Genomic DNA, 72089 nt, shown 5'->3' on the forward strand with positions numbered 1-72089 from the left:
CATGGATGGTAGAATGGACCTAGGTCCAATATTTCAAGCACATTGTGCATGGTAGAATGGACCTAGGTCCAATATTTCAAGCACATTGTGCATGGTAGAATGGCCCTATGGCCATTCTAAATCACATTGTGGTGGATGTTAGAATGGCCCTAAGGCCATTGAGAGGCCATTCTAAATAACATCTTGGATTGTAGATAGATACATATCTATTCAATGAATCGCTGAACTGACCTTTTGAGTTGGGGGCCCAATGCTAACTCGTATCATGAGTGATGAAACACCAAAAATATCACTCATACGATCACGCTTTCATGCTTCGGGTGAATAATTGCGAGCAGTAACGCCGCGAATGTTGTGTGAGGGCTGGAGGCTGGGCCCACTAGGGACTGGAAAAGGGCCTTAGGGCCGTTTCTTCTCTGCCGATTTCATGTTGGAAATCGAGGAAATTGAGTTGTGACTTATTCCCAAGCGCGTGATGCTTATCTCATTTAGCCCCCTTAATTAGAGCAGGGAATACAAGAACCAAAAGCTTTCGGCTGGAAAGGGGCCATCGGACTTCCCATTCGTCATTTGAGCTGTATGCGAGGAAACTTGCATGTGCTGTTCCATCGAGGGGAATGGCCCTAGGACCATCATGGATTGTAGAATGGATGTTCTTTAGAATGTCCCTAGGACCATTCTACAATCCATGATGTTCTTTATAATGGCCCTAGGGACATTCTAATATCCATAATGTGATTTAGAATGGCCATAGGGACATTCTACCTTCATGCACAATGTACTTGAAATATTAGACCAGTTCCTTTAACTTCTGTCTCCATTTTGTTTCTAGCTTGGCACTATAACCATTACAATCGAAGGATTTTTCTCATCACTCAGATTCATATTTACAAGTTCATTTTCCTAAGCTCAACCTTTGCATGTCCTTATCATGTGTCTCTTTTGCAGTAATCAAAGCTTTTATTTCTACTGGAACATATGCTTCTCTAGCCTCTTATAGAATCTTCTTTAACGGTGCTAGATCTATAAACATCACATCCGTCGACTCATATTGAGAGACTATTTAGACAAAATCAACATCAACATCAATAAATAAGGAAACCAAATCTAGATTCTCCTTTAAAATCTTTTCTTTTGCATTGTCCTCCACCCCTTCCAACCAATTCAGACCTTCTACATAGAGAGGGCAATTAGGTAAAGAGAATGCAGGGGAGAGGGAGAGCTTGAGGTTCTTTGTAAGCAAACATACACACAAGAGAGAGCAAGACACAAGAGAGATGGATGGATGAATTTTCTTCTATCTTCTTCGCAGATTCTCTACAACCATTAACATAAAGAGACATGAGTACATACTATAAGGAAAATTACCCTCCGGAGTACCATAATTTGCAAAGGCCGGGCCATAGTGTGAACCCAAATACATGAGCTAGTGCTATAACTATGTCATAACTCTAATAATCCAAATTGGCTATCACATAACCTGTCATTCATTACTCTAGCGGCAAATCAACCATAATCTCACCAAACATGTGAGTAGCATAAGTGCGAATGCTATCACACCTAATGTCCACTCATCAATGTCCACATCACTAATTGAGCTCAATATCTCAACGCCCCCCCTTGAGCTTAAACTCCACACACTACACTCCAAGTAAGCTCCTAAACCTATGGAGATCCTTTGTACCAAGTACCTTCATGAAGATGTTAGCCACCTGCTAGAACCTTCTCCCTCACAAAGTGATAATACACCTCAATGTGGTTTATCCTAGCATAGTATACTAGGTTACTAGCCAACTATATGCTACTCATATAGTCACAATAAATGACAACTACCCTATCCATGGGCTCACCCATATCATGAAGTAGCTTTTGAAACCAAGCTGCCATAGTATCCCTATACTTTGCCTCTGTACTCAACAAGGCAATTGCTGGTTTTTTATTGCTACTCCAACTATAGAAACACTCCCAAAAGAAAAAATAAATCCCCTGGTAGACCTCCTATCTACTGTGGCACTACTAACCCAATCAACATCTGTGTACCTATATATTTTATCTCTATGCCAGCCTCATAGAAAAGTCCATAACCAATTGTGGACTTATGTACTTGAGAATCTGTCTAACCATATCCAAGTGTGGCTTCTTAGGGAATTAACTCACAATTCTAATAGCGTAACTCAAGTCTGGCCATGTAGATCAAACTGCCCACTATGTGCAAAAGCTCACCTATATATATGGAAAGCTTTGTGTTCTACTCCAATGGCACTGAAATAGGCTTATAACTTGTTATATCATACTTGGACAACATGTCCAAGCCATAGTAATAACAAAATGCCATGAGGTGATCATCTCACCTCTATGCCCAAGAAATACCGTAGGTCACTCAAATCCTTTATCTCAAACTCTGCTTCAAAATCCTCCTGATCATGTACTTCAACATCACTATCACCAGTGATAATCAAGTTATCCACATAAATGACTAATAGCATGATCCCTCTATCTATGTTTTTCACATAACTAGCATGATCCCTATATCTATATTTTTGACATAAATAACATGATATCTCTATTTGCATTGGATATCTAAAATCCAATGGTGACAAGAAACTCCTCGATCTTGTTTACAATGCTTTGCGTAACTTTTGCACACAAAATCTAGATGTGCATCACTCTCATATCTTGGTGGCTACATCATGTATACTTCTTCTTGCAAATCATCATGCAAGAAGGCATCCTTTACATCCATCTAATGTAAAACTCTTTATTAGATATAGCAATAATAGTTCACAAAGTTTCCATTCATGCAATCAGTTTGAATGTCTCCTTATAGTCCATGCCATAGGTTTGTGCATAACCCTTGGTAACCAATCTTAGCTTACTATAATTGATCCATCTGATTTATGCTTTACCTTATACACCCACTTACTTCCAATTGCCTTCTTTTCCTTAGGTAAAGACACTAACTCCCATGTTACATTTAGCTCCAATGCTACCATCTCATCCATGGCATCTTCCCATTCATATCTCAACCTACAACACAGGGTATCTAACCCTTATAAACCTCATACACTTGGATCACTACAAGCTGTCCTCAAAAAATAACTCTGGTTCTCCTTGTACCAGGAGTGAACACTATTGGAATACCAAGCTCCTCTCATCAAGGCTCTACTTTGAGCCACTAGAGTCACCATCCACATAAGAGTGACCTACTGATACATTAGACACAAAAGGTTAATCTACCTTCTCCTTTCCTTTGCATGATATATGTGTACCTTTATCTATCCTCAACTTGCTTGAACATGCACTAACATTGGATCCACTATCAAAGGATTCTCTAGGTCCACTAAGCACTTGTGCTTACTACTCTACATGTGGGGCAGTATCATTACTTCTTACAGACACAGCTACATCTTATGTTACCTTCACTAGTGCATACCACAGTTATACATCTCATCAAAGACGACATCTCTACTTACATCTCATGAATGGTAGGGTTATAACATTTATAACCTTTTTTCTCCAAAGCATAACCAATGAAGATGCATTTCTATGCCTTTGGATCCAACTTTATTCTCACTTCATCGGGAACATGCACATATGGACATTCCCTAACACAATGGTATTACCTAACACAATACAATTACATCCATTTTGAGCACCCATGAACTCGGGCACGGGACCTGCATAACATGGGTGAGTTGCAAGTTACAATCCTTTTTAAGGCTCTTCGTGGCCTGGGCAGGGCACTCTCATACGTATACAAAATAAATCATGTGCCACTCATGGTCACCTTCGTAGCTCACAACATGGCTACGTCAATATCCTTTGCACCTCTTGCATATATCATAGCGGGTTGACATGGCTTCGGGAGACCGAAAAATGCATGTGTGTGTAAATGCTTTAAAGCATGTGAATGAGGGCTTATGCTTGGATTTATTTACATGATGAAAATTTCAAACCCTTATCTGTTAGGGTTTTAAACAACCACCTTGAGTTAATAAAAATAAAAAAAGCCTTATCGCTTCTCTGTGGTCGGTTGCTCTATGTGCTTCTCCCAAAGTCAGGCTTCGTCTTTTCCCTGCCCTGCTACCCTGCACCTGCAGTTCACACTCGCCATGGCTTTCTCCTCTTTATTGGCCACCTTGAGTTAATAAAAATAAAAAAAGCCTTATCTCTTCTCTGTGGTCGGTCACTCTGCGTGCTTCTCCCAAAGTCAGGCTTCGTCTTCTCCACGCTACCCTACACTTGCAGTTCACACCTGCCATGGCTTTCTCCTCTCTACTGGCTATAGTTGATGCCGTTGTTTATTGATAACAAGCACATTTTTGCCCTAGTTTCTCAGCTATGAAAGGCCTTAGTCCTTCACTTCACCACCAACACACTTGTCGATGAAGTCACAGCCGTTCTTGGTGCTGCTTCTTATGGGCGGCTTCAATGATGAGTGGGAGAGTCACCAAGTGCATGCTGCTCTTCGCTACTTTTCTTCTCAGCTCCAACTCTTCCTCGTTGCTTTCACTGGCCTCCAGGACTGTAGCTACAATGCTACTCCTTTGTGGCCCACTTAACACGTCTACAACCAAGCTCTCTTCTCTAGAGCTTTCATGGCAACTTTGATTATAGCCTTGCTGTGTTCGACTTTGCTGTCTTTGCTTTGATAAATCGTTGTGTGTTGCTCACTCTCCCTCTACCAGGTGATGTCGGCTCTCCTCCAGGTGATGTTGATGCTAGTGGGTGGCAATTGCCGACTCTCCTTGTTGTGTTGATTGTGCGTTTACCTCTCTCTACTGCATGCAACCGTGACTGTGTTTGCCTCTCTCTCTACTACATGCAACGACTGTGTTCTGTGTTTGCCTTTTGTTGCTATTCCAAGCAATGGCCTGCCGCCTCTACTACTGTTGGATTGCCTTCTCTCTGATTAGCAACCCCAAGGTGTTGCTCAACTACGCCTCTTACAATTTTTACAACCTCCTTTCCGTAAGGTTCTTGTAGTCACCATTCTTGATACCTTTAGCTCTCGTATGAGCTTCAAAACTCCATAGCATCTCCCATTGCTACTTTACCTCTCCAAGACCTCCAAGTTGAGGTCTTACATTATTATCATTGAAATGTCCTTCATGAGCTCCATGATGTACACGTTCCAATCATGCATGCACATTCAACAATGATGCTTTCTTTATGGATTTCCTCTATAAGAAATCCGAGGTGCCAATTCTGTGGAAGAACCCACAAGTCTTCCATCTTTGTTGCCCATCCTCCGCCGTGAGCAACTCCATGCGTATCCTTCTTTGATGCATAACACCATGGACTTCATCTTGAGCCTATATTCATATTGCCACCAATTTGACAAGAATGCACCTCATACACTCTTTGTCCAAAGAAAAGATGCATGGGATCCACATATCCCACCACGAAGCCACCCTTCATTGAACATTAAGCATTTTCTCATGCTCAAACCAAAAACATTGAGGCAAAACTGCAAAACCAACCTTATCTTGAGACACCATTGTCGGCTCCTTGTTGACCATGTAGACTCCAAAGGTCTTAATATTGCTGAAATCTCCATTTTCAACTTTCTAGTAGGGAGCTTCATAATCTCTCCAATCTCACCACCCAACAACATAATCTCTCTCCAAATGCAATACTAATGACAATGAGTGTGCTTATTTTTCTTCATAATAAAATGAAAATAATTCTTAATCAACGAACCTCATAAACCAGAAAACTATACATAGATATGTACCATGATCAAGAGCCCATCCTAGCTCTAATACCATGTTGAGAATCTTAATATGGGATTGAGAATCCTAATATGGGATTGAGAATCCTAATATGGGATTGAGAATCCTAATATGGGATTGATCATGGTGATTAGCAACATAGATTAAGCATAACTAAGGTGGGTTATACCACACCAAAAACTCTGAGAGAGAGAGAGAGAGAGAGAGAGAGAGAGAGAGAGAGAGAGAGAGAGAGAGAGAGAGTAGCACACTCAACACACACATCTCTATTTCATATGCTTGTATGAACCATACAATGAGGCTTCTAATATAGATAGCCCTCATCTCACTTTACATGTGTGCATCCATGTGGCACACTCTTTTATGTGGCTCTCACCATTCACACAATATCTTATGTGGTATTTTTATCCATCCACACACTCAAGATAATATATAGCACCTCTGGGGTGCATTCACATACTCAAGCACAAGATTCACTCTCACACATTTTACATTACACATTTCAACACCACTCCTCAATGTAAACTTGGGTGTGTGCATACAATCTCTCCAATCAATTTGACCAACTCACCTCCTCTCACCCCAACAATTTGGCATTACCAATCTCAACAGTGAGAAGGCATGAGGTCCAGAGGAAGCTCATGCGAGATCCCGATCGTGTCACCTGTAAGTCCTAAAATGAGGTATGAGGGCCGCCAGAGGAAGAGTCTTGCACTAAGGATACGAGATGCCTGTAAGACCCAATGAGAAGGCATGAGGTCTAGAGGAAGCCCAGTTGAAGATCCATACTGAGTCACCTATAAGTCTTGAATAAAGAGGCATGAAAGCCGGAGGGGAAAGCTCGATGAGATACCTGCCGAGACGCCCGTAAGACCTAGTGAGAAGGCATGAGGTCCAGAGAAAAAGCCCACTAAGGTCCCTACCGAGGTGCATGTAAGGAAAAGGAATAAACAAAATATAAACCAAAATGGAAATATTAAAAGCATAAGAAAATGATGTAGTGATTTTTTAATGCAATTACTTGTTGGGTGTTGTAATTTCAGGACCTAGGGTAGGACTCACCTTGTGGACTTCCCGAGATAAAGCTGACTTCCCAAACACATGGAGCAGAAGCAAGCAGCTACACCCGACACAGACGGTAGCACACTTGAGTGCCCATGGACGAGATTCTTCATCAACATATACTTGTGGACTCTTCATAAAATTGGTGGAAATCATCTTTCCACCATCTCCTTAGTCTACCACCATCTCCTTAGTCTACCATCAGTTTTTGTGATTCTACATGATATATCAAATAACTTGAAATGGCTTGCTATGTACCTTATGGTAGCCACTCATGCACAGATTTTCATGATGTACTTGGCATTGATAGGAGATAGCACACTTGAGTGCCCATGGACGAGATTCTTCATCAACATATACTTGTGGACTCTTCATATAAAATTGGTGGAAATCATCTTCCCACCATCTCCTTAGTCTACCATCAGTTTTTGTGATTCTACATGATATATCAAATAACTTGAAATGGCTTGCTATGTACCTTTTGGTAGCCACTCATGCACAGATTTTCATGATATACTTGGCATTGATAGGAGATAGTACACTCCCAGCTAAACAAAGGGGAAGAGAGGTGTTGATGAGTGTGTACACCCCCTTAGCATTTTGGCATTAGCTTGGGTGTGAACACCCCCTTAGCATTTTGGCATTAGCTTGGGTGTGAACACCCCCTAGCATTAGTAGCATTAGCTTAGACTAATGAGTTGTGGGATTTGGTTATTATTACAAGATGTCATATCAAGAAGTGGTTACAAGAGGGCTAGTTGGGAGTTAGGATCTTATGGAGGTTATGGGAGCCCAATAATCACATAGGTAGCCTAATAGTCACATGGGTAGCCCAATAGTCACATGGATATCCCAAGAGTCACATGGTTGGATGGCTATATAAAGCCCCTCTTGTATGCAAATTGGACATAACTATGGTATGTACATGATTCTTGGACACACAATATGTGATACATGGATTTGGAATACATTGTGATGTTATGTTGTTATGCTTGTATGTTTATCTTGTTGTTGATCCATGCCTCCTACTTCATGCTCATGTGTACATGTGTACTCCATGGCTATGTGTGTAGGAGCATGGGATTTTCCCCATGTTAGCAAGGCTATGCTAACACCACGTCTTTGCTTAGGCATCACATGTTTCTAGCCATGGTACTCTTGGTGGGTACCCACTCCTTCTTGCTGACCCCCCTAAAGGGTTGAGGTTGAGGTTTGGGGGATAGTTTTTATCTCTTCAACAATAAGGTTTTGGATCTCCATAATGGTTTAAGGGGGTAGTCGACACGATGAGGGAGTCAAGAGGTGTGTTGAGTGTTAGGAGTTACTTGAGCTGATGTGGCTTATAAAGCGAAAGACAAGGCTTAAGATGTTGATAGATGCAGGGTATCCTCATCCACCAAGGATGAAATATTCCACGAGTGTTGTTCTTTTTTGCCAACTCACTACACAATCAGTCCCTAGGATGATTCTCTCTTTCATTGTACTTACAGGGGTCACTTGTAAGCCATGTTTAGTTCCAATATAACATTCAGCTTCAAGTCATGGATTGGAAATTGTTTACTGCAATAATAGTTGTTGTGGATGGTGCAAGGGGGGTGAGAGGCCTAATGAGGTCTACATCTCCCAAGACAACACGTTGTGGCTAGCCTCAATGTCAATCAAGGTGGTCCATGTATGCAGCTAGGTGGTCTTTCCAAGGGAACTCTAGAAAGACCACGTAGCTAGGTGGTCTTTCTAGGGGAACTCAAGGTGGTCCATGCATGCAGCTAGGTGGTCTTTCCAGGGGAACTCTAGGTGAACGACATCCATCATTAGTTCTGTTTCAAATGCATCAAGCATGAACATGGATATAATTTTGGCACTGTTCGATCGTGCAAGCCTTGTCCCAAGCTTCTATGGAAGAGTATTCATGGTCACCCAAAATGTGAATCAAATCCTCAGGGTTGTTAAGCTCCAAGACGGGTTCATATTCTTGGTCCTCATCTTCACCATCTGACATCTTATTATAATCCCTATAGATATCAATTGACATGGTCTAAGTGATTATGTCAAACTCATTGGCAAGAACGCATTGACTTATGGGATGAATCTTCCATGTTTTTTACTTTATTTTAAAGAATTGTTTACCCTTGCGTATGTATACGTGATTGGTTTCCTAATTGTGAATACCAAACTTGCATCTCTCATATAAGGCCTTCTCAGGATCATGGTGCATGACCCTCTTCTCTTTGAAAACCCATAACCACAAAAGTGTGGTGGAAGCTTAGCCCAAAGGTCTTAATCTTTATATCTTAAGATGCCCTATCTTAAGATGCCCAAAGGTTTAGCTATGTTTTTGTCAGCAAGCTTAACCATGAGGCTTGTGCCTATAAGTGGTGGGCTTCCTGTTAAAACCCTAAGATCTCTCTAGATCATTGTCATGCATAAACATGCATAAACCAGGCATAAACTCATCCACCCAACCCGAGCCCAAGGAATGCACACATGAATTATAATAAAGTACCTCATACCTTTACCTTGATGTCCCATACCACCAAGAGGTATGACTCCAATCCAACAGCATGTAGTTGTATTGTGAAATGGAATGAGAGTAGATACAATCCTCTATACAAGAGAACAGTATATCATCACCTAGCCTCCCTTGAGTGTGCGCCATGCCCCTATTATATAGGAGGGCCCTCAAGTAACTCTTGACTCTCCATTTCCCATGTGTGACCCTTGGATGCCTTACCCTAACCTTAACCCTTAAGGTTAGTCCTAACCCATGCTCCACTAGAGCTTGTTCCCATGCTCACAAGCCTAATGTGGGTAGGCTCCTAGTATAGGCACATATAATGTGCACATAACATACTTCCTCTCTCTCAAAACGTTGCACTCTTGTAATAAAAAGAAAGAAATCTGCGCTGAACATTCTCAATCGACTCCCAAGTCGAATCCTCTATTTCCCTATCTTCCACCTAATTTTAACCTTAGGGATTAGTCAACTACAAAGTTTCCTTTCCCTGAATTCAAGTACCTGTTCAGGTTCATGAAGTACCTGTTCAGGTTTATGAAGTACATGTTCAGGTTCATGTGGAACATAGGATAAATCTTTGATTTCAATGAGTTCTTGAGGAGTAACTGTGTTATCCTCACCTCCCAGTTTCTCTTTCAATTTACTGACATGAAAGACTGGATGAACTCTAACATGTGGAGGCAGTTTTAGTTCATACGTAACCGTGCCAATCCGATGTATAACTCGAAATGGACCACAATATCTAGGAGATAAATTCGAGCATTTTCCTGTTAACAAAGTTTGAGAGTCTTTATGAACTTTTAAATAAACCAACGCTCCTGGTTCAAAAGACCGAGTTGAGCATCCTTTATCAACATAGAACCGTGCCCTATCCTGAGCACTCCTAATAGAATTCCAAGCTTTGGTTAGCATTTCCTACATATTACGCAAGAAATTCCTCGATGCATCAAGCTCGATGTCCTTAAGAGTGACATCAATAGGTACCCTAGGTTGATACCCATGCTACATAAGCATGAACGGACTAAAACCAGTAGCTGTATGTTTAGAAATGTTATAGGCAAATTCCATCATAGGAAGATACTTTTCCCAATTTGATGATTTTCCAGAGACATATGCATAAAGCATATCTTTTATAATCTAATTCACACGCTCTATTTACCTATCAGACTGCGGATGATCAGAGGAACTCATATTCAAAGTAGTTTCCTTGTTGTAAACCATTCAGAATAAAGTAGGAAGACATGACATTATAACAGTAGGAACCAGGGATCCATCAACGACCTGACGTACCCACATCTGCACATAGAATTATCAGCGTCCCGAGTTACCCATATCAATATAGAGAGTCATCAACGTCTAAATGAGTCACATATGTACATCCGTAAACCATCAAGTGAACTCTATAAATCACCTAAAGAACGGAACTAATGCCAATAAAGGAAGAATCCAAAATTCCTTAATCCGAACACAACAAGATAAACTTGTTGAACTCTAAAGAAAGAGATTTCAACAAGTGAATATGTCGAACGAGATTACACTCATCAAAACATGCAGGCTATAGATAAAAGAAGTTTATCTAGAGAATGCCTGCACTATAACTTCAAGTAAAGTATAAGAAAAAAGAGATTGTCTTTGAATGTTGAGGTCAACATACGAAGTAATGTTAGCAAAGCAACAATCTTGAGCCCAAATTATTCAATAAGATAATATATGTGAGGGATCACTAGCGTCCCATATACCACCATGATACCACCCATACATACCTTACCAATTTGGAACTCCCTATTATGATGTCTAGGAAATATGAATAAAATCCTGTATAAAAGGAATAAGATGGCCTTATCCTAGACTTTCACATACTAAAACCTGTCTCTATATACCTGAGACCACATCAAGGAATAACTCTTTCCAAGTACATCATTAGAAAAGAATTTGAATTATTGGCGCCTTTCTAATGATAACTACCCAATAAACACAATAGCTCACCTAGATACATAAGCAACTAGGTATCCAAGTTGGAATATGTACAAGAGTACAAGGAATATACTCCAAAATTACGTGCAAACAACAAAGGCAAATGCTACCTTCAAAGCACATGAAATTATTATAAAACCATGGATAAAAGCATAGAAGCATCTCAAATCCATGAAAACCATAGTTGGTCATGCCATCTAATGGTCATTAATCATGCCAAAAGAAGCATTAAGATTGGTGGCCAACTCATCAATCCGGAGTATATGAACGTGGTGTCATTCAAGGAAAACTCCAAAGTAAGAAAGTGAAACGCATACGTGTAGCACTCATTAAAAACCCCTAGACATAAGTGATCTAGGCAGAACTTGATGAGTCCATATAAAACTTGGAAACCATCTAATAAAATCCACCAAATTAACTAGATCAACTAACCCATGATAGAATTTATCTTAAGCTTGGAAAATTAAGCATAGACCACACTTAAACAAGTGCAAAATAAATTATCATGGACAAGTGTCAAAGGTGAGACACACTTTGAACGTAGATTCTAGCCATCATTGAAGAAAGTAAGGAATATGTCCAATAAGAATGGCTAAACAATGGTTAAAAATCATGAACACGTCATTTAAAATTAATCCAAACAAAAATAACTACTAATACGAGGTATAATTGCATTAATAATATGCAAATAACCCTATCTAATGTCAGTACGTGAAAACGTACTTCAACACTAAATAACCCTCAGAAATATTAAATTCTCGAGAAAAAAGAATTATCATGATTTTTTTCTAATTTTCTAAGGCCTCAAAATACGCTAATTTTAAATTCCACCAAGCCTATCTTATGGCATTCCAAACCTATATTTTTTCATAAATTTTTTAGCAATTAAATTTTTACCAAAATACCATTTATATTTTTTTAATATCAATTTCTAAGATTTCTAAAAATAATTTCTAGAATATTCCTAATTTTTCCCGAGAACCTCATTGTTCACGAAATTTCTAATTCTGCTCAACAATTCTCAAATCCAATGAAAATTTATAATTTTAATGGATTTTTTAAATTTTTGGGTAAAAAATAGATTTTTAAAGGAATTTGAATGGTCACAAGCGCACAAATGGACACATCACATGCCAATCACCAACCCCACATTTTCCAGAAATTTAAAATAACCTTTGTCTAATTTTTTACTAATTTTTAAGAATTTTATTTTTTTAAATTTACCTTGAACGCATTAGAATACGAACGGTCCAAAAATTTCGGAATCCCAATGGTCTTCCCAGAATACGGAAAGCCAACAGTTTCGGGAAAATGAAAAGATGAAAAAAAAATCAGAATGTGAAAGGTCAAAAGATCTCCGGAATTCGAAAAGTCAATAGGTTTCTTGGGAATGCGGAAAGCCAAAAGGTTCCAAGAAAATAAATTTTCAGAGAAGCTTTTTTTTTCTCAAATCTCTTATTTTCTTTCTTTTTTCAAGCTTTTTTTGAAAAGCATTGAAAAGCTTTTTTTAAAATAAAAAATTTCTTTTTTTAAATAAATAAAAGCTTTGTTGAGCTTTAATCTCAAAGCTTACAAAAAAATTTGGGGGGGGGGATTTTTGCCCATCAGGCTGCCCCCCCTCGCCACGCATGTAGCGAATTACATGTGAGAGAGATAAGAGCCTTTCTCCTCTCTCCTTCTTCTTTAATCCAACCTTCTCTCTCTCCACCCCCTCCTTCTCTCTTAACATAGAGGAGGATTAAGCTTTTAATTAAAATACCTTAATCATAATTAAAATATAATTATGATTAATATTTAATCAAAATGTAACCTCTAAGAGATGTTCACACATGCAGGAGAGGAAAATAGAAGGAAAAATAAGTTTTGAGAGGAGAAAAGAATACCACGCACATGGGAGAGCATTCAATGCATCAATTGGTTGTCCCACACTGCATTTCAAGAGAAAATTGTTAGAAAATCGATAGCATCTCCATGAAAAACCCGCCAAAATGGATTAAAAAATATATTTTTTTCCATAAAAATGCTCTAAAAATTTCGCACAAATATCTACAATAAAATGTATGGTATTTTGGTAAAAGTTCCATAAATTCTTATTTTAAACCAAATTTATTTTTGCAAAAAATAGCATTGAACTCATGGAATCCCCCCACAATGTCGATTCGTCCATTGAATAGAAGAAACACGTGTTCCAACCGCCATATCGATGATCCACGTAATATAAAAACAAATCAACAAAATAATATTTTTATTTAGTAAATATTAAAATTTACTTTAAAAAATATTAAAAATTAGAATAAGAAAGAAAAAATAACAACAATTAACTAGAGATTGCTTTGATACCATTGTTAAAACCCTAAGATCTCTCTAGATGATTGTCATGCATAAACATGCATAAACCAGGCATAATCTCATCCACCCAACCACCCCTGAGCCCAAGGGATGTACACATGAATTACAATGAAGTACCTCATACCTTTGCCTTGATGTGCCTTAGCACCAAGAGGTATGACTCCAATCCAGCAGCATGTAGCTGTAGTGTGAAATGGCATGAGAGTAGATACAATCCTCTATACAAGAGAATAGTATATCATCACCTAGCCTCCCTTGAGTGTGCCCCATGCCCCTATTATATAGGTGGGCCCTCAAGTTACTCTTGACTCTCCATTTCCCATGTGTGACCCTTGGATGCATAACCCTAACCTCAACCCTTAAGGTTAGTCCTAACCCATGCTCCACTAGAGCTTGTTCATATGCTCCCATGCTCACAAGCCTAATGTAGGTTAGCCTCCTAGTGTATGCACATATAATGTGCACATAACACTTCCCCAGGTCTCGCAGCAATCCTTGGTGATTATACTCACACCATACCAGCACCAGCATCTAAGATTGTGGAGACCATCCAACCTTAATAAATAAATGACACATAACACATCATTCATTTCATAACTTTTGAAATAGTGTCCGAGCTTATTCATTGGAACTTTTGGTTGTTCTTTTGTCTTGGATATGGAATGAGAGCACTCAATGTGGCACAACTCATCCTCCTCCTCCTCTTCAAGTTTAGGTGTGTGAGCTTTTAGATTCCTAGTCATCTTGTTCAAAGTTGAGAATTTCCTTAGAAAAGAGAATTTCCTTAGAAAAGAGAAGTTATTGGGCTCCAGACTTCTGAGGATAAGAAGGTTGTGAGACCTACTATGTCCCTCATGTCATATTCATGCTCACTTGGCCCGTACTACTCACTCTAAGGGGAGCTTAGACCTCCCAGTGTGTATAGGGAATGTGCACTGATCCTTCCCTCTAGGAGGTAGTGCCTTGGATGGGGTCAAAATGAAGTCGTCACTTGTGTGTCACCTATCACATCAGAGAAGATATGTGGGTGACTATGATGACTTATGGAAGGCCAACTTTCTCCCATTGAGTCCTCCTTCACTACATTTGTTTAGATTGGTTCCAATATCTCTCTATACCCTCTATTACCCTTGTCTTCTGTCTCTTCTCCCCTCCTCCTATCTTCTCCCAGCCCATCGTGACCCAGCCTTTCCCTCCCCCTTCCTTCCAACCCCACCCCACCAGTATCAACTACCAAGGGGACTGATCAAAGTAGTGCAAGAATAATGGAGTGAGGTACTGAGGGTTTACTTGAACCATTCGTGAAAACATTATGACTTGCAATCTTTTTATTCTCTTCTAGTCATCCTCCTTGATGTCTGTTCCCCAAAAAGAGGCTCCATACATCATGGCAGGTAACAGAGGTGTGTCAAAAAGCCACCCCTTAGTGTTAGGCACATGAAAGTGGGCATGGGAGCACATTGCCCCAATTGACCCAAGGCCGCATATCCTTTTGTTAGGGGGGCCTAGAGAGAGAGAGAGAGAGAGAGAGAGAGGATGGCTAGACACAGAGAGATCTATCCTAGAATGCAAGTGAGAGAGAGACATAGATTTTGTGAATGGCGAGGCACAGAGACAATCCAAGACACGGATTAGGAGAGACATCATTTCACCCTAAAATTTCAGAACCTTCATAAGGTTTTTAAATGTTTACAATGGCCTTGTCTTTCAAACTAATTAATCTATTTTTAAAAGTTTACAATGGCTTTGTATTTCAAACCAATTGATCTATTTTTAAATGTTTGCAATGTCTTTCAAACTAATTATTCTATTTTTAATTTTTAAAAGGTTTGCCCTCTATTTGGTGTTCTTGATTTAATATTTGCCCGTTGCTTACCTAGAATTTGGTGAAGGTACCAATCATGCGTTAGTGCAGTTTGAGAGTCCCTAAGTTATAGGTTCAGATCTCTCCCTGTTAGTGCAGAAGGAAGAAGTTTGAGAGTCCCTAAGTTATAGGTTCAGATCTCTCCCTGTTAGTGCAGAAGGAAGAAGTTTGAGAGTCCCTAAGTGATAGGTTCAAATCTCTCCCTGTGGAAGCGATAGCATCTAGTGTGTGTGTGTGAGAAGTGTAGTTTCAAAATTTCCAGCAAGCAAAAAAATAAAATAAAATTGGTGAAGGGTTCTAAGGCCTTGGAAAAGGTGCCCTTCTGGTGTGAAATGGCATGTTTTGCCAGCGTGGCAGTTCAGCCGCACAGGATTGGTTGCAGGTGACCGACGAGGAGCATTATGACGTGGTGATGTGCTAACGTGGAGCATATAGTCCTCAATCGACTTTTGACGCGGAAAACAAACCAGAGCAGCAGAGAAGAGCGCGGCTAGAAATTCGATTTGCAGCGATCAGGAGCCTTTGGAGATCTGGGAAAGGTTAGGGGAAAACCCGGGTCATAGAAAAAGATTAGGGGAAAATCAGAGCACAATTAGGGAATCATGGGCCTCCCCAGAACGCAGTTCTGTAGCAGCAAAAGCTTGCGCCGATGGGCTCTACTGCTTCTTCTGGCCGCATTCCTCCCACTGCTCGCTGCTGCTGCAGATTCTGGTACTACACACTCTTTACCTGCTTTTCTAATCAAAAAAGTTTATTTTCCGCCCTTTTACGAAATAAAAAAAGCAAAGATCCACTGCTGTGCAAATTTCAAAAGAAAATGAAGAAGTCTGGGCGGTAATTACGCCTGGCTTGAGACACAAGGGGCCAGGCATATGGCCATGGAATTTGGTGGAGCTCGAAAAATAGTTATTTTTAAAATAATTGTGCGCGCTAAACTATTCACATACCCTCTTTATCACTAGGTGCTCCTGCGATGTAGTTCTAGCCATGATTGACTTGTTTATAGAATTTCTAAGTGAGGAAACACATGTATGCCCGGGAGCAAACTCAACAGTTGTCTATGGAACTCATATGACTAGATCTTTGAATGTACGTACAATGAGTCAGCCCCATTCAGATTCGTATGCATGTGTTATTCTGAGCAACAGCTAGGGTTAGTGTTTGGTAGAGAAACGAGCCCATGCCATGAGTTTTGATTGAAAGAGGGACAAAAGATGGCCTATGATCAAGGTGAAGGTACCTGAATTCATGTACCCTTCACCTCAGCTTTTCGTCTGAAGTGGTGAGTGGTCATCTCAAACTCCTCCAGTAGCTCCTAAATGTGCCTTATCTTCTGCTGGTGATCACATGAACAATAGGGTCGTTTATGAATAGACCAAGTACCATGTCCACCTGTCCCTGCATCAAAAGTCTCTTGAGGGATTGTTTGATGGATCCCTTGGTGTGGTCTATTTCAGCACCTAGAGCTCCTTTCTTAGCTCTAGTAGACAATTTTCTTCTTTCTTCTTCTTCTTGTTCTCTAAAGAAGAAGAAGAAGAAGAAGGTTTCTTCTGTGAACCCCAAACCCAGCCTTCACATCCTTCTCGAGGTTTGGACTTCATCTCTATCTAACATACCGACCACCGTCTTGCCTGGGCAGGGCAGTGTGAATTGTGGTCAATTTTTCCATTGGGCGAAGGTCTCTTTGAAACCCATGGTGAGACTGGGGTGCTGATGGCCAGTCCACACAGGCCGGACAGGCATTCAGACAGGCAGCTAGACATGCAGCTGTCGTGTCCAGTCTCTGGGTCTTCCAGGGTCATGCCCTAAGTAGCGAAACCGTCCTCACGACCGAGGCGACGAAGCTAATGACAAAAGCGTTTCTCTGTTCGAGTCTCAGAAACGAACGTGTTCGTCTCTGACCCCGGCTTGAAAACCAAAAAACTAGACATGCAGGGCAGCTTGTATAGCCATGTGGCAGGGTAGTGGGCAGGGCAGGCAGTGAAAATGCAGTCAGGCAATGACCCTATATGTTACACGCAGAAGCTTATGGAACCCTTTACTTGATAAGCTGAGCGTATCATGACAAAACTCAGAGTACATGGAAGCTGTGTGTGTGCATGTTCTGCAAGTACCGATTGAGGAGGAAGACACTCCACTCCACTCATTTTTTTTGCTTGCATTGACTTTCATTCTTTGTACAACCATAAACTAACCTGGGTATAGAATTGACCATGGGCTATGAATACAAAGTGGCACATTGGCATTTACTATTACCACACAATGAAAACCAACATGCTAACTAAGCACACGAGACCTGGTAATGGTCACCACTGGTTTGTCTATCTAGTGTTATTCCACACACGAATCAACTATTGTAGTGCCGGGGATATCTCCATCAATGTCTTCAACCGATGGATGGATGATGCTGACAGGAGCTTGCATGAATCTCAACACTCCTCAAGCTCACGTCAAGATCATGAACTCCCATATGGAATTGGAAGTTCTCAAACTTATCTCTGGGCGATGCTTTTGTGAAGATACCCACCCTTTTGTCTGTATGTGTGTCATGTCTATCTGACCTGCCAACTTAGACCTTCTTCCTGATGAAATGATAACAGACCTCTATGTGTTTTGTCTTGGAAGAAACACTGGGTTACTAGCAAGTTTTATGCTACTCATGTAACATGTTATCATAAAACATGACAATCGGGTGACTAACAGGCTGTCCCAACTCTGCAAGTAAAGTGCATAACCAAACTGACTCACAGGTTTCTAAGGCTGCCCCTCTATGCTCAGCCTCTGTTGATGATAGCTTCTTTGAAGACCAACTAATGGCTGCACTGCCAAGGCTGAACACATAACCAGAAGTTGATCTGCGGTCTTGAGCACTGCGTGCCCAATCTGCAGCTATTTATGCATAAAGATTGAGCTGTCCAAAAGCTCTATAGTGAAGCCCATAATGAACAGTAGATTTCACACATCTCAAGGTCCTCCCTACAGCATCTAGGTGTCAAAACCCATGATCTCTCCGAGAGGGAAACCTGTAATACAGCCATGAAACACAAGACAAAGCAACAAACCCGAACCCTAGAAAGCAAAGCGGAAGAACATATCTGGGTGCAGGCATACTCGCCACCCAACCATGACAGCCATGAGCGAGGCTCACAATCTTGGCCATCCCCACCGAGCCACGAGCTGAGCGTCATGCCCTCGTGAGTGCCCTGCCATCATCCTCATCTGGTGTCCTCTACCACCCGGGGTTGTCCCCCAAGGACGACGGCCTCCCGCGCGATGGTGCTCCCGCTCCACATGCTCTGCACTCCTGTGCTCCATCGTGCCCAACTGGTACCCCTCCCCCCAATAAATAGGGAAGGAACGCCCAAAAAGCACACGCTATCAATAGCGGACCAAAAAGCACATGTCCGCCCACAACATATCACACACTAGCTTGCCAATCTGCCTGCCCCTAGTGTGCACATGACACTAGGTGCAGCTTCTTGGGTGCTGGATAAACTGACTCACTAAACCCACTGAATGATAGTGAGAGAGATTAGACTGCCAACCATCTTCTTGTACATGGTGGGATCATCAAGCATTTGTCTTGGATCGGCTCTCAATTTGACATTTTGTTCAAGTGGGACTGAGGCCGGCTTTCTAGCCGTCATGCCGTACCGTGAGAGCATATCTATGGCATACTGCCTGTGAAGGAACCAAGTATCATCTCCATCCCTGAGAATCTCTGCCAAGAAAGTACTCAAGGTCCCCCAAGTCTTTTGATGTCAAACTCAGCTTGCAACTGATCCTTTTGACATGCTCTATGAGCATATCATTGCTCCTAGTCAAGATGAGATTATCAACATACATGATGAGTAGAGATCTTACAGATCTACTTAAGGGTGTCAAGACTAGACGACAGTGAATCCGAATGACTAGAACCTCAAGGTGGCCTTGTCGGAGGCTCCTTGTCTAGCGTTGGTCTCGTGGGATGAGCCGTTCCAGGTAATCACTGATATGAGTAACATCGCAATTGGAGCTGTTTTACAAAGAATGGCAATCCAGTACCCTACATGTCTCGTAAGTTGCTACTCGCAGAAAAGAATTACTCGGTCTAGGATCGAGAACTCCTCGCAGTGATTCAAGCCCTGAAGCATTGGAAGCATTTCCTTTATGGGCGAGAATTTGAGGTTTGCACACACTGACCATCAGGCATTGTGTTGGACTCAGGCAATGCCAAGTGCATGGTGGAGTGATTGTTAGCACCGCTGGAGCCAAATCTTCTAGCAGTTTGATGGCATGATTGAGTACCTTCTAGGAAAGGCCAATCCAGTGGCTGATGCTTTGAGCAGGAAGGGAACAGTGACTATGATTTAGACCTTGCTGATACAAGACTAGAACACATGAAGCGCACATATGTGGATTCCAAGGAATTCGGTACGCAGTGGAAGCAGGCCACAGGACCATGCCACTGTTTGATACGAGATGGTTGGATTTTCTACAAAGGCCGCCTTTGTGTCATGAAGTCGTTCAGGGTAGCTCTTCTTCTACCCATGACGCCATCACTGGTGGTCACAGGGGATGAATTCGACTTTGGAGAAGTTAGAGCGGCAGTTTTATTGGCCAAGAATGAGGCGAGATGTGTTCACTCATGTGCAATACTGTGAGATTTGTCAGAAAGTGAAGGAGTCTCATGGGAAGAAAGCAGGGTTGCTTCAACCATTGCCTATTCCCGAGGGACCTTTCCAAGATATATCTATGGATTTTGTGACAAATTTGCCTCCCAGCCTGGGAGGAGGTATATTCTGTGGTCCTCTAGTCTAGACGGGGGAAGCTGGGGAGGGAGATTGTCTCAAAGAAAAATCTTTTGGAACTTGTCATGGAGAACCCGGTACTTCTCTGAAGCCCTGGCCACCGTCTGGGTAGTCTGGATGTAAATCATCGCACACCGTGCACCTTTCCTGATTTCTCTTTTAGCCTGTAAATGACTTATGAGAGGAAAGTTCAGGATTCCTGGCTCACACTTAATGGTCACTGGTGCTTTAGACACATTCCGATTAATCATGAAAGTGTGTCTATCCCACTTGATATCTGGCTAGAACTTGTGAAACCATTGAATTCCCAAAATTATGTTTGCTCCTACAAGAGGGGCAACCATAAAATCACGCACAAACTCTACGCCCTGAATGACTAACTTAGCACTTTGAGCTTCAAACTTGATGCTCATCGTCATGCCTGTGCTAAATCCCTCAACTTTCTTATCCACCGAAGTCAAGATGAAACGGGCTCGCCAAGCGGCCTGTTCTGTGACCACATCCTTAGTGTTGCCTGTCAAACAAGACAATGACTCTCTAGCCTCCTATGTAGCCAAAGGTCTTGAGCAATTCGTTGCGCTCATACTCTTGGTCATCATGGGCGCCCTTCTACTTATCTTCAAGCTCCCGGCTAACGATTGCACCAATCGAAGCACTGGGATCCAAAGAACTAGGGATAGCCGTTGGGATCTGTGTGGGAGCTAGGCTCACCATTGAAGCTGTGGAGGCTGGGGTGGTTGTCTGTGGAGTGGTAGTCTTCTTAGAGCACTCCCTAGAAGTGTGTCCTTTTGTATGACAAAAGAAGCACCTACCCTCCTCCTTGTACTAAGCTTTCTCCTCCACACTCAATTTACCACCGGTCTTGCCTGCTTGAGCTTTTTGGTCTGGAGTAAGCTTGGGCGCATTGGTCGAGTTCTTGGAGCCAGAGGCTCCCGTGCTTTGTCCTGGGGAAGACCCGCTCTTTCTTGTCCTTATCAGACAAGCCCAACTGCAAACAGAAGTTTGATATCTTATTGGAAAACTGAAGGACTGGTTGCGCGTTTTGACGCACTCCCCTAAACTCGTCTTCAAGTCGGCCAAGGTAATGGGGCAGTAGAAACCACCGCTTAAGGCCGAGGACAAACTTGTCCCAAACATAAGCTGCCATACCTAATCTGGTGTGGGCATGAGCCCACTGGGTCCACCAAGGAATGGCCTCACCTTCCAAATAACAACTAGCAAAGATTACTCTGTCAGTATCACTTTTTCTAATTGCAACAAAATATGCTTCAAACTGATGCAACCAGGAATAAAGAGTTGTGGGATTGAAAGAAAGTGAAGCAAATAGAAAACACAGATGTAGGCTCATGTACAAGACTTGTAAATGCTGGAAACTGATGTTTATTGCTGAAAACTAAGCACGAGGAAAGCCCGTTGGTGCGGTACAATGGTAAGAAGCAGAAGCAGCTGCTAATGACCTCAACAAGATGTGACAGAATGAGAGAAATGGGAGAAAGGGGGCTCAGCCCTTATATACTCCCTCTGAGTGCTGGTTGGCTAGTTGTAGCAGGCCAACAATAGACCAGTAGCATAAAATGCTAAAAAATGCTAGAAAAATGCTGAAGAATATCTGCTAAAATATGCCAATGCAGGGTCTCATAAAATGACCATTACAAAAGGCATCATTCTTCTGATACCATAAAGAGCCTGTCATGTGCAAGCATTGCCATGAACATTCCCAGAGCTAATCCAAAAGGGGCAGCCAAGAAAAAGATCATTAGAGCTAGGACTTGGAGCATGGGGAGCTGTTTGGCAAGGTGGACTAGGAGAAGAGCAGGAAAAGGATGCTGTCGGCCCCTTGAAGGGGTCTGTCAGCTAAACCAGGAGAGTCGGCTGTACCAAGGCAAGGTGGCTGGAAAAGCGCAGCATTGATGGATTTTAATGACCAGTCGGCTGAAGGGAGATTAGAGTTAGGGTTTCATGTAGGAGACGTACACAGAGAAGAAGAGAGAGAGAGAGAGAGAGACATATGTGGGGATAAGTCAACTCAAGAGAATGAGTGTGTGACTCCCCTATCACACATGTATATTTGCACTAGTACACATAGTGCACTTAGTACATTAAAAGTACTAAGTGTACTATGTACTATAACTTATGGGCTTGTACACACTACAAGGGTGGGCATAATGCCTTTACCCCAACAACCTCCCACTTAAAGGCAAAGTGCCCTTAAATGAAAGAAAAAAAAAATCAGCATGTACATGATAATATACAAGGCCATATCAAGGCTGAAACTGGCCTCATCCAATGCCCATCAAGTGTCTGCAATGAGTAAACCGCTCTGGAGGCAAACTCTTTGTCAACAGATCAGCCGGGTTGTCATCCGTATGAATCTTAACAAGCTGAATTTACTTGTTCTCTATCACCTCTCTGATGAAGTGATACTTCACATCCACATGCTTTGTCTTTGCATGAAAGACAGGGTTCTTTGGCAACTGGATGGCACTCTGACTGTCACAATGCAACAATGGAATATCCCTTGTATAACCCAAATCAACCACTAACCGAGATAGCCATAATGCCTCCTTGCAAGCCTCTGTGGCTGCAATATACTCGGCCTCTGTAGTAGATAAGGCAGTGCACTTTTGCATCCTGGATATCCATGACACAGCACCTCCTGTGAATGTAAACACATAACCGGTAGTAGACTTCCGGTTATCTGGATGACCGGCATAATCCGAATCCGTGTAACCATGCACTAATGCATCCTGTTTGCCAAAGCAAATGCACATATCCTGTGTGCCCTTCAGGTATCTCATGACACCTTTCACTGCTTCCCAATGCTTCTTGCCAGGTTTGGCCATGTATCTAGAAACCACTCCCACTGCAAATGCAATGTCCGGCCTGGTAGCAACCATGGCATACATGAGACTGCCACAAGCTGAAGCATACGGAATCTTGGCCATATCAGCCTTGTCACTATCCGACTGTGGGCTGTCCATAGCACTGAGTTTCACATATGGAGGCAAAGGAGTACTAGTCTTTCTTCCCCCCATCCATATTGAACCTCTGCAAAACTTTGCCAATGTATTCCTTCTGAGACAAATACAACACATGCTGATTTCTGTCCCGAAGTATCCGCATACCCAAAATGTGATTTGCATCACCCAAATCCTTCATATCAAAGGTCTGATGCAGCCTCTTCTTCAAGGCATCCATCTCTTTACGAGATTTCCCGGCAATCAACATATCATCAACATACAAGATGAGGATCAACCAAAGCTAATACAGCTCTAAGTGTGGTCATTTTGACCACTGGAGAGAAGATCTCATCAAAGTCCACACCATATTCCTGCTTGAAGCCCTTAGCCACTAACCTGGCTTTGTATCTTGGCTTTGCATCAGGTGCAGCTTTGAGCCTGTAAACCCACTTGCATGGCAAAACCTTCTTGCCTGTAGGCAAGTGCACCAACTTCCATGTTCCATTTTTGTGCAGAGAATCCATCTCTGACTTCATAGCACGCTCCCAAAGAGCCTTGTCTGCCCTCTGTAAAGCCTCCTTATAACATGAGGGCTCCCCACAGTCAGTGAGCATCAAGTAGTCAACCTCTGGAACAAACCTGTCAGGGGCTCTGGAGGGTCTTGTGGACCTCCGTACCCATTGACCATCATTTGCAGGTTGCTGTCCAGCTTGCATATCACCTATTGGTGGCTCCTGTTCCATGCCATAAGGTTGAAATATCATGCCCAGTATCTCCTCTAACTGTGGGATATCCATAGGGATATCTTCTGCCATCTCTGGCTGTCCATTTGGACCATTTTCAGCACCATTTAAGAGCTGGTTTTGCTGCTGTAATGGCTGATTTACAGCCCTTGGTTGTTGTCCATGATGTCCATCATCATCAAAGATGACTCTGCCAGGCTCCTGTTGCCTTGCAGGCTCCTTATACATGCATGTTTCATAAAAAATGACATCATTGCTGCGTATAATCTTTCTATTCACTGGATCCCAAAGTCTATACCCCATTTCACCTCTGTCACCATATCCTAGGAATATGCATTTGTGAGACTTAGGATCAAGTTTGGTGCGCATTTCCTTGCGTATGTGCACGTACGCAACGCAACCAAACACTCTCAAGTGCTTGTATGACGGAGGCTTCCTTGTCCATACTTCCTTTGGCACTTTCCCACCAAGCCTCGTGTTAGGTGACTTGTTTATAAGATGAACGGCTGTCATAATAGCTTCAGCCCAAAAACCATGAGGTAACGCAGCATGTGACAACATAGAACGGACCTTCTCCTGAATGGTCCTGTTCATCCGCTCTGTTGTCCCGTTTTGTGGAGGATCATAAGGAGTAGAGAGCTCCCTCTTGATGCCTTTAGCATCACAAAAGTCTTGAAACTGTTTGGACATATACTCTCCACCATTGTCGGAACGCAAAGCCTTCAGTGTTTTGCCAGTTTGATTCTCAACAAGAGCAACAAACTTCTCAAACACTGAGAATGTATCACTCTTCAAACGAAGAGGATAAACCCACACCTTGCGTGTGGCATCATCAATAAAAGACACAAAATATTTTGCCCCTCCCAAAGAAAGCTGAGGCATCTCACATACATCTGTATGCACAAGCTCTAACTGAGCATCTTTCTGTCCAAGAGCTTTCTTGTGGGGGCACTGGAGTTGCCTGCCATATATACAATGCTCACAAAACTGAAAACTTGAGAACTTTAGAGAAGGCAAGTAACCAAAACGAGACAATTGCTCCATTCCTTTGACACTCATGTGTCCCAACCGGCTATGCCACATAGAGATTTCCAGCAGCTCGGTTGCATTTACATTAGCATGGTGACAAACACCAGCATGCATGAAGTAAAGAGTGTCCACCTTAGAGCCTCTGGCAACAACCAATGAGCCCTTACTAATCTTCCACTTTCCACGACCAAATGTGGTAACATAATCAGCTTCATCAAGCTGTCCAGTAGAAAGCAGGTTCTCCTTGATCTCAGGCACATGCCTGACATCATGGAGCATAAGCTGTGAGCCATCTGAAAACACAAGCTTCACATCACCTCTGCCAAGAATCTTGCATGCATGGTTATCACTCAAATAAACTACTCCTTCATTGCCAGCAGTATACGTGACAAACAAGTCTCTGCAACCTGTGACATGAAAGGAGGCACCTGAATCAATGATCCATGAGTGCATACCATGACCATCTCCTGCAAGAAGTGAATGGGCATCAAGTGAAGACGTGAATAGGACTTCATCCTCACTGTCACCTGCATGTGACACATTGACTTCTTCAATCTTGACTCCGCTTTTGCCCTTTGGCTTTGCATCTTTGGCTTCATCTTTGTCTTTGTCTTTGCCTTTGCCTTTTTCCTTTTGATCATTTTTCCATTTGTAGCATTGCTTTTTGATATGTCCCTTCTTGCCACAATAATGGCATTCCAAGTCCTTTTTGGAGCGGGACTTGCTCCTTCCTCGTTCTTGGCTTTTACCCCTTTGCTGGGATCTCCCACGTGCATTCATTGCATTGGACTTTCCAACAGAATTGTTCTTCCTGTTCATCTCTTCTTGAAGAAGAGCACCCTCCACATCTGCATATGACAGCATAGCATTTGAATTGCTAGTGGCTGTCCTGAATGTGTCCCAACTCTCTGGCAAAGTGCATAAGAGAAAGGTGGCTTTGAACTCATCATCCATTGCCAACTTTTGATTGATTACCTGGCTGACAATACCATTAAACTCATTTAGATGTGCTGTCATAGACGCCCCTTCCTTCATTTGAAGACCTATGATTCTTCAACCAATACACTTTGCTTGAGGCACTTTGCTGGGCATACAAGTCCTGCAATCTTTGCCACATTCCCCAAGCTGTCTTCTCTTCACGAATGCTGAAAAGTAAAGAGTCTGACACAGACAACATGATGGTAGATCTTGCCAGCTCATCCATATCTTCCCATTCTTCAGCAGTAAGAGAAGCGGGCATTACACCCCTTTCTTTGATGGGCTTGTGCTGCTTCTTCTGGAGCAACACATTATAGCACTGGGTTTGCCAAATGTCATAATTATGTGAGCCTTCAAGTTTCTTGATGTGAAGCAATGAAGAGCTCTCACCTGTGGTTGCCATAGCAATATGCAACCTGTCACAGTCAATGCCTGACTCCCTGCAAGATGTGCAAATACTGCACCAAAAGCACACAAAGTGCTCACAGTTGTTCTCCCAAAGTTTATCTCCCACCGCGGAAGCAAGAATGCAACTTTTCTCCCACTGAATGTGATGAAATCACCAAAATCTGGTTGCTGCAGATTTATGACAGCACCTTAGATGTGCTCTGTTCCCCTTCCAAAGTACTGTACAACAGTACTAAGTGCTCACCAATGATGTACCAAATCTGTACCGGCAAGTACAGCAGCTGAAAATGAACCTTTTCCTCACTCAAATCAGTGTACAACCATGCCAAAACTTGTACAAAGTTGTACCAAATCTGTACCAGCAAGTACAGTAGCAATAAATGCTCTCCTGGCTGTCCAAATGAGTGAAAATCAGACTTTTACAGTCCCCACCACTGCATACAACAGTCCCGAACAGAAATTGGGCAAAAGCCCCTTGACTGCAAGTGGATTTCTGAGGATTCAAGGCATAAAATTCTTACCTGCTGCTTTGCCAAGCTCAACAAGCATAAAATCTTGAAAAGCCCCTTGATTCAAGATCAATTTCTGATCATACATGGTACATTAACGCACATGAAGGCATCCAGAGTCTTCGCAATGCTTCCCCCTGGCCACATATACGTCCAATACATAAAAGCCCCTTGATTTACAGGCACATTGAGTGCTTGACAGGCATCAACACATTGCCCAAAGCATCAAATGCCAATGCCTGCATGCAAATCAACCCAATTGGCACAAAAGCCCTTTGATCTGCACTCCAATTTCCTGCAATTTTGCCCCAAATGTGAGATTGCTCACATCATACAGCATGTATGAATGCCCAATGGCACAATTACATCAAAAGGCCCAAATTTTGACATCCAATTTCCTGCAAATTGACCCGGAATGTGACCAATGTCACCCAATTTTGCCAATTTTGCTCAAAATCTGAGCAATTTGGATTTGTACCTGCTCAATTGATGAAAATTGACATGCAAATCCCAAAATTGAAGCAAATACCTCAGACAATTTCAGAACATCGAGGTAGCAAGGGCATTGCTTGCAGCTATGACGGTCAAGCGCTGAAACGATGGTCGTAACAAGCACGGGAGGGGCCACACAAATCCCATCAGGTGCTCCAACTGCGGGCGATGCGTTCCCAAGGACAAAGCAGAGAAACGCTTTCTTGTGAGAAATATTGTTGAGCAGGCTGCGGTGCGTGATGTCCACGAAGCATGTGTCTACGATGGATATACCCTCCCAAAGCTCTATGCAAAGATGCAGTACTGTGTGTCATGTGCTATCCACGCTCATGTTGTGCGAGTGAGATTCCGCACAGCACGAAGGGTTCGTGAGCCGCCTCAGCGATTCAGGCGCAAGGAGGAGAGTGAGATCGTCTGCGCAACGTAGAAGTCGTCGCCCACGTTTGCCTCCCGGTTCTATTAGCTGGCGCCTTCTGCTTGATACTAACGCTCACGCCACTTGTCGCCTCCGTTCAAAGAGAAACCGAAGAAAAGGTGCGACTGACTGTGAAGTGTCGTGTCTGCCTGAGTATGGACACCCGCCTGCCTGCATGCGCGTATCCGCCCAGTTGCCTGCGACGACTGGTTCAACGCAGGGACACCTAGTCGCTGCCCAACGTAGGGACACACAGTCGTTGCCCTTCTCTGGACTGCAACGACCTGATGTCTCAAGACCACACACAGTGCTCTTCTACAGTCGATTTTCAGCGATGCCACTCAGCACACAATTTTCCTCTCTGCACGCTTCACAGCTCTGCTGGCTGTACATAGCACTCCTCCAGGCTCTGATACCAGTTGAAGGGAGATTAGAGTTAGGGTTTCATGTGGGAGACATACACAGAGAAGAAGAGAGAGAGAGAGAGAGAGACATATGTGGGGATAAGTCAACTCAAGAGAATGAGTGTGTGACTCCCCTATCACACATGTATATTTGCACTAGTACACATAGTGTGCACTAGTACACATAGTGCACTTAGTACATTAAAAGTACTAAGTGTACTATGTACTATAACTTATGGGCTTGTACACACTACAAGGGTGGGCATAATGCCTTTACCCCAACATCGGCTGGCCACTACAAGGGTGGGCATAATGCCTTTACCCCAACATCGGCTAGCACTCCAAGGAGTCCCAAAGGCTATAAAAGGGGTGCATATGCTCATAGGTAGAGTCATTCACTCCCATAGGCTATAAAAGGGGCGCATATGCTCATAGGTAGAGTCATTCACTCCCATAAGGAGTGGGTCCTTAGGGTCTTAGACTAATACTATTTTGGTGATGTTCACCTTTTCAAGAAGGCAGCCAAGGGCTGTAGATTGTAGGTACCTTTTATCAGAAATATATTGAATTTCTAGCATATCTCTCTCTCTCTCTCCACTCCCTTCTGTCTGCGTTTTTGCATCAGCATGTTCTCAGTGGTGTTTAGGGCTGAAAGAAGACTCCCAGAGCTTCTGCGTGTGACAGAGCCTTCTGCAGAAGATACACATGGGTGTCCTGTCCCTGAATCACAAAACCAGGAGGCTGCTTAACATAAACTTTCTCCTGTAAATCTCCATTCAGAAAAGCGGATTTGACATCCATCTGCAGTTCATAATCTCGCTATACAAAAAGATAACCATGTCCTGCCAGATGTCTAATGCTTGGAACTCCAAATCATGGTCCACATGCACCAATAAGTGGAGTTGTAATCAGCCCCTTCTCCCGCCCACAAGCCTCCTCTGGTTGGAAGCACATGGAGGGGAACTACATGTGTACTAGAGAAGTACACCATCTGGGTTCTCTTGAGCTGGAAGCGCCCTGGTAGCTCTAGAAGTGGTACTAGAATCTGTATCACTATCGTGTATATGATCATTGCCTGCCTTTGAAAATTTGGTCCTCGCCTGGGCTATACCTTCAGGCTTGCAGTCCTTGGCCAAATAAACCTGTTTTCGAGAAGAGAAGCAGTGACACCATCGTGTATGTTGCACTGTAACAAGTGCCTGGTCCTGTCCACTAGGAGGGAACAAACAAGGATAGATGCCTCCTCCAAGAGGGAACCCATATCCACAACAACAAAGAACACAGATCTCAGCTCTCAAACACTTCTCTCAAGTGCTTTCCAACGAAGCGAGGCTCCAGAACCAATCAGCCCCCCCTCAAACCTGAGAGGAGGAGGCTGGACAGCAGTAGAACAGTCCAAGAAACCGCCGGGAACCTCCTACCGGAAGGGTAGGGACTCGTGGAGGAGGAAGGAGATGTACAGCCACTTGTCTGGCAACTCCACATGCAAGAAACTGCCAAGTACATGGCCGGCTTGCCTCTGTAGGAGAAAACGCAGCCACCAAACTGGCCAGCAGCAAGTGAAGGGCTGGCTGGACCAGAAAACACAGCAGTGTATGAAAACGCAGCCACTGTTTGGGACTGATCTGCAGCTAGGAGGAGCTAGGGCAGAAAACGCAAGGTACAGATGAGAAGGCGGGCAGATTTGCAGAAGATGGAGCAGCCTGAACCTAAGCGAGTGATACCATGTTGGAGAATGCATAGGCGAAAGCATAAACAAGACGAGAGAGAGTAGAGAGAGCTTGTGTACAAGATCACCTTTTATATTAGCTTGAAGCTTTACAATGGCAATAGGCCAGCAAGAGACGTTGAACTTGTGCAAGGGAAGTGGATGATTTAGTGAATAATGGGGGAACTCCTTACATAGTCCATGTGTGAGTTGGTTGACTCGCACAAGACAAATAAATAGGAGAAAATTACATAAAATACCAAATAAAAAACACTAAGATGCATAAATTCTAACAATCTTCACTGTAGAAACTCTCCCATACCTCCTCTGGATCTTTTTCCACATCGGATGAGTATTACTTCGGGTAGAGACAAACTGTGCTTGTATAGATGGAGTCCTGCAATGGATGATGATAAGACGAGCCCGAGCATCCAATATGCTTCTCAAATTAGGGTACACCAAGTGAGGTGTGGAGATAACCATCCACACACCGACTCCTTCCAGCAACAACTTAGTGTAGAAAGACCAAGTATGATAGTTGGTTGCTCTGTAAGCTTCATGGAGTCACTGACTTGGGGAGGATTGTAGGATGGTATATGAGTAGGGGTGGGAGCAAGACCTGGATGAGAGAAACTCAGGGAGGAAAGATTAGGAATAGGAACCACCTGTGGAGTGGGAGGAGGGGATCCAGGCTGTGATGGTGCTGGAGTATCAACAGGAGAAGGAGAAGCAGTAGAGAAACCTCGTGAAGCCATGTCCTCTGACAAGAAACCTTCTCTTAAGAAAGGGGCTGAAATAATCAGCAAATCCTCCTCTCAGGCTGTGCACAGCAAGAAGAAAGGGAGGGAGGATGGGAAATTGAAAGGAGAGGGCTTCAGCAATCCAATCAGCATAAAAAACTCAGCAATCTTTGCTGAAAATTCAGAAACACAACAGTCCCAAGCGTTAGATGAAGAAAACGCAGCAATCTTTAGGAAGCCTCTGCTCCCGGAAGAAAACGCAGCGCCTACGCTGAAATCTGTAGAAAACGCAGCAATCTTTCGAAGCCTTTGCTCCAAAACAGAAAATGCAGCTCTCTTCTGCTCACAGCTTAGTGCAAGACCTGTAAATGTTGGAAATTGATGTTTATTGCTGAAAACTAAGCACAAGGGAAGGCGTAGGTGATGTACAATGGTAAGAAGCAGAAGCAGTTGCTAATGACCTCAACAAGATGCAAAAGAATGAGATGAAATGGGGGAAAGGGGGGTCAGCCCTTATATACTCCCTCAAAGTGCTGGTCGGCCAGCTATAGTAGGTCGACAGCAGACCAATAGCATAAAATGCTTAAAAAATGTCTAAAAATGGTAGAAGAATGCGGAATAATATCTGCTACAATATGCCAATGTAGGGTTTCATAAAATGTCCAATACAAGCATGAAAAGGTGATGTAGACCTTATGGAGATGATATAATCCAACAGGGATCGAGTTTACCATTATACTTACTGAAGTTCATTTTCTCGGGAAAATGACTCGAGGAAGCCGCTGGTGTCATTCTTGCATCCAAAGCTGCAAGGTTTCTTTCGTGTGCCACGCGTCGCCTGGTGTCGTCGTGTGCAACAGCACGGGCTATTGCCGCACGGTCTTCCATCTATCGAATCTCCATTGTGCGCATCTGTAACTTGAGCACCGAACTTGGCTGCGGTCGTACCCCTTCAAAAGGGTCATGTAGTAGAGGATCTAGAATCTGGGAAACGGAAGGAGAGAGAAGAGGAGACTGAAAAAGAGGTGCTGGAGAACGGGTGTGCTCTTCCGGGGCCAAGATCTATGCCTTACGCTCTTCGAATTTGGTACCCTGTTCTACGAGTGCTTGTATCATCTGTTGGAACATCTCCTATACACTCATGCCTGTTGTCCTAGAAGGACTGCCTGGTGCACTTTGGTCCCAAGGTTGTCGTTCTCTCTCGTTGTCGTGGCTCGCCATAGCAAGAAAATGCACTTCCTTTTTGGAGTGCAATCTGACCATCCACTATGCGTGTGGGAGACTTCCGGAGGTTGAAAACCAACCGTCCTTCGAGGGACAGGAGTCACACCGAAAGGGGGTGGTCCACCAGAGTCTATAAACCAACCACACAAGTGAGATTTTTTTTTTGGGGGGTTTTTCTGGCTGAATCTTCACACTTAAAGAAGGCTCTGATCATGCTTAGTTCCGTACATCGTACGAATCTGGCCGTACGTACGATTCGCACCGTACGGCACCGTACGATTCGCACCGTACGGTACCGTACGATCATGTACAAATTTTCCCTGTTTCTGCCCGTTGGAAGTAGCCGTTTTCTGCCCGTTTTTTGCCCGTTTTTTTGGTTGTTTTCCTTTCATCTCTCCTGAGTCCTTCTATAAAAGCCTCAAGGACCAAGCCTCTCCTCCATCTACTCCAAGCCTCTTCTCCACCACCCTCCTTCTACTCCAAGCCTCAAGGACCAAGCCTCTACTCCAAGCCTCTCCTCCACCCTCCTCCACCCTCCTCCAAGCTCCTTCCATCCCACTTGAGCCTCTACTCCAAGTTCTCTTCCTCCAAGCTCTTCCCATACTTCATCTTCTCTACGCTCTCTCCTCTACTCCACGCTTTAGCCCTTCTCTTATCCATCATGCCTCGGGAGAAGCATGAGGCTTTTGATTTGCATTGCCTCAATGTGGAGAAGGACACCAAGAAGTCCAACTCCCATCATTGGACATGCCGATATTGTGGCAAGTCATACACCAGTGGAACAACAAGGCTTCTCCAGCACCTTTCAAAGATTGGGGGACAAGTTGCCCCATGCAAGGAGATTCCGCAAAGCATTGCCGATGACATTTCGTGGAAGATGAGCGGCGGCTCAAATTCAAGTAGAGGAGCATCATCAACACACGCACCGGCACCACCACCAGCACCACCATCGGCACATGATGAAGCGGCCACCGGCTCTTTTATTGGTGTATCCTCCACTGCCACTTCCACGGATGCACGGTCCGCCTCCGCACCGGGCAAAAGGCAAAGGGTGGTGGAGCGTGAAGGGGTGCAACCCTCTCTCCACTAAGTCACGGGTAGTGTGAGAGGTTCGGTTGCATTCCTTAAGGAGCGGCAACGCCTTGCGGAGATAGAGATTGCTCGCACCATTATTGAATGCAATCTTGCCTTCAATGTACTCCAAAAGGAGCAATGGAAGAAGATGGTGACGGCGATTGCGAATGTGGGCTCATGTGAGGGGTGGACGGGGGTCTCTTACACGGCTATGCGCACGAGGAAGATTGATGAAGAGAAGGAGAGAATTGATCGAGCCCTTGACCCGATTCGAGCCGCATGGACGAAGTATGGATGTTCAATTCTCACATATGGATGGAGTGATCAAAGGAAGCATGGCATTATCAACATCATTGTGTCTTGCCCGCTTGGCACATACTTCTTGCGTGCGGTTGACACCGGGAGAAGGGGGAGAAAGACTAACGGGAGTTTCATCTACCGCCATATTAGGCAAGCGATCATAGAGGTAAGCATTATTTTACTTAAGTGTGGCTGATTTTGTCATTTGTGCAAAGCCCTCAACTCATATGATTTATCTACCATGTAGGTTGGGGCTCAAAACGTGGTGCAAGTCATCACCGACAATGCATCAAATTGTCGACGCATGGGCCGCTTGCTTGAGGAGGAATTCCCCACCATTGTGTGGACTCCATGTGCGAGTCATTGCATTGACTTACTCATGGAGGATGTGGCGAAGCTCGGGTGGGTGAAGAGGATTGTGCAACAAGCTACATCTATTGTCAACTTCTTCATGCTAAAGGTGAAGGTGCTTGCTATGTTTCGTGAGCATAGCAGGCTTGACTTGAAGAAGCCATCGGCCACCCGCTTTGCCTACATGTGGCTGGTTTTGGAGCGTCTATATGATGTGAGGCCCGCCCTTCGCCAGACAGTTGTTTCCACCATGTGGAACAAATGGGATGAGCACGTCACTAAAGAGGCCAAAGCCATGCAACGCTTTTGCCTAGAGGAGAGATTTTGGACTAGAGTCCGAGCAATTGTCATTGCTATGACTCCATTCTATAGGCTCTTGCAGATGACAGATTGCGAGGGGTCCACCATGGGCCTTCTTGTCCACTTCTTTAGAGCTGCCCTTGTGGAGTTGGAGGCTTGCACAGACATTACATTTGACGAGCGAGCACAAATCATGGAGATTGCACAGAAGAGATGGAGGTGGATGCACAAACCAATCCACGGGTTTGCAGCATTGGTACATCCAGCCTACAAGTCTCCAGTAGTTTGCACCGATAGGGAGCTTCGACAAGATCGGGATGCATATATGCTTCGAGTTGTGCCAGTTGATGAGCACAATGCCTTTCTAGAGGAGTTGGGCTGCTATGTTGATCAGAGAGGTCAAACCTCCTTTTCGTCTCCCACTTGCTGGAGGAGGGAGTAAATGTGAAGCCCCTTTTTGGTTGGGACAATTTTGGGTATGGACTAGAGCATCTCCAACCCATAGCCTTAAGGGTCCTAGCCCAGGATTGTTCTACGGGTGCATGTGAGAGGAACTGGAGTTCCTATTCTCTCATACACACGAGGATACACAATCGACTGAGCACACAACAGTTGGAGCGGTTGGTCTACTGCCACACTAACTTGCGCATGATGCAGGGCATTCTTAGTATGGGTAGTCCCAAGCAGGTAAGTGACAAGTCTAGACTCTAACTTGTCATGACTCATAACTTTTAAGTTTTGTGTACACTGTATAGACTCTAACTTTTGTGCCTTAATGTGTAGGTCAATGTTGACACTTTCACGTTGACGAGTGAAAACTTTGCAAGTGTCAATCAACAACCTGATGAGGAGGAGGAGGCAATCTTCATGGAGCTCTATAGTGAGCTTGTGGCAGCAGATACTCGCAGCACCAGGAGCCAGCATGGACGGGACCGAGCAGTTGGAGTTCATAGGCCTCCGCCTTCGACATCGGCAAAGGGTGGCCTTCGCACACATGTGAGGCAGGGATCCTCGAGCTCCAATGCCCTCCTTCATGATGATATTCCATTGCCCCCTCATGATGATACCCCACTGCCTAGAGAGCCCTTGTTTGATGATGACGGCAACCTACTTAGCGAGAATGATCCCCAGAGTGTCTCGTCCACCTTCGAAGAGTCCTCTTCAGAGAACTCTCTTGATGGACACTCTAGTAGTGATCATGTTGATGATCATGCAGATGTTGGTGATGATGTAGACTTTTGATATGTTATAGCTCTCTAGGCATTGGGCATCTATCTCCTTCTAGCCCATCGATGATGTATTGTAGTATGTAGTATCATGTATGTACGCATGTTGGCGGTCGCCCATGCCATGAGTTTTTGGCCTATCCTTTTGTAGCAATTTTGTACTCTAATGGCATGATGACATTATGTTCATGGTTCTACTATTTTGTAACTTCTTGTCTACAATTTTTAAGTTTAGGAAGTATTTAAAAAAAAAAAACGTACTAATATCATACTGTACCTCAAAAAATTTTAAGGTACCAATTAGTACCGTATTTTATCGTACCGTACCGTATCGTACCTTTCGTACTAACTAACCATAGCTTTGATACCAATGTAACATGCGGAAGCTTTGTGGTCGAATCAGTAACTTCAATACTCAGAATTCAACAATCTTTTACGACGAATATAACACACAAAACTGAAGTAGATGTGCGGAAAAATAAAAAAATAAAAAATAAAAAATAAAAATAAAATAAAATAAAAAAATAAATATATATATATGTAGAGAGAGAGAGAGAGAGAGAGAGAGAGAGAGAGAGAGAGAGAGAGAGAGAGAGAGAGAGAGAGAGAGAGAGAGCTATATTAACGTCTTTGGAAGACTCCAAGGGCCTATGAGACCAAAAGTAATACAATGGTACCATGGATATACTGAGCCATGGAAAACTGAAAGAAAAAGTAAAATGAAAACATCTGACAGTACATGTGATCAACAGATGATCCTGTGTAGAGTGAGATATGCTGTGATTAGCTAATGTCGATACCCGCCTTGGCCAGAACCGATCTGATGGTGGGGTGAATGTCAGGCCTCTGTGTGATGGGAGCGTGACGTGTCGGCGGAGAACCTCACGAATACGTGAGAGAGAGAGAGAGAGAGAGAGAGAGAGAGAGAGAGAGAGAGTCTACTGAAGACCCAATGGGCCTATGAGACCAAAGTGATACAATAATGTCCATGGCATATCTCATCATGGAATGGAAAATAAAACAGAAAGAAAACATAAATATAGCTATCTCACTGGGGTGATACAAAACTGTCCATGGAATACTAACAACATAAAAACATGGGAGCAACATCAGCTCCGAGTAGATGGTATACCACTCTCCAAAATGTCAAGCATGGGGCTGACGAGTATGGCTGAGAGGTCTCCCTCAGCTATGTCATGTGGAAAGGTAGCTCGATGGCGGCGGAGCATGTCCTGGATCTGGAGCTGATGAGGTGATTGTGGCTGTCGAGGGGGTCGAGGGTGTCGGGCACGTTGGAGTGCGGAGGCTCGGTCCGAGGTAACACCTCTTGGGCGAGGTAGGTCCAAAGCAGCTCATGGAGGGTCCACAAGATCCACTATGTCGGTGTCCTCCACCTCCTGGGGTCGGAAGAAACTGGTGATGGTTGGCTGCCGAGGGAGGGGCGGGGTGGCTGGGGCCTGTGTCTCAAGAAGGTGTCCCTGTGTCTGCGGAGCTCGAGCAAGAAGAGGCCCAGGCAATGCTGGTCCTGGAAGTCAATGATCCTGGAGAGTGGACCGAATCCCTCACGAAATAGATGGTGAAACCTCCCGCGGATCTCATAGTATACTGGGCAACGACATATGTAATGCTCCTCCGTCTCAACCTCTGTGTGGCATAGTCGGCAGATCCTCTCCTCTTTGGGTGTCCGTGTGAGCTTCCCGGCTCTGAAGATGCGCTCAGCTCTACCTGTCTCCACTCTGAGGCCGTGGGAAGAAACCCGTATCTAGCCAATCACAATCTACATGGCATGGGACATGTGAACACTCAAGTAGCCCGGCTGCTGGATGAATCCATCCTCCGTGAGTGTGAGGAAGTGGTCTCTGTAAAAGTGCATCTTTGTGGGGAGCTCCGGGGGTGTGATCCATGTGCAATGTGTGTAGAGGCTAAGAAGATCTGACCGGATAACCCGGTTGGTATCCTCGTGAGACAGCCGGAAAAAAGGGGAGTCCAAACTGTACTAAAGGGGGGGTAGGCGGTCCATGCAGAGCCCATATACTGAGAACCAAGTGGAAACTACTGCATACAATACTCCAGAGTGCCCCTCAAGTGCTAGCTGTCTGGAGGACTCCAGGGCAAGCCTCGGGTACCTGTGGGGATCCATGTGACTGATGCGATGGAGGTATGTGACTGTCTGGAAGAGTGCCTTCACTACCATTGGGGCTGCAGCAAACTCTGCTTGGATAATCTGGTGTGGGACTGATCGTTTGCTGCGGATCATACGGGAGAACATCATGACCTGGGGCCTCTCAACTCGCTGCCAATCCTAGAAAGCTGCTCCATACATCAAGGCTGGTGTGACAAGGGTGTCAAAAAGCCAGCCCTTTGTCCTGGGCTCCTGTAAATGTGCCTGGAAGCACTGCCGCTCAAGTAAGCTCAAGGTCGCATATCCCCGCGTCACTTTGGCATGTGCTGCGGGAAGCATGGTAAAGCGTGGGCCACTGAAAGTGACACCAAGGTAGACATAGGATATGAGACAATCTCCACAGGATCCCCTCTATATGTGAAGCGCAATCTGGATGTGACCAAGGTTAATAGAGAGGTCCCGCTGAGTGCAAAAGTCATGTAAGGCATCCAACTGTCTCTGAAGCCCTTCGGCTAAGTCTGAGAGGAGGACGATGTCATCTACATAAAGTAGTATGGGGATCAATATGCTTGCCAGTGTGGGACCAGCTGTGCCTAATACATCAATGAAGCTCGAGATCTCATCAAAGTAGAGGCCTAAAAGAGTGGGTGATAGAGGGCAGCCCTATTTCACCCCAATAGTGTTGGAAATCTCCTGTGATGTACCTCCTGGGGCTCTCACTCGTCCAGTGACGGACTCATAGAGGGCGATGATGCTCCAAACCATGTCAGATGGGACTCCGATCTCCTGTAGACGGTGTAAGAGGCGGGCTCGGGGTACAGTATCAAAAGCTTTGCGAAATCCAGGTCCTGCACCTTCATCCAAGTGCGGGATGCATGTGACACATAGTCAGTGAGTACTGTTGGTAAACTTAAAATAGGCAAGATCAATAATCGTAGAGGAAAGTAATAAGCAACTACAAGTAGCCACATCTCCGGTCACTGGCACTCGGCAATGACACATATGGATTGCAATTGAAGTATTTGCCTTGACGAAATTTCTTCGTCGAGGCTTCTTGATTGGTATCTATCTATCCAAGACTAACTAATGATATTTTTGGATGCACGAAGGCACTATCGATCATGACAAAATAAAATCGCAAAATAAAATCAAATAACTGCATAGCATGCATAGCACTATCGAAGTCATGCTATCAATGCCTCGCAACTCCTCCTAGCATATACCAATAAGCCTGTAATCACTAGGATCCCCATGAAAGATGTGGGTTCCCACTCTCTACCAAAGTACATCCCAGATCCAAGAGTTCATCAAAACAAACTCAAAGTTACTTTGGCAAGACCAGCCAAAGAAGGCTCTCTGGTCTCCACAATAACTCCTCTACAGGTCAGGGTTGTTCCCCAGAAGGAAATCACCCTTCTACAATTGGACCCCCTCAAATATCCGGAACAATAATCTGTCAGATATCGCATCCCAAATGGGACACCAAAATATATGTCTCCAAGGTGTGTATCTCCATTTGAACCTCCCAAGAGATCAACTACTCTTGGGTCTCCTCCCTCAGATCACCCCTGCAATGGTCCGGATCTACTACTTCAAACCAGTCTACCACGAGTCCGAGTAATCAAAGAGAATTTTGGTCCAAGTTGTTCAGCTAAGGAAATACAAGTGCATATCGCACAAGGACAACTCAAGAAGCTATCAAGAAACCTCATACTCAAACAACTCTCCCTCCTCCTATGTCTGCACCTCGCAGGTGTGAAGGCCGCGATATGGTCTAATGAAGGGGAAAGAGCCATCAAGTATGTGGAAGGATCCATGAAGAAAAACTCAAATTGTTTCACTTCAAGATAGAAACTACTCGGATCAAGTCACTCCCCAACAACCACCCCATAAAGTATGTCGGTGAAGGATTATATTTGGCTATACTATGTTGTATATTAATAAATCCATGTGTACTTGCTATTTATAACAGTTTGGTTATTTAAAGCAGCAGTGGATACTGTATAAGTGAACCATCCCTCTCACGATTGGTTAGAGTTTGACCAAGACTCCAGCTACGTGTGTGGCAGAGCATAGATCGACATGCCAAAGAACTGGCATGGATCTATGGGAGTCAGTCCTTAGTCTCTGGCTCAGGGGTGGTTCTGCTTCCACATGGTACTCTTCTTTCCCAACCGCTTCATTTGACTCATCATCAGTTGATGTCTACCAAATCTCTTCTTCGTCTCTGTCTGACATGCTTGCGTACAGATGTAACACGCGGAAGCTTTGGGAGTCTTCTTTTAGCCCTAAACACTACTGGCAACATGCTGATGCAAAATGCAGATATAGAGAGAGAGTAGAGAGAGAGAGAAATGCTGGAAATTCAGGTATCTTCATATAGTACAAAAAGGTACTCTTACACAGCCCTAGGCTGCCTTCATTTAAAAGGTGAACAACACCCAAAACTGTCCCCCTATGGGACTCCTAGAGACCCAATCCCTAGAGGATTGAATCAATTGAAAGAGGAGCTTCTTGGCCTATTTATAGGCCTTTATTTTGCCTGGGGAACTGGCCGACCAGCAGTTGGTCAGCAGTCCTGGCTTTTCCATTCATAAAGCGCAGCGCTGCCCTAGATTTGATCCAGCCGCCTCAGCTTGGTCCAGCCGCCCACCTTCTGTAAGCAGCCGACAGCACCATCTTCTCCAAGCCTTCCTTTTCCTCCAAGTCCATACTGCCAATAGCGTTCTGTGCTCCTAAATTCTGGTTCTAATTGTCTTTTTCTGGTTGCCTTCCTCTGGACTCGCCCTGAGAAGGTACATGGCATTGATCATGCACATGACATCCCCCTCTGCTAAACTTGATGACAGGATTCCAACCTGCTCTTGGATGATTGTCATCATCCCAAATCTTTTCCCGAAGTCCCTCTGCTGGGAGTCTTCTTTCAGCCCTAAACACTACTGGCAACATGCTGATGCAAAACGCAGATATAGAGAGAGAGTAGAGAGATACAGAAATGCTGGAAATCATGCTGATGCAAAACGCAGATATAGAGAGAGAGTAGAGAGATACAGAAATGCTGGAAATTCAGTCATATAGTACAAAAAGGTACTCTTACACAGCCCTTTTCTCTAAAAGCCCGGCCTGTTCTCCAAACTACTCTGTCTCAGACTAAGATCTATGCATCTGTTCCATCTAGTCCACAATCCATTCTTGCCCTGACTCTGAACACCATCTTGGTCTTCATTCCTGAGAAATGAGTCTGGCACTCTCACATCACCCTTGGAGGATAAACCTCCCTTGGGACCGTTGCCCGAGAACCTATCTGGCTCACAAGACTGCCATTCCCTTTGGCTTTGTGGAACACCACCAACAAACCTCCTGGGAGCTCTTCCCGATTTTGTGTTCCTTGCCTTGGGCTTCGTATCCGTGTACTTTCCTGTACCTTGGACCTGTACACCATCATATGGGACTGAATCAGTGTTTAGCTTTGCTGAGCCTGATGCTGTGATACCAATGTAACACGCGGAAGCTCTGGGAGTCTTCTTTCAGCCCTAAATACTACTGACAACATGCTGATGCAAAACGCAGATATAGAGAGAGAGAGAGAGAGAAATGCTGGAAATTCAGGTATCTTCATATAGTACAAAAAGGTACTCTTACACAGCCCTAGGTTGCCTTCATCTAAAAGGTAACAACACCCAAAACTGTCCCCCTATGGGACTCCTAGAGACCCAATCCCTAGAGGATTGAATCAATTGAAAGAGGAGCTTCTTGGCCTATTTATAGGCCTTTATTTTGCTTGGGGAACTGGCCGACCAGCAGTCGGCCAGCAGTCCTGGCTTTTCCATTCATAAAATGCAGCGCTGCCCTAGATTTGATCCAGCCGCCTTTGATAGGCCAGCCGCCCACCTTCTATAAGCAGCCGACAGCACCATCTTCTCCAAGCCTTCCTTTTCCTCCAAGTCCATACTGCCAATAGCATTCTGTGCTCCTAAATTCTGGTTCTAACTGTCTTTTTCTGGTTGCCTTCCTCTGGACTAGCCCTGAGAAGGTACATGGCATTGATCATGCACATGACAACAGATGACCACAAGCTTGCCCCTTTGAGAAAGTTGACGTGGTCCCAGCAACGGAACCTTGAAACCGGCCTTCAATAAAAGTGACGGGCGGTAGACAAAAACTTCACCACAGACAAGCACTTAAACTTGAAGAGAGAGAAAATAGAGAGAGAATGAAGTCAAGGGGAGCTAGATTGCTCCTACACAAGAGAAGTAGTGGTCCCAAACTGCTCTAGTGTCCCCGTAGGTGTTTATTTACTCTTCACAACGTTGGGTTACACCATGCCAAGTCCCAATAGACTGAAATCTGGACTTACAGGACTGTTTTGTCTCTCCCATTTATTTGGGAGACGATTGTGGGACTGTTTTGTCTCGCCCATTTATTTGAGACATGATTATGGTTTCTGGACTTATGGGACTGTTTTGTCTTGCCCATTTATTTGGGACATGATTATGGTATTTGGACTTAGGGGGATGTTTTGTCTCGCCCATTTACTTGGGACATGATTTTGATATTGCTATTATGGAGACTTATTTAGTCTCGCCTGTTTATTTGGGGCATGGATTCTTTCAGTTATATTGGATTTTGAGACTGTCTCGTCTCGCCTACTTAATGGGACATGATTACATCTTGGATATATGGCTTGAAGCTTAAGGTCGGGGACAACTTTTAAGAAGCTAGGGAGGATGTGTCATGTGCAAGTTTGCCCATGGACATGTCCTGAAGCTAATCCAGAAGGGGCAGCTAGAAAAAGATTACTAGAACCAGGTTTTGGAGCATGAAGCGCAGTTTTGGCCAGTGTTGGACTTGGAGCAGGACATGGAAGACATTGAAGACCTGTCGGCTGCATAAGATGCTGTCGACTGCATGGAACAGGTCGTGGCTGTGTTTTATGGAGAATATACCCAGTCGGCTGGCCGACCAGCAGTCGGCCAGCACTCCAAGTGTCCAAGAGCCTATAGATAGGCATGAGTGCTCATAGTTAAGATCATTCACTCCCTTATGGAGTGGGTCTATTATGTAGGACTGTTTTGGGTGTTTCCACCTTTTCATGAAGGCAGCCCATGGCTGCAGATTTAGAGGTACCTTTTTGTACCATATGAATATACTGAATTTCCAGCTCTCTCTCTCTCTCCTCTCTTTTGTCTGCGTTTTTGCATCAGCATGCTTCCGCGTGTTACAGGATGTCACCAGCTCGGACATTTTCGAGTATAAAAGGGGTCTGGTGGACTCCAAGACATTTAAATATTTAGAAAGTACAAGCTTTGGGAACGGGGCATTATCCAATACAAACGATCTAGCACCTAAAGCTTGGTCTAGGCACTCGAGATGGTTTCTTGGACACACAAAAATTGGAGCTCAAGTGTCAAGTGGAAAGCATGTATGGCGAGCTCCCAAGGATTTGGGAGAGTTCTAGCTTTGAAACATGGTTCTACATGGTGCTTACATACATTTCTAATACAAAGCATCACACTCCTAAAATCTAGGATGGTTACTATTTTTGGACAACCCCCAATGAAAATTTTGTTCACATCACTACGTCCGTAAGCTAAGCAAAGGGGGGACTTGCTAAAGCACCTTTGATAGAATGTCTACGAGTTGAGATATTTTTATAGATGAAGTTTATGGGGGGAACCATCTCTTAAATTGGGACATGTGGCATGGCTGTGGATCAAAGTGAGACAAGTGGCCTCACACTTGTCACCTCAGCTCTACACTTGTCATTATAGTTTTTACTTGCCATTCTAACCCATGAGAGCCCCAAACTAGCCTCTATCATGTTAGCAACTCTTATCTATTCCCGATGGTTCTCTACCCCAAGGTTATGGCTCTCTACCACTGCTATAGGCTGCCCTAACGCTGGCTGCTTTCTTTCTTTCTCTTTGCAAGGCTGCCCATGAAGTATACTGGCTGTTGGGGACTTGGAGTTACAAAAGCACTGGCCCTCCCGAATGTATTGGAGGCTCTGCGTGGTCCTCTGAGTCTTCTTGGAATTGGATTGATCGGAAGTCTTGGGTCTGATTTTGGGTTGTGGAAGCCTTCACAAACATAAACAGTCTTCTTACTCTTGTCGGCAAGTGTTTCTTCATAAATCTTTGCAAAATGGATAGCATCCTCAAGTGTTTTGCAATTATTGTTCCTCACCTGAAGCTTATGATCGAGGGACAATCCCCGCATAAAAAAACCAAGCAAGGTGACCGCATCCATATGCATTGCTTTCGCTTGCAACTCTCAAAACTTGTGTAAAAAAATGTTAAAGGACATGGTCTTCATATCCAGCTCTGTAAACTTGGATACTACGTCACACTCATACTCCCCTTGGAGGAACTCATCCTTAAACATCTGTTCGAAACTAGCAGAAGCAGCAGGCTTGTTCCGAAGCCCTCTCCACCATGAAAAAGCTTTCCCTTTCTAGAGGCCCCGCACGATCTGATTTTCTCGAGCGTCCTGGAGAGGATGGAACTCAAAATGGACATTCCACCAATTTACCATGCATCAACCACTTTCTGGGTTTTCAACTTTTCTCCTTCTCCCTCAAAAAGACCTCTGGGGTGAAGAACAGAGCTGCTGCTATATGCCCTGCAGGTGCAGGAGTACTAGCCACCGCCTTCTGCAAAATAGTGATCTCTGCTGATGCAATGTAGTAATTGCCTTTCGGAGTTTGTTTTAAGCATAGACTGTTTAGTGATAAGCTTGGTTATCCTCGGCTTTTTATTGTGGAGACTACATTGCACCTGAAAAAAAAACTGATGTTTTTTGGTTTCCTAACATGTTCTGCAGCTTCAGACTTACAGGCTGGAGATCTTCATGTGTCAAAGGGAGAGTTGACAACTGCTCTTAAGCATTACAGTAATTTTATTGGTAAGTTTTTTTCACCCCTGAAGTCTTCTCTGACAATGCTCTTAGCTGGTACTAAAATTCTTAATACAATGTATGCTGAAAATTGCTCTCAATTAAGAGCTTACAGTTAGACAATGGCTTATGTTGCAGAGGTGAATCCAACTGCTGCAATAGGCTACTCGAAAAGGGCTGCTGTCTATATACAGCAAAAACGATTTAATGAAGCTGTGGTGGATCTAGACAAGGCTTTGGATGTTGACCCCAAATATATACAGGGCTACTTGCAGCGAGGTTCTATGTTCCGTCAAATCTGTGGGTAGGAGCCAATCCAACACAAACTTTAATGTGACCAACCATGCACCTAGGCATAAACAGTTGATATCACTTAAATTCCCATGACTCTCTCAACCACACAGCTGTTTGTGTTTGTTTGCATTATTTTGAGAGAAGTTTGAACCTTCAAGTTTGTGTCTACCTGTTTGTATCGGCAGCTATGGTGATGGTGAGAAAGATTATGAGAAGGTCTTGGAGCTAAAAGCCGCCCATTCTACGGCAGAGAAAGAGCTCTTTCAGCTGCATCAAGCAAAGAGTAGTCTTGATCTGGCGATGAGCTCCTTTGAGAGTGGTGATGTGGCAAAAGCACAAGACTATCTGGACAAAGTGGTGCTTATTCTTTCACCGGACTGTTCAAAGGTAACCTACTATAAGACCATGGTCTTGTAAAATGAATCTTGATCTGTAAAGCTGTACTATCCCAAAGTCGGTTCTTGTACTTACATGAGCATTGCAGGCACGACTTCTGAAGTCAAGAGTGCTCTTGAAGAGCAAGGACTATTCAGGTGCCATTGCCGAGGCTGGTCGGGTACTGAAAAGTGATGAGAATGATCTTGAAGCACTGCTTCTTCGAGGAAAGGGGTATTATTACCTTTCTGACCACGATGTTGCATTGAGGTATTAAGACCTCAATCACCCTGTTCTGTCAAACAATTTGGCTTTCCCCTTCAGTGTTTTACTGGCCAAAATGGCTGTTGCATTTATAGTAAGTGTTTTTATTTTTAATCCAAATGGAAGTGGAAGATTTTTTGTATGTATGTGTGCCTGCATGCCCGTGCGTGTATTCATGCGTGCACACGTGTGGGTGTCTATCCATGCATATAAAAAATGTCACAAATGCTTCTTGTTTCTCTTGCAGACATTATCAGAAGGGGTTGCGGCTCGACCCGGAACACAGTGAACTGAAAAAGGAGTACTTTAAGCTCAAGAATTTACTCAAGAAGAGTAAAAATGTACAGAAAAATCATTGCTTTCAAAAAAGTTACAAATTCGAGCCTTCTTGTTTGAGCTTTGGTCCTTAATTCATTGTTGGTTGTGCTGATGTGCTGCACAGGCAGATGACTTAGCTGAGAAAAGCAAGTTTCGCATGGCAGTGGAGGAATATAAAGCAGCCCTAGAAATGGATCCTGAACATACTCTGTTTAATGTCAATCTTTATTTGGGCCTTTGTAAGGTCCTTGTGAAGTTGGGCCGAGGCAAGGATGCTTTGAGCAGTTGCTCTTCTGCATTGGACATCAATGGGGAACTCTTAGAGGCTTTGATCAAGGTATGATGCTTTTTGTGACACTGATAACAATATGAGCCCAAGCTAACAGTTGGGAAACTGAAATTGGTCATTTTGATGAGGCCAAAGTTTTCCGTCTTCTCATGCAATGTCCCATTTGTGCAGAGAGGTGAGGCAAAGATAATGTTGGAGGAGTGGGAAGGTGCTGTTGAGGATTTGAAACTTGTAGGTAGTAAGGATCATCAGGTATTTGCTGTATTTTTAATGCATTCAAGTACTGTGATTACAAGATTTCGACATTGTTCACGTGTGATATGCTCTGAGTGTTGCTTTTTGTTTATTTAGACTGAATTGTAAGGTGGGTGGCAGGATTGTTGCATACAGCACACACACGCACAACTGGATGATACTGAATGTCTTCTCAAAGTGGCTGATGTGGACAGGGGTTTTGGCATGTTGTTTTCAGAATCGTGAAGTGAGGGAACTGCTTATGAAAGCTGAGCGCGGTCTCAAGCTGAGTAAGCGGAAGGACTGGTACAAGGTGCTTGGTATTTCAAAAACTGCATCTGCTGCAGACATCAAACGGGCTTACAAAAAGTTGGCACTTCAGTGGCATCCTGATAAGAATGTGGACAACCAAGAGGAAGCAGAGGCTAAGTTCCGGGAAGTAGCTGAAGCTTATGAGGTTTGTTTTACAACCTTGTGGAATCTGATACCCCCCGGGTGGCAAACAACCCCCCGCTACCCAACCAAAGGTACTTGGATATGACCTTTTTGTCTTGATGCTAGGTACTTGGAGATGAGGATAAAAGAGCAAAGTATGATAGGGGTGAAGACTTGGAAGAGCCAATGATGGGCCCTGGAGGCCCTGGTGGTTTTCACTTTGGTCAAGGTGGGCAAACATTTACCTTCCATTTCGAAGGAGGATTTCCTGGGGGCTTTGGCTTCCATTGATGATTTTTTCCTCATTCTTGGGATTTGGCTATTGTGCTCCGTGCTGTAATTCAGCAGATTGTTTATACTCCACACTTTTCCTCCTGGATCTTCGGTGGAAAAGAAAAAGAGAAGGATCTCCCAGTGCTAAGAAATGCTGGGTTATTGATCAGGTGTAATGTGAAGGGACATTTTTCCTGCCAGTTTTGTAGCAATGAGCATCCCTGTGCTGTGGTTATATTGATATTCTACACAGAGTTTAAATGTTGAAATTATTAATGTCTTCTTGCATGCATGGTTTGAGGGGGTGGAGGTTTTAAAACGTTATAGGGTGCAATCAACGTCTATTGAGAATGCGACTAGCTCTCTAGTTCCATGAAATGCAGAGAGGACTCTCTTGCGAAAGCGAGAGCACACGTGACAGTAGTTAAAATAAACACGTGAAAGTAAGTGGCACGCAAGGAAATTTTAGTATGCATGGTATGTAAATGAGAGGAGATGGATATAAACATGTACTCCATTATTTATTCACCATAATGTGTTACTTGGTCATTGATTGTTCACAGAGGTTTAGTAATTGGTACTACTAGGGCACGCAAGAATCTTGAAGTATGCATGCTATGTAAATAAGAGGAGATGGATACTCCATTACTCAAAATAATGTGTGATTTGGTTTTCATTGATTGTTCACAAAGGTTCAGTTCTCCACGCAAAGTCATCACATGAGAACCAAGGATGTGAGACTCTCTATTTGTATGAGATGCTTTCTTGCCTACATAATGTAGTTGTCTCCGATTTTAGTATTTGAAGACATTGGTGAGAGCATGGAGTACTGGAGACAAGTGACACTATTTTACAAGATTGTCCAAGTATGCTTGGATTGTAGAACATCCACTATTGACTTAGACAGCACTTTGATTGACTCAATATCAGTAAAATGTTAATTGAGGAGTACATGCTAATGGTGCCATGGATGTAAGGAGGGCTATGAGACCAAAGTATGCAAGATGCAAAGCTTTAGCAAAGAGGTTAAGCACACATGCGTTGTATAAGTAATGGACGGACACCCGACATGGGTACGCACTGCAAGCAGACGACAATGGAAAAGATAGATACAAGAATTCAAGGTGGAATGCAAGTCCACATCACTCAAACATGGGTTCTCAAAACTCTGAATCCAACATGATGACAAGAAGTCATTTTTGGGTGAGAGCTTTGTTGAAATTGGTATTTGTCATAATAGACACATGTTATAGCAATAGGGTATGCCAAAGGATGTGTCAAGGTCTAGGTTCGATGAATGAGGAGTTGGAGGAAAAACTGGTGGGTTATGGATTGTGGACAAATATGAAATGACCATAACTTAAACTATGGAGATATATATAAGTCAAATTCTCTATACTCAATAGACCTTTACATGCTACTTTTAACTCAATGAGCTCTTCTTGCTCTCTTATAAATGCTTCATGCTCTTCTCCTTATGGATGGATGCATGGTAAGGGTGATCACTTTCGTTCACTCTCAAGGTAAATAGGACATCCAACGCAAGCAAGCAAAGTCGTGGCGGGTGGGGTATCTCGATCTAGATATTTAGAGCACATCACAGCATGAACACGTGTATCCCTCGAGCCAATAGCCCAATATCTCGGTCGAGATCCTAAGTGTCGCCATGCCAGTAGCCTCAAGAGGGATCACATATCTTGATCAAGATCCATGGCGCTTGGGGATCTCGATCGAGATAGCTACTTGATTGGGATCCACGTCAATGCCATAAGGAATCTTAGTTGACATACACATAACTGCCACTCGAATCTAGACTGACTATGTACTATAATGCCATGCAATGAACCCATGTCCCTCATGACATCGACCATGCATCTCGATTGACATACGAATATGCGATCCTAGCCACTTAGGTATCTTGATTGAGATACACAATTGCAAGTCTCTACCATCCACGTATCTCAAATGAGTGATCTATGTTGTCATGATATCTTGATCGAGATACCTCAACGTGATCTCAATTGTCCATGTATCTCGATCGAGATATCTACATGTAATCTCAGCCTGTTTATTTATCACGATCTAGATACTGCCAACAAATCAGAGCCGTTCCCATCTTTCAACCCTAAAACTACGTGTGAATCTTGGCCGTTGATTTTTCCAATCCTAAAACTTATCACATGCGAGGAGGGTGTGCGAGTCTATTGTGGACCTCACTATGGAGATAGATTGTGAGATATCAGCTATTCGTAGAAGTGTTAGAGACACACCATCTACTTTATATATTGGAGTTGGAGGCAATGTTCTCATTCCTTCGTTGCCTTCATGATGTTGTTTATGTAGATCAATGGATAGCACATCATCATATTACTCCAATATCACGTGGCTTGATATATCCCAGGTGTGTGAGCTTGGTCCTGTCATAGATGGAGTATACTCGAAACTTTTCCGTGGCAGCCACTTGTTCAAGTCAAGAGCTTACCTTAGCCTTGTTGAAGCATGTGTTATTGGGTCTTACCTTTGAGCCACAGATGTAACTTCCCATTGTGGGTGCGCTAGCTCATGCATTGCGTCCTCACTTTGTTGTCACACCAGAATGCTCCTTGCCAAAGCCATGGTCCCCCCATCTAGAGATGTACCTAAAGGGTTAGTGTTGACGGGGTTAGTTGTAAGTACATATATATATACATGCCGTGAGATGCAAGAAGTGAAAAAATTATGATACGCGTAGTGAAATATACAAGTGACATGCATGGATGCAAGGTGTGCCAATGTGTGTACACTCCTCCAACCCGAAGAATTCTCTAACTCAACTGCTTTCTTTAACTCTCTTTGCTGCTTTCTTTGACATTTACTTAATGCGTATAGTGAAATATACAAGTGACGTGCATGGGCGAAAGTTGTGCCCATGTGTGTACACTACTCTAACCGAAGGCTTCGCCAACTCAACTGCTTTCTTTGACTCTCTTTTTTGCTGATTTCTTCAACATTTACTAGATATCCCTTTTGTTAAGAAGTTAAGATCAATAGCTTGTTAGAGGCATGGAAATAGATTTGGGTTCTGTCCATAGCTTTGCAAGGGAGCTGGGTAACCTTTGTGACTTGATGGACTTGGTGTTGTGCGCTTGGGCTAGAGATAGAGTGGATTGAATGGGTGGGGTGGTTAAAGAGGAGCCATGAAAGGTTCCTGCTGTACCATGGGCTAGGCGCGCCACATGGTTCCCCCATCCAAAACTATACCTAGACGATTGACGATGATGAGGCTCAACACAGGTTCATGAAAGAACAAAACCTACATGTCTATTACATACAAAGCCCATGGATATTACAGGTGATATGCATGGGCATTGGACAAAAAGTGGGCCTATGAAAGAACAATGCCTATGTGTCTATTACATGCAGAGCCCGTGGATATTGTAAGTGACATATATGGGCATTGGGCAAAAGGTGGGCCCATGTAGAAGCTTCTTTTAGTGAAAACTCCAACATTGCTTTCTTCGACACTTTTTTGTCTTCTTTCTTTGACTCTTATACATGAAAGAACAATGCCTATTACATGCACAGCCCATGGATATTGCAAGTGACATGCATGGGCATTGGGCAAAAAGTGGGCCCATGTAGAAGCTTATTTTAGTGAAAACTCCAACATTATGCTTTCTTCGACCCTTTTTTGTCTTCTTTCTTTGACTCTTATACATGGTTTGAGATAGGAGATTAATGATTATGTGTAGCTAGGCTGGGTCGATAAGGCAGTTTTGGGAATGAGATTGGGTTTTCCATGAGAATGAAAGGATCCATAGGGAACAAGGGTAAACAACGCACTTGAACATGGCCGAATGGATCTAGGCACTTTTTGAGCCTCTTTTAGATGTGTTAGTGGCTAGTTGACTTGCTTGCTTGAAGCATGGCGATCTCGGCAAGAAGAATGGAAGTATTACAGAGCTTTCCCAGCTTGGGAGTGAAATTTTGGATTGCCGAGCAATGCCAACCTTGGGTATACAATGTTGCTTTTACCTTTTGGGCATCTCTACCTCACTTGAGTAGCATGGATGTAGGCGTGCCTTGGAGGAGATGTAGAGTGTGGCTGGTTGAAGCACCATGTTGTGTGCCTTGGAGAGGGAGATGCAGAGTGTGGTTGGTTGAAGTGCCTTGGAGGAGATGCAGAGTGTGGCTGGTTGAAGCACCATGTTGTGTGCCTTGGAGGGAGATGCAGAGTGTGGTTGGTTGAAGCACCGTGTTGTGTCAAGGTCATTGTGAAGATCACTATTTCAATGCATGGATACTATGGCTCCAAGGACCATGATTGGGATGTCCATGTGATTAGGCAAGATGGAGGATTCTCTAGTGGCATCTTCACAAAGTTCAACGTGCCACGCATCGATGGAAGGCTAGTAGCCCTTGTGAGGGTACAAACATCAAAATGGCGAGTCATGGATGTGAAGAGGGCTGAACTGAGCAAGAACAAGACTTGAGGAAGAAGTCAAGACAGCAGGATCAAAGGCAACCATGCAAAGTGTTGGCATGTGGCATGGATTTTGTGTACAATAATGATATTGGAGTGCCTTGATGAAGGGGTGGTGGACATCGTGGATGTGATGTTAGATGGACCACAAGGTAGGAAGGACAATTCGGTTCTATGTGCCTAGTGTTGGTGTGGAAAATAGATGTGAGTGAATAGTTTTGACTGCACACTGGAAACTTGTAAGGTTTTGGCTGCTGGACATGGAAGCTAATTTGGGTTTGGTGGTAGTGGGATTTTGTTTTGGGTTTGCGGGTGGGTTGGCAATGGGGCTATCTAGGCGTTGTACCTAGAAACAATCCCAAATGTACTAGTCCTTTGAGTCAGTAGAGGGCTCATATTTTTGGTCCTCATCTTCACCATTCAACATCTTGTCAATCGATGACATGCGAGCTTCTACGTTGCATGTCTACAAATATCAACTACAAATATGAAAGTGGTCCGAGCAGTTGCATCACACTAATTGGCGAGAATGCCTCGACCCATGGGATGGCTCTTCCCTATTTTCAAGTTTATTTTCTCTTGCGTATATGAATGTGATTGGCTTCCTAATCGTGAACCAACCTAGTCTCTCATGTAAGGCCTTTCAATGAAACATGGTGTATGACCCTGCTCTATGCAAATCCATCATCATGAATGTGTGGTCGAAGCTTAGCTCAAAGGTCTTAAGCTTTGCATGTTTCAGGATGCCCAAAGGTTTAGATATGACAAGCTTGACCATGAGGCTCATGCCTACGAGTGGTGGGCTTCCCCAGGCCTCCTAATAATCCTTCGTGATTATGCTCACACCAACATAATCACCAACACCCTCACTATGGCGGCACAACTCACCCTTCTCCTCTTCAAGTTTTGGTTCAGCTATGAGGGCTTTTAAATTTCCATTCATCCAATCGGATAAGTCTCTCAAAAGTTTAAAAAATAATAATCGAGACTCAGACTTTCAAGGATAGGAAGGCCGTGATGCCTACTATGTCCCTCATCTTCACATTTTGGTTCAGCTATGTGGGCTCTTAAGTTCCCATTCATCCAATCAGATAAGTCTCTCAAAAGTTAAAAAAATAATAATCGGGACTTGGACTTTCAAGGATAGGAAGGCCGTGATGCCTGCTATGTCCCTCATCTTCAGGTTTTGGTTCAGCTGTGTGGGCTCTTAAATTCCCATTTATCCAATCAGATAGGTCTCTCAAAATTTGAGAATTTTCAAGAGAACTTATCGGGACTCGAAATTTCAAGGATAGGAAGGATGTGATGCCTGCTATGTCCCTCGTGTGATATTTGTGCAAACTTAGCTTGTACTCACTTGGAGGTGGGCTTGGACCTGTGTAGGGGAGGCAGTTCCTCTAATGGGGTCAAAATGAAGTATCACTATCACACTGGAGAAAATATGATGATGACTATGATTACCAATGGAAGACTAACTTTCACCTCCTACACTGAGTCCTTCTTCACTGCATCATCTAAAAATACAAAATTTGGTCAGATTGGTTCCAAAGGCAGAGGCTCTAGAACTAGCTCTTTTCACAACCTCTTAAGAATGGTTAGAGTTTTGGTCAAAGCCTATGGTGGGCACTAAGGTTCCCTTGCTAGTTCTATGATTGGCTCTCGAATAGGGTCATGGATTGGCGCAAGTGGGGTCAATGGTTCATATTTGACCCTTGTTGCTAAAGTATTGGCTCTAGCTCAGCCTGCACCTTCCTCACAAGCTCTTGGGGCTTGTTTCCTTCACTCTTTCTCCAACGTGGGGTTGGGGTGCTGTGAGACTTTCTTTGAAAGTTTTTTGTAGTCAATGGGTTCTTCTCCTTGGGAAGATTGGGTTAGAAAATGAGATCGCTTATTGTCTCTGCCCATGAAGGAGGCAGCTTTGAAGCTATCATTCGAACCACTTTCAATGGTATACTCCAAGAGTTTGAAGACATTGGAAGTGAAGAGGCAGCATGCATACCATATTGTTGATATATTATTAAGGTCCCTTGCTTTTTGTTACACCATATATTCTATGGTTGGGGGTTGGTCTAGATATCCATATGAATCATATTGCTCATGTGACTCATAGCTCTCCTGTTCTAGAATCCTGAAGTCCACTGGCAATGTCATTGAGTACTATTGTATTAGTGCGGTTCTAGGAGGAACCGGTTAGGGTGGTAACACTGGAGGTGGGTATGGCATTGGGAATGGTCTATACATATCTCTCAGTATATAGGGTTCTAGGAGGAACCAGTTCGAGTGGTAACACTGGAGGTGGCTATAGCAATGGAAATGGTCTATACATATCTCTCGTTATAGGGTTTTGGTAATTGCGCACTAGATTATGTATTATTGAGAAGCATTTAGTATGGGTGATAGGGGTAGTGGTTGCTTTGGCACCAGGAGCATAGGTTATGGTGGCAGGTTTCCTTGGTACTAACAATGAGTTGTGTCATGGTTTCCATAGCACTCCCAATGAGAAAAATACTATTATTGTCTAGGCCCCATCATTGGACACTCCATGCTTGTATGATTTTGGCAACCAATTACGCACCAAATCATATCTCTTCATGAGAGTAGATGTGGGTGTCTTGCTTGAGGTGCTAGCTGGGATTGGCCTTAAGGTTACCCTTGGGACTCTAGCCTTTCCCATGCTGGCCTAAATGGTTGAGTAGGTTCTTTGCCAACTCTTCCATGATCATGTCATTAACTAGGACTCTACCTGGTGCTAGTTGGGCACCTTTGGCCAATCATGAGGCTTTGGATGATGTGTTCCTTATCTCGTAGTTCAGGGAGATGACTTGTACATCCTTATCTTTCATATTTACTAGGTCTATTGCCTCATCAAAGATGTAGTGCCTAAACCTATAGCGATGGTCATGTAGCCTCTTGCTCTTAAGGTCGATCGTAAATCAATAAGTCAAATATAATTATGCATTGTTTTGCCCTCGTGCTTCTTGAGGTTATAAATGTGTGGAATAGGGCTCCATTTGGCTCTACACTATAAAAGTGTATCTCTCAAGAACTTGTAGCCTTTTTAAGTGGGTTTAGTGACCTAAACCAATGGCATGATTTGCCTTCAAGGTAAAGTCCAAATGAGTAGATCTTGGTGGGATCATCAATCCATCCCATGGCCTCACAAATTTGATCAAACTTCTCTAAGTACATAATGTGATCTCCAATTCCATCAAATTTGGTCATCATCCTTAAGATGTGGATTAGCTTGGTTTTTCCCAACTCTGAGCTTTTAGGTGCTATATTGGTCGCAATCCCCCTTTCCATTTCAAACGCCATCCTCAATATGTCTTTTGTGTATCCATGGGGTGAGGGAACGTAAGGAGGTGATTGTGTGAGATGCTCTATTTCAGGGTACAAGATCTCTTACCCTATGGGGTGGGGTTGCACAGTTTCTAATGGCACTTGTCCTTTGTCAGCCTGGCTTTGAGGCTGCATGCAATCGAGGACACGCTATGTGTAATTGCTCATATTGTTCACTTTGTTTTGAGGTAATCCTAGCCATATTGGCTCTTTATCCTTCCCCATGTTCCTTGTTCCTCATGTCCAAATGGAGAAGAACTAGAACTTAGTTCCATGGTAAAGGTGCTTCTATAGTGGGATCTTGTGGAGAGTGGGTGGAGAGAGCGAGACTCCTACTTATGATGTGTACATTTGTTGTTGTTGAATGTACCATGAAACATTTATCCCTGGTGGTATAAAAAAATAGACATGTTGTATTTATCGGAACTTTAATTGTTGGGCTACTTGTCGGTCATGGTCAGCTTAGATAAACCCAGCTCAAGATTGACACCAAATGTTTGAAACATTGTGGCATTTGATATGGTTTGACTACGTCCTGTGGGAGCGATTACAATCTAAGGGTTTCAGCGATAATCCAAACTAAATAGCACTATCTTAGGATGTGGTCATGTCGCAAGTCGCTACATCAAGCGACATGGCCAATACATCAGCATTAGTAGTTCTAGCCAGCCTGCTCCAAGAATGCCCAATAATAATCGTGTTGCTAGAAATGCCACGATTGTCAAAGAAGAGGATTCCATAAAGGAGAGCTTTGACTAAGTGGTTGATCAATGCATCTCCACCGATTGGGTGTGGAGGATCACTTGGTCAATGATCAACAATGCCTTTCTAGATTGCCTTAATGTCACCTTGTTGCAAACCCTACAATCTACACGAATGAGGATTGTATCAAAGGATTGATTAAAAGCATGGAAGAGAGCACCTATCAGGCAACAATGGTGACATTCATTGTCTCAGAGAGTTTCCTAGGCCAAGAGCCCATTCCATTCGATTGTCGGAGTGCAATTGGCCCCAAACTATCACTGTCCAGGAAATTTGATATGGTACTAGAGCAGATGGAAGGACATGGCCAAGATGATGTTTGTTATCTGGGATGGCAACCATCATCTTAAATCTGGCAAGAATCAGCAAGAACCACACAAGCTGACAGAGACAAGGTTCCAAATGTGAATTGTAGGGTGGTTTGATTCCTACAAGAGGATGAGGCGAAGTTCCTAATGGTTCTACATATGATAAACAAGTAAGTGGACTTGTATCTTGTTATTCATATGGTTAAAATAAACAAAGACCTTATATGTGATCATTCTACTAACTTTTTTTTGTGTGCATGCAATCTCACAAGGCTGACTAGAATTCATGTGCCAAACACAACAGCACATGACATATTCATGATGTAGTGTGTGGGGCTAGCCGATCCACATTTGTTGTTGTCGAAGTTTAGCGATGAGGACCATACATGGGTAGAAAAAGCTCTAACACACCAGGGGCCTAACAAATCTAAATGGCTAAAGCTTTCCATGGCACTCCTCTCTCAACTAGTTTTCAAGGTATATGCACTCCTCAAAAACACCCTACAACGTAGTATTTTGATTTGTTATTTCTAAAATAGAAATGTATTGCAGTTTGATTTTGATGCCACATACCAAAATAAGATTAGTGGCTTGCGTGAGCAAAAGAGTAGAGAGTACAATCAAAATGCAACCATGTTCAAAAAGAATTACAGAGACACCCTCAAAAGGAGACGTAGGCGCTATTTACGAAGTGAGGACATGAGCTAGCACAAATAGCCAATCCCAACTATGGTAAAGAATTCTTCAAGAAGGTACCAGGATTGGGGTGACAAGGCTAGTCGATTCACCACTCTGAAAGCTAGCAAAGATCTCTTGTACGCATATTCCAAACGTAGAGTAAGATCACACATTTTCTCTCAATGCATTAAACTTTTAAAAAGTAACAAGATACATAAAGTTTGTTCACAATGTAGGCTCGAGGATATATTGGCACATGGACAGTTCCCAATGAGAGATGCCCAAATTTCTTCTTCGGATAGAGAATTCTTCACATGGATACATCTCCATGTTGTGTATTGGCTCCAATTGGCAAAGTACACGCTACAACTCTATGCGAAATTGGCGGAGAACTCACATGCCATAGTAGTTATTCATAAGAGAGCGGCACGCAACTCTGAGGTGAGTATCATGTATGCGTTGAAAGTTTTTAGGAAGATGCACTTTGAAAAGGCATTCCTTATGTGGAAAGGGAAAATGTGAGCCACCCTTAATCCTAACCCACCAACCACACTTGCCGTGCACGGCAGGACGACTGCTATACAGGTACGTAGTAGCATAATCGATAGTGTGTGTCTCATTTTATTGTTAGTCTCTCTTAACAAAAGAGTATTCAAATGTTTTTGTATTGGGTGGTGGAGAAATTGTGTGTGTTATCATATGTATTTCTAAGCACCCATCGAGCTTGTACCCTGAGGATTGGCAGAGTAAGGAGATATGGACATTTTACCCATGGGGGCTAAACTACCTTGAGGGAGAGTTTACTCAAAGTGAAGCTAAGGAGTTTTAAAGTAAGTAACATTGTATATGGTAGCATTTCTGTAGTATGAACTTTGAAGTTCATATTGGGAGTTTATAGTTGCTATATTGGTTGGATGCTGAGGAGTTTCAAAGTAAGTAACATTGTAGCATTTCTGTATGAACTTTGAAGTTCATATATTGGGAGTTTATAGTTACTATATGGGTTGGATGGAATGTAAGAGAATTCTAATTTTTGATATAAAGATTCTTTACGCATCAAATTAGGCATAAAGACAACTTTAGTAGAGATAACACTTTTATTAAAATCCTTTTTTTGCATCTATTTAGGCATAAATTCAATTTTAAGGAAAATAACACTTTCGAATTAAAAATAAACCTTTTATGCATTTTACTATGCATAAATTCCATTTTTATGAGAATAACACTTTCAAAATAAAAATCAATCTTTTATGCATCTTCCTATGCATAAATTTATTTTAAATAAGAATGACACTTCTGATTTAATAATCAATCTTTTTATGCATCGTCCTATGCATAAAATCAAAATTGATTAGAATAACTCTTTTAAAATAAAAATAGATTTCTTTATGCATCTTTCTATGCATAAAATCAAAATTAATGAAAATAAGTCTTTTGAAATAAAAATAGATTTCTTTATGCATCTTTCAAATAGGCGACCGGCCATTGTAAAAAGAGAGCTCATGTATATAAGTGACTTATGAAATATGAAAAGAATATACAATCCCATTAACACAAATGAGTATTCCTCTCTCTCTCTCTCTCTCTCTCTCTCTCTCTTGTGGCTATGATGGTGAGCTTGTCTGTATACATGCTTGTTTTCTTGGTTGTATGTGTGTGCTTATAAGCGATGCTCCTTTGCTTGCCTCTTCTCCTTCTTCTCTCTCTCTCTCTCTCTCTCTCTCTCTCTCTCTCTCTCTCTCCTTCACTCTTGCACGCACCAAGGCATTGAGTTAGGTGTTGAGCTCTACCTAGCTCCTTCTCTTATTGCTCCCTACCTAGCTTAAGGAAAGATCCACTTGGGTGACACAAGTGGTGGCGGAGTGAGTCCCTAGCCGCTTCACATCGAGGAGTTAACCCTCATTAAGGTTGGCTAAGTGCATATTCTCGAACTGACCCTTGCATTTTCTCTTTTCTCTTCTTTCTGCAAGGAGTATGCTCATCTAGGTGAACATATTTGACATTGCTATTAGGGATAGTACTCAGCTTAGGGTCCTCCACATTCTATTCCTAAGCTAGAGTCTTGATTTGCTCGGATGGAATGCAAATCCACCACTAAGAGTTAGTTATGAGATGTTTGTTTGATTTTGTTTTTCTTCATACAATGGAGCATTGGGAGCATGAGGAGCTTTGAATGCTACACCAAAAGCGTGAGCTACAAGTAAATTCCCTAATCTTGCTCTTGATTCCATTAATTTTGGTATTTTCTTTAAGTAGCTATAATAAATTTTATATTAGCTTAATCCCACCATTAATATTAGGATATTATTATTAATTAGGCATTATATGCATCATTGGATAGCTTGGGACTAGCCTAAGCCATCTATAAAAAGAAAACCCAAAAAAATCATCATTAAAGGGAGAGAAATTAGGGAAAGACTAGAGAAAAATTGGGCACAATTCAGTCTCAGGCTGCATCTTTGAGAAGTGAATGGCCATTCACTTCACAGAGGTATGGCTGTACCTTCTTAAGCCACGCCCGTTCACTTCCTATGGTAGAATCTTTCCAGATTTGCCTTATAAATGTGAGTAATGTGTATTAAAAAGGGAATAAATGTGCATTAAAAAGGCATAAAAGTGGTACAGCTAAATTGTCAGGGGAATATTTGAAGGTGGCTCTATCAGAGGATATGTCATTTTGGCATAGTTAAGATACCTGCCAGTGCCTGTTAGCGTATGTCCATACCTTCACAAACGTATGTCTATTCCTTCATAAGTGAATGAGTGTACTTTCATGAATGAACGCATGTTTCTTCCTATTGGAAGATCTTTTTGCTGACACAAGACACGGCCGCTAATTAAATGACCGTTCCTCCACCAAGGGACGATCGTGCCTCCATCTATCCACAATTGTACTTTTTTGACATATGAACGATCGTTTCTCCACACCAGCAAACACTCATTCCTGTTCTCGTCCACAACCGTACCTACGGTAATGTATGGTCGTAACTCTCACTAAGCCATGCCCGTACCTTCACGAGAGAATGATCGTTCCTCTGTGTGAACAAATAACCATTCCTATTGTCATCCATGACTGTACATATGGAAATGTACGATTGTAACTCTTATTAAGCCATGCCCGTATCTTTATGAGAGAACATCCGTTCTTCTATGGTGGACGAAGGGCCATTCCTAAGCTCTCATAGGAAAACATTATCTAGAGCATGATTCTGCACTGTTACATTCATGCACCTATGCTTAGGGAAATTGGTGCGAAAAAACTCCTTGTTTTGGTGACGCCGCGAACCATCCTATGCACAATCACTTACTAGATCTGACCCTTTAGTCAACACAACGGCGGGGAGTCAAATAGTGAAAGCGAAGAACATCCAAGCACGGGCCTAACCACCCCCGACCTAGAGATAGGAGGATTGGTTGCCTAGTGCATGGATAGACCATTGACTCTAGAGTAAGACTCAGGATCCCCTGCACAAACACAAAGGAGGCTTGCCTCAAGACTGAAAAACTTTATCCTGGGTAACACACAATCAAAAGAGCCTCATCCCAAGGACACGGGCATGGATCGTCAACAACCAAAGAGAGCTATCACACCTCTCCTAGATCTTAGACCCGGAGGTGGGCAAGGCCCAGATAACCCAATCCAGATTGATCCAATGGTCTAGGGAGCCATGCCAACTACCATGACGGTAGATTCATCCCACGACCAGAGGCTAGCACCAAGCCTAGGTCAAGAGCCATCTCACCAAGGTCCAAATACCTCTTACGAAAGAGAAAGAGTCCACCCAGAACATTCCAACCAGCACACGACACATATGTACAACAACTGGCCTCGCAGAGTGTATCTCGGATACCATATGAATCCTTATGAAGTGCACAACGGCCCACCACTAATGCATGGTGCACAGATGGCATACTATCCTCCAGGCCTAGCTCCCCCACATATCGCACCCCAACCTGAACTAGCCCCAACCATGGTAGGACTGGCACTAGCAATGTTGAGGAGGATAGCCATGGAAATAGGGAGGGGGTAGCTTGAAGAATTGTACCACTAGCATCTACACAACACCGGTGCAATGGCCCAAGACTAAAAAGAAATAAACCAACCCATATCTCCAAACTTATCACTAAGTTTGGCAGGTCCGGAGACCCCATACCTCATCTGGAGATGTTTAACCAGATTTGTGAGGCATTTGGCCATGTGGAAGATCAAGTCAAGGTAAGTGCCTTTGGCCTCACCCTTGATGGAAAAACAGTACAGTGGTTTTGACACCTAAAAGTAGAAGATAAGGCTACCTTTGAAGCCTTGAAAGAGGTTTTCAAAGTAGGATATTCAAGACAAGGAACTTGATGGAGTCCAATTGAATAGTTACATAACGTAAAACAGAAAGAGAGAGAATCCATTCGAGACTACATCAACCGAGTGAGATATCTTCACTCTCACTGTAACGGTAGGGACAAGTTCTTAGACTTGTAAGATCCCTGTCCCCACCGCGCAACAATTCAGGGGTGCTAGCAGCGGAAGTAGTACTTCTTGCGCGGGGCAGGGTCCCACACTCGGGACCTCGCCCATGGATATTCGGACAAGAGACTAATCCATCGGTTTTTCCAAAACCGAACCCGGAAAAACTTCCTTTGCCTAGAAAGCACGGGCGATTCCACTAGGATAACTTTTCCCTAACGTAGTCAAAAGCCTTAACTAACTAAACTGATCTGACCGAACTCGTAAGTTCCATAGTCAGATCAAGGGGCAGATTGCACTTGGATCATAGAGACCGACGCTTTTTTCCTCATCGAGAGGCACAGCTGTTGATTCTTTTTCCATAGAACAATTTTTGTCCGGATTTACTTCATCTATCGAACTAAACAGAAATTGAGTCTCGATTTACGGATCCATCAGTCCAGCCTAACCCCATCCAGTCCCATGGGTTAGCCAACCGCCCAACCACTGTAGTGATGGGATCCAATTAGGAATTTGGTTAGGTTTTGTCCCGGGTACCAGGGGAAAAGAGTTCCCAGGCCCCCTAGCCGGATGTTCATGCAAACATAAAACTAGTCACACCACTTACACACCCAATATGAAATTGCCTTTTTCTCAGCATCAGCTATCTTTAAAACAATCCTTTAATAAAACCATTGTGTCACTGATCACAATCCTCAAAATCTTTGGTTGAATCCTTATTTTCAATCATTCCTTCATCGGTGTACTTATGGCATCATTGGCAACCAGAACGCTCACCACCTGTTCACTCAGGGGCCTTTTCAATAGTTCCTAGCTCATAGTACCCGGCAATATAATCTTTCATAAAAATCAAGATGGAATCTCTGTTGAAGATCAGCAAGATCAACCAACAGATCCATATAAAAGAGCCATGGACTCATCCGTTGAGGACCAGCAAGGTCAATCAACTATATCCATGCCTATGCCTAGTTTCAGAAAACAACTCTTACTCCTTGTTCCAATATCTTCCACGACACACGTGTGGGTATCTTCGGCGACCCAGAGCCCGAGCACCGTATGGTCAGCACCCTCTAGGATCCTTCGCAGGTCACCTAGCGCTTCACTCATAGGCCGCTTCCTTGGTCCCTCATCCACCGTACCGGAAGCTCACCATTTAAATCGAACCGAGGCTGGTCAAGACCTCGGCCGACCTTACTACGCGAGACGTCCTCCGTTGACGCTCCGTCAGCTATTGCAACTTTATCAGGTAGGTCTCCACGACCACATTCTCAAGACAGTCAAAATGCTTCCCCAGCATTCTTGACATAAAACAGTCATTTACAAACAGTTCACAAATACAATTTCTATAATGAACTCACGTCTTTCCAGATTGTTCCACATCAATCCATATTACTTAACCCAAATCCAATTCATATGTGTATCCATTCTTGACCAGATACATCATTTTCCATCCCATCACATTAGATTCATTCACTTCACATAACATCCATTCCTATCTTTCTTAATTTATGTTACGTCTCATCACATCCATTTCTCATTATATCTCATTACATCTCATTCATTCACATCTTTTATTATTCATTCACATTCTGATTCACATGACATCTCATCTCATCCATTTGCTCATATTGACTTCATATCCATTCACATACATATTCGCATTCATTATTCCACATACACATCCACATTCGTACATCCACATTCACATCTACATCCATACATCCATTTTCACATCCACATTCATACATCCACATCCACATCCACATTCATACATCCACATCCATACATCCACATCCATACATCCACATCCATATCTACATCCATACATCTATTTTCACATCCACATTCATACATCCACATCCACATCCATACATCTATTTTCACATCCACATTCATACATCCACATCCACATCCACATCTACATTCATACATCCACATCCACATCCATACATCCACATCCATATCTACATCCATACATCCATTTTCACATCCACATTCATACATCCACATTCACATCTACATCCATACATCCATTTTCACATCCACATTCATACATCCACATTCACATCTACGTGCATACATGCATACATCCACATCCACATCTACATTCATACATCCATACATCCACATCCACATCTACATTCATACATACACATCCACATCCATATATCCCCATCCATATCTTCATCCATACATCCACATCTACATTCATACATCCACATCCACATCCACATCCACATCCATATATCCCCATCCATATCTTCATCCATACATCCATTTTCACATCCACATTTATACATCCACATTCACATCTACATCCATACATCCATTTTCACATCCACATCTACATTCATACATCCACACTTATACGATGGGAATTACTCTTTTGAAATAAAAAGTAAAACTTATTTTTCTCAATTTTAGAAAATTTCGCCTCATAACCTCCTTTGTATGGCTGACCATTTTTCAATTTTTAACTCTCTAAAATTAATTAAAAATTTACCAAGAGTATTTAAATCATTCTAATGTAAACATTTTCTACTTATCAAAGAGACATTATGAAAAGCTTGATTTTATCCATTAATCATTCATCTAGGATAAAGAATGGTTGGATTTACTAAAGAAGAGAGGGGAATGCCTTTTTTCAATGAGACATAACATCATATTCATTTTAGAGAAGACAAAAATCATAAAAACCATAAAAATTAAGCATACATGGGAATTTATATCTTTCCTTACTTCCATTCAACAATTAACTTCAATAGCATTAAAAAGCCATTCCAATTAAGCTTCTCAAGCTTGAGATCTCAAGCTTGAGAGGGGTTGAGAAGAGAGAAACATTGAGAAATTATGGAAAAAGATCAAAATTCTCACTTTACCTTACAAATTGCTTGATTCTTTGATCACGGTAGAGGCCCCCAACCAATCAATTGGTTTGGTATGCTGATGGACCACCAATGGAGATTGAAGAAGGAGGGAAGCTCCAATTTCTTCAATTTGGAGAGAATTTTAGAGAATAGTAAAAATTATCATTATTTCAGCATAATTCTGGCATAGTATAATTCTCCTATTTTTTTACAAAGGGCTCAGGTTCTATTTATAGGAGAGGGAGGCTCTAACCAAGACCAACTGATTTCTAGAATTTTTTAAATTCAGTTTGGTTGAATTTGGACCAGATTTGGACCTAGTTTGGTTCCTTTTTGATTCGGTTTGGTTCATTTTTGATTCGGTTTGGTTCCAAGAGAGAGGAGAGATAAAAATATCACATTATTTTTGATTTGGTTTTGTTCCAAGAGAGAGGAGAGATAAAAATATCACAATTTGGACCTAGTTTGGTTCCTTTTTGATTCGGTTTGATCCAAGAGAGAGGAGAGATAAAAATATCACATTATTTTTGAGTTTAAAACTCATTCAAGCATGTGAAGTAGGCGCCTCCTTGAAGGGACTCCCCTTCCTTACACATGTGTCAAAATGGAATCATTATACCCAAAATATCTCATTTTTAAAGTAATACTCATAGTTTTTTACTAATAAACCTTGTACATAGTCAACTCTTCATCTTATGTGAGCATTTACTCCTTTTTGGGGGGATTTTCTTTATTTCTTCATTTTTCTCCTCCACACATTTGGATGAATCTTATTGGCCCATAGGAACCTTAATTTAAAATTTCAAAAAAATCTTGACCCTCAGGATAAGGCCTCTTGAATAGATTATACTTGATTTCTAATGCACCTTCTGAAAATCTTTTTGAACTTCTATTTCGGGGGAACTTATTTCAATAAGAAGAGATATTTTTCCATCCAAAAATATTTAAAAACTGAATTATCTCTCTAGAAGATTTTCTCTCTCTAGGCCAAAACTGGTAGAAACAAGATCTTTTATATTTCTGAAGAGGGATTTGACTACAAGGGAAGATACTAGACATCCTGAGAGGTTGGGGAGGAATCTTACATTCTACCCCACTTAAAAAACGCGAGATGTCCTCATCTCTCACAAAACTAGAGGAGAATTCTTTTTCTTAAGATTTAACTGATTATGGGTTCCTTATATTTTGGTGAATCCAAACAGAATCCTGGGATAAAGACCCCTTATATAAAACTCATTATTAAATAACAATCCACTCGGATCACAACATTCAATTCCTTATCACAATAATGGTCCATTAGACCGAGTCCTTCATGGAAATTTTTTATTTATGCAGATTTTTAATTTGGCCTCCTTTAACTTGATCCACTGGGTCAAGTGTTAAATAGCAGCAATCTGCCAGCACAATCCACTAATCTCATAGTGATTTGCTGGAGTCATTAACGTCATTCTAACTACGAACATTATCACAGGGACTCGTCCCATTCATCCTCATTGAGGTTTTGCTTAGTTATTACAATTCAGCCAAAATTCAGAAATCTTCATTTTTCAATCAGAATCCAAATCAACTCATCATTTCAATCAGAATTTAAAATCATATCTACCACATTCGAATTCATCATCTAGACTTGAGGGTGATGAAAATAAATAGGTAATAGAGCTAAAGATTTTTTAAACTATAAGAATTTGATTTACGTGGACTTTGTTGATTGTGTCAATTAAACATATAACATTGGTACCAGGTTTTTGTATATGATGATGATTTCATGAAGAGAGCAAGAGGCTTAAGATCATCCGGAGCTTCCACTTCAAAGTCAATAGGTCATCAAAAGGATGTTGCTCTCGCTCAATATATAAGACATTTGAATCATCAAAAGGTACATGTAATTTATGACACTTGCTTAAAATTGACAACAGCAAAAAGCAGTGGCATGAGTCATAATGATGACAATTTTAATATGCAAATCATTATATTTCAAGGAGTTCTCAAAAGACAATGCGAAATTTCCTTTATTTGCATTCAAAGTACTATCCAGGTTTTGTGGTTGACACGAAGTGCCTTTAAATGCTGAGAAGGTGGTGCTTGTCGAGAAACAGTTTGCACTGTAGGTGTTTGGTCATGGGTATGGTTGCCAAGCACTAAGATGCCCCTACTACCTGTCATATACAGCGCATGCTATTATAGTGGGAATTACAGACCCCTAGACACATTGCATTCATATGGAAAAAGATATCTAATAAGGACAAGAAAAAACCGGTCGGAACTGTTGTCTCCAATGGTGCAGATGCCAAAAATAGATCTCCCGGTAGATGAAGAGGAAGAAGAGGAAAAGGAAGATGAAGAAGGAAGGCCACTGAAGAAGATCTAGCCCACCTCATCTAGACCACCTTCTCCCAACCTTGACTCTTGAGCGACGCCACAACTGATGGTGCTCTCTCGCAGTTGACTGATTCCAAGCGCATTGTCACTTTTCTTTATTAATCAATTGTATTGCACGTGTCAATGATGAGGACTTGAATGTGTCTTTTTGTTTTTCTTTGTGAATCAATTTCTTGTAAGTCCATTGATGTAACTCTAAAAGACTATTGGCTCAATTCTTACCTCCACCATGTCTAGTGTGCTTAAAGTAACCTGTTCTTGCCATGTAATGTGACTTCTCCATGCCTTGAGTTGACCATATTGACAATGAACTGTATGTCTTTGCGAAATATGGTGTATGATTATATAGTATATGCTACAATCAATGACAATAGAAAAAAATCAGATGTATGTATTAGTTGGTCTCACAGTATTGAGATTGCAGTAGCTTTTAAAGTTCTTACCATGTAATGAGTTACATGTTGATCACTCCATCCTGCAATGAATGTCTTCCTCCAAGTCTCTAATATGTTTCAAATAATTTTATCTCACTATTGCTCCAGCTCTTTTTCTCCATGAATGCAAAGATCTTGTCAAGTGAAATCCACACATCTGCCTTCCGATTTTGGATTGAACCTTCATTTCCAATGTCCTTGACTGCATTAGGTAGATCTTTCCCCATCGATTAAACATCTCTTACTTGTTTTTATCTTGACAGTCTTTGAGGCAGTATGACAAAAATCTTTTAGCTTTGACACCACCTATTGATGGTTTTCTTGGTACTTTGCTGCCCCCTTGTGACCGCTTGCTGTCCTCCTCCCCCTTGCAAGCCAATGTGTCAGATAGCACTTTTTCTATTGCTTTGATTGCTTTTAGAGATTCTTTTTTAGGCTTTAATGTCCATGCAAAGCATATGTACAAATACACCAGCTTCTCTACAATTCTACTAGTGCATGCAATGTGCATATGTGCACTCTGGATAGAGGAATATTAAGCACTGCTTTGAAATCTTTATCTTTTAAATGCCTATCAGGAGCTTTGTTCCATAGTACACGATCTAAAGTTTTGGCAATTGACATGCAATATAGACATGGACTCTTTGCCATTTGCACCTTTGCTTATGTTATACATGCATTTTAGAGTCTTCAAATCATCTGCCATGTGCCATTCCACTTTATAGTCACTGAACCTAGGCACATGAAGGGCCCTTCCATTTCTTTGCTCACTAATCAGTGATGATGGAATTGTAGTTTGATGAAACACCCAATGCAAAATTTCAAAGTCTTCTTTATCCACCTGTGTCATTAGGAAGAAGCTCATGTTTAATACAAGTTTCGTGTTTAAATTATTTCAACATAATACACAGTCATATTCAATGATAAAGAAGATACCTCAAAAGATCCAAGCGGCAATATGTTATTCTCTGATTGAACACTGAAATATCTTGCATCATCTTTTGTAAATAGATGTGTCTAAGGCCCTGTTCATTAGAGTGATAGTAACCCTCTCCATTTTTCTGTTCTTTAAAATCTCACATTCATCCAGTTTCAAAACAAATTTTATAACTCCTTCACATTCATCCAGTTTCAAAACAAATTTTATAACTCCTTCACATTCTTCTTGACTAATCTCAAAGAACTGAACTCCGTACCTAAGCAAAGCTTCAAGATCAAAGAAAATATTGTTGTGCTGGTTAAAGAGTACCTCTCTGTCTTTAGCAACGAATGTTGCTTCAATATGTACTGGTGAACCAAGCTTCTCAGACACCTCTGAGTTCACATGTTGGCATGCAAACTTTACTTGCATTGGCTTTGGAAGTAACGAACCTTTATGCTTCTTACTTTGACATTTCTCTACTAGTGTCTTAAACAGTATACTATATGCTTTCTGAGAGATGCTAGTCTCATGTAGCATTGCTTGCACTTGAGTTGCATCGAGATGGTTCTTGTTCATAAAAGAAGACACATGCTTCTCATTGATTTTTTAAAACTTCTTTTGATACAACATCTCTTCCACTATTCCTACCAAATGACTATAATGCACTCCAGCTTCGGAATGTACCTTGGACTCTGGATGAAGTAAAGATCTAAAAATAGAATAATATCAAATCTGATTACTTATATCTAGTTTCAAACAAAGAACCTAATCTAAAAAGAGAAATATATATGAAACAAGAGTTAACATTACCTTATAGCCTATTTGCTTCTTCATCCCTCCACTTCCAACTTTCATTTTCTCTATGTTGCAAAGTTGCCTTCTTCTTTTACGTGGCCTTAGTGCTGTGTCCTTTCTCCTTAAAGCATCAATCTTTTTCTCCAAGTCTTGAATTGTTTCTTTGTTTGCCATAAGCTTCTCTGCATACAACCTATTTAGTTTTTTTATTTCAGTGTTCTCTATCTGTAGAAAATCCCTCTGCTATTCTACAACCATCGCTTTTGTTTCCCAGTGTTGGGCATAACCCATCAAACCTTGTCTGCCATCACCCGTGAAATGTAGTAGGTTTGTAATGTTATAAAATGGAGGTGGTGCATTTGTAAATGGATCCTTGGGATACATTGACCCATCGGTCCACAAGTTCAAATGACGCTCTCCATTATTCCTCCTTTGCTCTTTTTTCTCATAACATAAAAAAAATCTCTTATTTCGTTTCTTCAAAGGCTGGTACTTAGATTGTATGTCCACATGAAGATGGTAAGTATCATATGTTCTTTTACATGCACCATTTCTACTACTGTTATACATACTGAGAATTTGAGTGTCTCCGTGTGTTATTGAAGGTGGATTAATTGGAATCCCCAAATTTGGATTAATGTTCTCTTTTGCAAAGCTAGTATTTTCTGTCATCAAAGAATGCCGCCTCATGATGAAACCTCATTGAAAGAATATGTATATTTCAATATATTTAGACCTACTATTATAATAGTAAAAAATGAGCCGAATTGCAAATTTGGATATGTTTTAAACCTTTTTTATTTTCTCTCTCTAAGCTGAGTTGGCACTTCTTACAGGGTCCAAAATTGAGTCTACATTTCTCCTAAGTGAAGGTTGGTTTGCAAAAGGCAATAGAGTGGGCAAAATGTTTACATTGAATGTAAATATGCCTGAAGTGAGTGCTGCAATGTTTGCAAATGGTTTAGGAGTTGTTGCAGATATAGACACTTGGGATAAGAGAATTGGGCATGTAAATGTGCAAAGAATAAAGTCTATGCACACTAAAGAAATTGTGATAGGGCTGCCTAAGTTTAAGGTTAAAGGTATGCAGAAAGTATGTGAAGCACATGTCAATTTGGAAAGCAAACAAAGCATGTATTTCCACATGACATAAATGTGAGCAGGAATGTACTAGATGTTGTGCATTCAGATGTATGGATTCCTGCGAAGACTGTCTATGGGTGGCTGCAGGAACTACGTAACATTCATTGATGACCCCACGAGAAAAGTGTGGGTGTATTTCATGAAGGAGAAGACTGAAGTGTTAACTCATTTTCAGAATTTCAGAGTGATGGGGCTGAAAAATAGATAGGAAAGAATGTGAAGTGCCTAAGGTCAGATGGAGGGGGAGAATACTTCTCCAATGAGCTCTTTGAATTCTTGCGAAAGAATGGCATTCAGAGACAATTTACATGTAGATACACTCTGTAGCAAATGGAGTTGCTGAGCAAAAAAACAGGAACATTACAGAGATAGCACGAGCATTGATGGCAGAGAAGAATATGCCACATAGCTATTGGGTTGAGGCTGTGTCTACAGTAGTTTATATCATGAACAAGACTCCTACTATAGCCATACATGATGTAATGCCCCGAACCTAAAGTCACTTGGTCGGATCAAAGAAGAACTTGCACTTGGATCATAGAGATCAACGCTTTTTTTCCCATCAAGAGGCATAGCCGTTGATTCCTTTTCTTTCCATAGAACAATTACTATCCGGGATTTACTTCATCTAGCGTACTACAATAGAATTGAGTCTCATTTTACGGATCTATCAGTCTAGCCTAGCCCCATCCAATCCCATGGGTTAGCCAACTGCCCAACCGCTGTAGTGATGGGATCCAATTAAGAATTTGGTTCCGAGTACCAGGGAAAAGAGTTCCCAGGCCCCCTAGCTAGATGTTCATGCAAACTTAAAGCTAGTTACACCACTTACACACCCAATATGAAATTGCTTTCTTCACAGATTCAGCTATCTTTAAAACAATCATTTAATGAAGCCATAGTATCACTGATCACAATCCTCCAAAATATCCGGTTGAATCTTAATTTCCAGTCATTCCTTCATCGGAGTATCTATGGCATCATTGGCGACCAGAACGCTCACCTGTCCACTCAGGGGTCTTTTCGTCGATAGTTCCTAGCTCATAGTACCCGGCAATATATTCACTTATAAAAAAAATTCAAGATGGAATCTCCGTTGAAGATCAGCAAGATCAACCAAGAGATCCATATAAAAGAGCCATGGACTCATCCGTTGAGGACCAGCAAGGTCAATTAACCAGATCCATGTCCGGTTTCAGAAAACTACTCTTACTCCTTGTTCCAATATCTTCCACGATGCACGTGTGGGTATCTTTGGTGGCCCAGAGCCCGAGCACCGTATGGTCAGCACCCTCTAGGATCCTTTGCAGGTCACCTAGTGCTTCACTCATAGGCCGCTTCCTTGGTCCCTCATCCACCGTACCGGAAGCTCACCATTTAAATCGAACCGAGGCTGGTCAAGACATCGACCGACGACCTTGCTATGTGAGACGTCCTTCGTTGACTCTCCGTCTCAGCTGTTGTAACTTTATCAGTAGGTCTCCACGACCTTATTCACAAGATGATCAAAATGCTTCCCCAGTATTCTTGACATAAACAGTCATTTACAAACAGGTCACAATTACAGTTTCTATAATGAACTCTCGTCTTTCCACATTATCCCTCATCAGTCTCATCAGTCCACATTACTTATTCCACATTCAATTCATATGTGTACCCATTCTCATCCAATCACATCATTTTCCATCTCATCACATCAGATTCCTTCACATCACATATCATTCATTCGCATCCCATATCATTCATTCACGTCCTGATTCGCATGTCATCACATCTCATCCATTCACTCATATCGACGTCACATCCTTTCACATACACATTTGCATTCATTATTCCACATACACATCCACATTCGTACATCCACATCCATACATCCACATCCACATCCGCATTTAGACATTAGTCCACATTATCCCTCATCAGTCCACATTACTTATTCCACATTCAATTCATATGTGTACCCATTCTCATCCAATCACATCATTTTCCATCTCATCACATCAGATTCCTTCACATCACATATCATTCATTCGCATCCCATATCATTCATTCACGTCCTGATTCGCATGTCATCACATCTCATCCATTCACTCATATCGACGTCACATCCTTTCACATACACATTTGCATTCATTATTCCACATACACATCCACATTCGTACATCCACATCCATATCCACATCCATACATCCACATCTACATCCGCATTTAGACATCCACATCCATATCCACGTCCATATCCACATCCACAGCCATACATCCATTTCCACATCCAGATTCATACATCCACATCCACATCTACATCTACATCCATACATCCATATTTACATCCACATTCCATATCTACATCCATACATCCATATCCACATCCACATTCATACATCCACATCCATACATCCATTTTCACATCCACATTCATACATCCACTTTCACATCCACATCCACATTCTTATTCATACATCCACATCCACATTTACATCCATTCATCCATATCCACATCTATACATCTATACGTCCACATACACCTTCACATCTATTCTAAACACATCCACAATTATACATCCACATACACATGCATATCCCTTCTTTCACATATACATCCGCATTCACATCCACGTACTTCCCATCTCACCCTTGCACATATCCTCTCATCTCATTATTCACATTTACATGTATTTCCATTACATCACATCTTATCCTATTTTCATCTTATCACATTCATTCACATCCTATCGCATCCCATACACACATCCATTCACATGCTATTACCATTTAATAGCTTTTTTCTAGATTGATACTGACAATAGGACTTTTTCTAAATTTCTGCCAATTGCTTGGCCTAATTAAAGATTCTTTTTCTGACAACTATTTTCGTATTCCTTCTCAATTCCTC

General features: G+C 42.5%; 1 protein-coding gene across 1 annotated transcript; it reads left to right on the forward strand.

Annotated features, from left to right (window-relative positions):
* Nucleotides 1-15963: 15963 nt before the first annotated feature.
* Nucleotides 15964-46925, forward strand: P58IPK (DnaJ P58IPK-like protein). The gene is made up of 10 exons (XM_086792090.1): nucleotides 15964-16210; nucleotides 44095-44175; nucleotides 44305-44470; nucleotides 44646-44847; nucleotides 44945-45105; nucleotides 45347-45440; nucleotides 45542-45754; nucleotides 45878-45958; nucleotides 46179-46397; nucleotides 46502-46925. Exons 1-10 carry the CDS (start codon nucleotides 16102-16104, stop codon nucleotides 46664-46666), a joined length of 1491 nt encoding a protein of 496 aa, XP_086648216.1. The 5' UTR covers nucleotides 15964-16101; the 3' UTR covers nucleotides 46667-46925.
* The last annotated feature ends 25164 nt before the right edge of the window (nucleotides 46926-72089 follow it).

The sequence above is a fragment of the Cibotium barometz genome, chromosome 4 (genome assembly GCF_041138505.1).
Source record: "Cibotium barometz isolate CiBa-2024 chromosome 4, ASM4113850v1, whole genome shotgun sequence".
Taxonomy (NCBI): domain Eukaryota; kingdom Viridiplantae; phylum Streptophyta; class Polypodiopsida; order Cyatheales; family Cibotiaceae; genus Cibotium; species Cibotium barometz.

What these genes read in the sequence shown, in the direction of transcription:
- P58IPK (XM_086792090.1), top strand. Translation starts at nt 16,102, where the DNA reads ATGGGCCTCCCCAGAACGCAGTTCTGTAGCAGCAAAAGCTTGCGCCGA. An exon ending in GCATTACAGTAATTTTATTG is followed by an intron (nt 44,176 to 44,304) that starts GTAAGTTTTTTT and finishes CTTATGTTGCAG; the next exon opens with AGGTGAATCCAACTGCTGCA. An exon ending in TAGGTAGTAAGGATCATCAG is followed by an intron (nt 45,959 to 46,178) that starts GTATTTGCTGTA and finishes TGTTGTTTTCAG; the next exon opens with AATCGTGAAGTGAGGGAACT.